At 35.5% G+C, this 72089-nt stretch overlaps 1 protein-coding gene across 1 annotated transcript; it reads right to left on the reverse strand.

The window, feature by feature from the left end:
- Window positions 1–11631: 11631 nt before the first annotated feature.
- ZPLD1 (zona pellucida like domain containing 1) lies at window positions 11632–58072 on the reverse strand. Its single transcript, XM_054577242.1, has 11 exons — window positions 58030–58072; window positions 54990–55103; window positions 35021–35241; window positions 32059–32240; window positions 30304–30376; window positions 25349–25446; window positions 23838–23918; window positions 19035–19206; window positions 17688–17796; window positions 12229–12258; window positions 11632–11807 (listed from the first exon to the last, which is right to left on the reverse strand). The coding sequence occupies exons 2-11, from the start codon at window positions 55093–55095 to the stop codon at window positions 11632–11634; spliced, it is 1248 nt and encodes a 415-aa protein (XP_054433217.1). The 5' UTR covers window positions 55096–55103; window positions 58030–58072.
- Window positions 58073–72089: the final 14017 nt, after the last annotated feature.

The raw sequence follows: 72089 nt of genomic DNA on the forward strand, positions 1-72089 counted from the left end.
AAAAGAACCCACATGCACTGGATCCCCTGGAGGCGGTCAACCATCTAAAATTCAAAATGAAATTTGAGACAGACTTAGACATGATTTGCACTGGTATGAAACTCCCTAGGGAAAAAGTGATAGAAGAGGCCTGGTGAAAGATTCTTCCAACAGCAGCTCATGATTTTAGTTCACAGTAGAACAGGACCAGGTAGCCACTGATAGGAATAGAGGCAAAGAAAGGGACTACGCAGACTGTCAGAAAAGGAGAGAATAAGTTGGGAATTAAAACTAAAGTCCAGTCATGAGATGTGACAAATAACAGGCAAGAGTGTAGTCTAATGGACACACAGGGCTTCATAGAATTCCCAGAGACCCAGTGGCAACAGGTCTTAGAAGTTACAAGACGAACAGCACCTCAGCATCACCCCTGCTGGAGGAGGGGCTCCTAACTCGGATGCGTTCATCTTCTGTGCCTCCAAACCGGATCCTCTGTAACCGGCAGCTCTGCGACCTGGAGCGGGCAGGGACCCGCACTTCCCCCAACACACAGACACTCAACTGTCATCCAGTGACTCCAACACGCAGATACACAAGTGTCATTCAGTGACCCCAAACACAGGTGCTCAAATGTCGCTCAGTGCTCGAAAGCCACGTTCTTGTTTCTAGAGTTTAGTCTTAGTGCCAGTTAAACTCTTTCCAACAAATAACCTTGACATTGCACAATATGTTTAAAGCAGTTTCTAGAGCTTTAGTTTAAGCTTTTGCAAGAGAGAAAAACCTTGTGAATTTGGTCTGCTTATTTATTCCTTATTTGTTACACGGTTTGTTTTTCTCCCTCATCTCATTCTCCTCAGAGCACTAAGGCTGCCAAAGAAAATACAAACGGGGGGCTGGGGATGGGTTTGGAAAAGAGGAGCAGTAGCTACACTGCTCTGTCTCGGGGCTCTGCTATCTGGGGAGGTGTTTATGGTTTGATTGTATGTATATGGCCTTGAAGCTTTTCATTTCAGTTTTTGGAATCTCATTTATTATTTTATTTTATTTTTAAAATTCTGACATAAATGCAGAGAGAATTATTATTCTTGTTTTAGAGATTAGGAAACTAACTTAGAGAAGTACTAAATGGTCAATCAGTGCTTCAGACCCTTCAGGCAAGATCTGTGCTCAATTCTTTCATACAGTAGTAGATCCTTGAAAGTATTTGCTAAATGAAGGAATTAAGAGATGATTTCTACCACCAAAGCACTATGTTTAAGGCACAAGAAAGAAAAGTCAAGTCACAACAGGGATGTTGAGGAATGAGGATAATAGTAACAGCTAACACAGATTGCATCAGTCATTGAGCAAGTACCTCTATTTAGTTATTCTTTAGAACAACCTGTGAAAGTAGGTTGTATTACTTTTGGCATTGTTCACAGAGGAAATCACAGGATGTGCTGAGATTCAAAACCAGATAGGCTGACAACATAGCCCATACTCTTAATCTTCTACCACCCTATCTGGTCAATAAAAACAAATTAAGAATCCAGAAGTCATAAAAATGGCAAAGAGCAGGTGCAATAATAAAAGAAAGTCAGGCAAGGTGAAGATCTAATATTTACTGAGTACCAGACCTTTACATAGATTATCTCTAGCCCTCCAATTAACCTGAGAAGTTGTTATGAGAATTTTCACTTTGTAGATAAGGAAGCTAAATGACTTCCCTCAGGTCATAGAGCTAACAAATGGCAGAACTGTGATTTAAATTAGGTTCGTTGGATTCTAAAGCACATATTGTTTTTCTGTTACACAATATTGCAGAGACCACTTCTATATAACCTAGACAACAGGAATTTTCAGTGTGCAGCCTGTCCCTAAGGACTGTAACACGGAAGAGCAGAGGAATCTGGCTATGTGTATGTCTTGACCAATGAACAGTTTCCATCTAAGAAGTTCATTCTATTTAACTAAGCATATGAAGTACTGATTCTAGAGAATAAATAAGGAGATTTGTCAGGGAAAGTACACACTTGTCCAGGCAGGTTGGCTGAATCAGCTCTGGTGATCAATAAGTGAAAGTGTAATCAATCAGGTTAAAACACTCTACAGATTGATTTCATAATGGAGGTGCATGGTTAGTTCTAGACAGTAGGTAGTCCAGCTCTTTCTATTTTGGGATATAGAGATAATGACATATATCTATGGTGATCTCTTTTCAGCTTTCTAGAATTGTCTTAAATCTTATCCCAGGGCCGTGGTTCTCAAACTATAGCAGAACCAACCATAGGGCTTGGCTAATAGTAAACATGAGGTTCCCTGCCCTGCATTTCTGATTGAATAGGCCTGGATTGGCTCCTGAGAAACTGCGTTTCTAACAAATTCCCAAGTAAGACTAGTGGTACTGGTCAGGGAACCTATCCTTTGAGAACTACGGTTCTAGAGTTATTGCAAGTTACTCATTTCTTTTCTCTTTACTCCAGACCAGCATTGGCCTTATCATGATTCCAGCTCTCAAGGATGAACCATCTGCTTTGCTAGCAAAGTGCTCAGTTCCTTGACTTCAAGTAAAGTCCCAGGGAGTTCTCTGATTTGCAGAGTTTATACATTTCATAATGAGTTTTCCGTGAGCATAGAAAGCACAGACATAGATGACAACTAAGGTGAAAGTTAAAAAAATCATGTCTATATCTTTGTGACTTATGCATAGGTCCTCAAAACTTAGTTTTAGCCTATGTAGTTTAGATTCCTCAGGGTAGCCCTGCATAATCAATATAATCTAGAATTCACCTAATAAATAATGTAGGACTTGTTCATTTTTCATGCAATAATCAGATAGAAATAAGGTTTTGCTCATGTTTTGCAAATGATTTTTTTAAAAATAATTCTCATAGCTTCACTGTAAGCCTTTGACTTCTATAATTGTCAGAGCTCAGCTGGTGAAAGTTATGACTGACTGTTCCATTTTGACAGTTCCTTTGGAACAATTATTTAATGTGAGCATTATTTAAATGTGAGAGTAGAATGAATATATCTTGGTGTGGTTTTTAAAATTTAGTCGCAACATCTTATCTTCCATCTACATTTAAAACAGCATATTATTCTTTGCTTCTTGACTTCCATTTAGAGTTAGCATAGAGTTTAGATATTGAGGGAAGTAATTTAAGCCAAAGAGCAAAAGATACACATTGATGTGCCATCCTTGGCTTTATTATTTCCTTAATCCTGTACGAAGAAAGAAAAATGTTGATTTTAAGCTGAGGCAAAATATGATTCCTTTTGAACTATACAGTTGACAGTTTAGGAAAAAACATACAACTTTCAAAGCATTATTTCAAACCCTTTGGATATGTATAAAGTTACTTTCACTGGTTGCCATTTTGAGGAAAGATCCATTTTTAAGAAAACTTTTAACTCAAGAAGTTAATGAGTTAATGGAGGAAAAGGTACTGGATCTTTATTCCTCAGACCTGCAGGAATTTGGACTTGAGTTTTACTTACATTGGAGTCCTGGCTACCCATTCTAAGGTAATGGCAGAAACATAAAGAGTCCACAAAGCAATTATCACTGTTCTGATGGGGAGATGTGAGAAGGTAAAAATTTTTAGAAAATAGTTACTTATTTACTTCTAAACATGGGTAGTGTTGGACTAAAAGGGGGTAATCTAGAGAATATCTACATGTCTTTTTTACATGCCATTTCTCTCAAGAATTGACAGGCAGTGGCGTTATACTCATTCTGGAAATTGTCTTTATGGATAAATAACATTGGTTATATGCAGCTTTGCTGAGCTCTGAAGGGCAAGAGAAAAATATATTATTTGTGAAATAAAAAAAAACAAAAGACACCGGCATGGATATTTTTTTTCCTCGGGGTGAGAAGGAAAATGCCTGGATATTGTTTTCCAAGTCATCAACTCCAGAGAGCATAGACGAACATAATTTTCATTGTCAACATAATGAAGATGATGATGCTTTTTAACCATTTCCCAGAACATAAACCCATTTTCAGTGTGAGCCTGCCTGTGTGACCATAACAAATGCTAGAATGTAAGAAAAACAAATGTGCAAATGGAAAACAATGAGTCAAATAGCTCATTCATTGTTGCCAATAGAGGCCAGAGATTCCAAAACCCTGTTTAGTATCTTCCCATTGTGTAATCTGAAGTACATTGCAGGCAATTTGAATGTTGAGTATAATGTTAGAATTGTTTAGGAATAAACAAAGCAGATGCATTTTCACTGTGTCTCAGAAAAGTTTGGATTTTTGTTTTCTCTGTGTATATGCTTATTAGATTAAATATAAAGAAACTTTTTCAGTAAATGAAATTACATATATTTGAGATATGACGCCATTATCTCAATAACAGATAAAATACTTTTCTCAATTTCTAAATTACCGGACAACTAAAATTGCTTTCTGGTTTAAATTATCTGGATATTTTCTTTAAGAAGAAAAATATACTAGACATTAATATAAAAAGACTAATAATAAAACCAATTATTTTTCCTTACTGACCAAAGTTTTCATTTCTATCAATTTCCCTCCTGGCTTATTTCTGTGTGAGCTCATATTATATACACAGTTCTTTACTCTGCTTTTTTTCTTTTCATATTATACCATAGGAATTTTCTCATTTAGTAAAAATTTTTATAACTGATTTTTCAGTGTCTACATATTATTGTATCACAGAAGATTACCATAATGCACATAAGAATTCTTATTTGTGAACATTTAAGTAGCATTGAATTTTTTTATAGAAAATAATACAATGATAAACGTCTGTACAAAAAACAATTATCTAATATTTTAAAGATATTTAAATATCAAGTAGTAAATGATTATACTACTTGAGTAACATAGGTGTAAGTGAAATCTTCTGATGATAGCTGGCCACATTGACACCCAGAGTAAAAACGATATTTCCCAGATACTCTTGCTGGTAGCCTGACCATGTGACTAAGTTTTTGCCAGTGGAATATGAGACAAAGTGTCCTGTAGCAGCTTCCAGCAAGGTTCCTTAGACTATTGGTATATGCCCTTTCTCCATTTTGGACTATAGATAGGACAAGGCTACAGTCCAGGACGGTAGAGTGTGAAATAAGATAAATTCTCATTATGTATCTATTGACAAACTGTAAAAAAAGCATTAAACTTTTAATACACCTTTTAATGATAGATAGTGAATCATCTCTCTTTCATTTGTATTTTGGAATGAGGGCTATGCAAAAAAAAAAAAAAAGAATGATTTATCTTTATAGGATTTAAGAAAGATTACTGGGTTCAATTTCTCTCTCAATGGGCACTTTGCATTGTTCTCTGCCCTCTCATTTTTAGCAACAACAAAGTATTTGTTACAATAGTTTTTAAAAACAAATCAGTTCAATTCCCAAGTAGTAAATAATTTTCAAAAAGTAGTGTATTTTCTCTAGGGTAATTTATCATTTTAGTCATTTGTTCACTACTGTAACAAAAAGTTACAAACTACATACAAGAGGAGAAATAGCTCCGGGACCTCTATAACTTTGAGGCAGAGTTGTGTGAATTGTCAAACCACGGCTCTCCCAGGATCTTCAAGTGTTAGAAGATTATTCAGTAATGGATTCTGCTTTGGGCAATGCTAATACAGCTATGCTCCAGATGAAAATGAACCTCAAAATTTAAGCCACATTGCCTTTGACTAAACTTCCATATAATGATGGCACTTCTCTTTTCAACAGAAAATGAAAGGAAAAATTGAGGTAATTATATTGGCAATTTTAGCAAAACCAAGAATATCCAGATACTGAGGCAAAAAAGAATTGCAGGTTTGACTATGCAGATAATAATCTGAGCTCTCAATTTCACTTAGCCAAGAATACAAAGCATTTTCAAAGAAGTTTACTGAGTGGAGATTTCCAAATATGTCTAGTACCCATAAGTAGAAAACCCCCAAACCAATTCACTCCTTCTATCTCAGTAGCATGTGGCATTAATCAAGGCTTTATTATTATTATTATTATTATTATTATTATTAATGGTTCTCCTGTGTTATTCAAATTTGCAGTGACTGAGGCTGTTTACCAATATGCTATCAGGCAAGATAGTCTCACAAATATGAAAATACAACTTATGATTATCGAGTTTACAGTTCTTTTGAGCCTCTGGAGGAGACAGGGCACCATCATGAGAAATACAGGCAGCAGCTACCAAAGGTTCTGCTTGTCTCCTCCAGTGAACTCATTCTTACCAAGAAGGTGTTTCTCCTCCCATTGTCCAGCATTTCTCTTTTTGTGTTTGTTTCCTACTCTCTGCTTTGCTGTTTTACATTCTTTACTGCTTCTGGCCTGTTGTCATCGCTGATGTCATCTCTCACTCTGCTCCAATGACTACCCTGCAGGATGTGGGGCCATCGGCACTTGGATGCCAGGCCTCCTTCTTCCCTGTTTCTCCTGAGGATGTGTGAATACTTGGTGTGACTTTCACCAAGCGCGTCACTGCACACCAGCTTATGACCTCATCTTTTCTCCATTTGATCTACCATCTTTTGCCGTGTATAATGTACACCCATGTTTTTGTCCCATACTTTCAGGAAAAAAAAATCATTTTAATTTTTTAATACAATTTTTATTTGTTTATAGTTAGATACTTGTTTTTTGTATTATAAAGGAATTTTAGCATTTATTTTTGAACATGTTATGGTACAAGAAATTTTATGTAACAAATAATTATAAAACACAAGGACAGATCATTTCAGGCCCTACCCATGTATAATGCACACCCTTATTTTGCCCTCAAAAATTTGCACGAAAAAAGTGTGCATTGTACATGGCAAACTATGGTACATCATTAGCTAATGTAAAAGAGGACCTCTGCTCCAAAGCCCCTATCTCCAGACATTAAATGTTTCAAAATCATTTTAATTGTAGACAGTCAAATTTTGTACCACTTTAATTTATCCATTCCCTTATTATTACTGGGTTAACTAAGACTTTGTTTTCAGCAGAGAGATACATATTAACGATACGGTTATGTGTTTGCCAGCTGTGAGATGGTTCATTTTGTGTCAATATGACTGGGCCGTGAATTGCCCAGGCATTTGGTCAAACATTATTCTGGGGTGTGTCTATAGGATTTTTCTGGATGATATTAAAATGTGAATAAATGTGTAAAGCAGATTGCTCTCCCTAATGTGAGTGGACCCCATGTAATCAGTTGAAAGCGTGAATAGAACAAAAGGCTGATCCTCCCATGACCAAGAAGAAATTCCTGCTGCCTGACTGTTTTTTTAGGCTAGGACATAGGTTTATTCCTGTGTTGGACTCAACTATAAACAATAGCTCTTTCTGAGTCTTGAGCCTTGCTGGCTTTCTCACTAGGAATTCTTCTACATCACCAGCTCTCCTGGGCCTTGTTAACTGCAGAACATGAGACTTGTCAGCCTCTATAATCATGTAAGCCAAGTCTTTAAAATAGATTTCTTTATATATATATATATCCTGTTAGTTCTTTTTCTCTGGAAAGTCCTGACTAATATACCAGCTAACGTTGGTACTTGTTTTGTTTACTACCCAAGTGTATTTTTTCTAAATTACAAATTTGGATTATTTTATAGTACATGTCTCCTCACTAGTAAATAATTGAGGAATCTTATTCTCAACAACAATTTATCTATAATTTGCTTAATTCTTCCTTATAAATATGGAATAAAAGCAAATGTGTGTTGGCCTAATAGCCCTGACTGTCATGGTAGAAGGCTCTCCGTCTTGTTCCGATTCTCTCCTGCCGAGTGCTCTGGGAATCCTCAATCTATGCCTCATATATTTCCACAAACAAGTGTCTCCCATGGACTTCTCCTGCTCATTTCTCACTTCTAAAAGTTTACTGCCTTACATTTTCCACAGTTGACAATGCCCCTTCATGAACCATCATGTCTACGATGTTTCCGAAGCTAACTGCCAATTCTTGAAGACCCAGAGGGGTACTCACTTGTGTAAGACTGTGTTCTCCCTGAGTGAGGAAAAGGATTTATCAGCTCTGTGTCACGTCCTAAACAAGGGATGACAGTCCAACCTTGATGAAACTGTCATGAGAGATGCAACTCCAGGAAGAAGCTGAGCTCCTTGTCTATTCAGTTTGACTTTCCCCTCAAAGTTTAAAAATCATAGTTTCAATTTTGGTCATAGAACAAACTCATGCTAAAGGGTATTATTTTCTCTACCCTAAGCTAACCTCATAGACATGTCTCCCAACCAGGAAGCTCAAAATGGAGGGGATGAGCTTCATCCAGCTTCATTCCGAGATCACTGACCTTCCCTGTTGCATTAGGCAGCTTCTTCTAAATTTAATCTTTCTTAAATATTTGTGAAAGAGTAGGAAGGGTAAATATCTTTTTTTAAAAAGTCACTGTTTGGGCAGGGAGGCAAGGGGTTGGAGGGGCTGAGCAAAAAGGAAAAAGGACTCAGGGTCATGGAGAACAGAGTGGTGATTGCTGGAGGGACAGAGATATGAGGGAACTAAATGGTAATGGAAAAACTATAATAAAGATTAAATTAAAAAGACACTATTTTAATGGTGTTCATTTACAGTTATTTTATTAAACAATCATCTTTTACATATCATCACACCTTACCCCTGAAGTGCAAAAAGCAGTCTGAGGTATTAAAACTGAAGAACCATTTGCACATATTTTGTAAGGTTTTCACACTATAGTAACCAAAATATTTAATATAGCTAAATACTACATATAAACTACAAGTTTATAAGAAAGAAACTATAGAAAAAAAATTTGGTTTGTCTTATTATAGATCTGATTCTCCCACTTATGCTGAAAGGGTGGCAAAAAATAAGTTTCTTGCACAATGATATGCCTTGTTATTCAGTTTTATAATATGGTAGATATAACTTAAAAGGTCAATAACTGAAACAGTAGCCATTCCAAAAGCACACAAATCAAAGTGACAAACTAGTTTCAATGATATAATTTTCTGGAATATTTTAATATAATCTACATACATTCAGGGTCATGTAAGTAGCATGGGCTATATTTTTCTTTTTTCTAGATTTTTCCCATTAAATTATAAAATACATTTGTTATCACAGATAAAGTTCAGAACAGTCACATCAAAGTTATTTTGGAGAGTCACAGAGGAGTTCTGCTTTTTCAGTGGTAGATCTTTTTATATTGAAGAAGTCATCCAAAAACTTTCCAGACTTCGTATTACTTTGACTGTGTCTATACCTTGAAAACTATAGTTGAGGCAATTATACGAGGACTATCTGGAAGAAGTCCAGCCACTGTTGATGCAACAAGAACAGTCTGCGTGGCATTGATGTAACCTGGCAGCCAAGGAGAGTGGACTGGAATGCACATATGTGAACAATGATGACTTCACTGTACAAATCAGTGGGGGCAGTAGGTACTGCTGAGTGTGCATGTGTACTGTGTGGCCATCACATTCAAAATGACTGAGCAAGTAGAACAAATCTGCATCAAATTTTGCCTTAAGCTTGGACATTCCTCCATAGAAACTATTCAGATGGCTCCGAAGGCTGATTGGCAGGTTCATCATGACAATGTGCCCATTTATGCCTCACATCTCGTGCAGAGTTTTTTGGTGAAATATCAAATCACCCAGGTGACTCAGCCCACCTACAGCCCAGATTTGGTGCCCTGCAACTTCTGACTTTTCCCAAAACTAAAATCACCTTGAAAGGGAGGTTTCAAGCCATCAGTGAGATTCAGGAAAATATGACAGGGAAGCTGATGCCTTTTGAGAGAGCTGTGTGAGGTCCCAAGTTGCCTACTTTGGAGGGGACTGGGGTGTCATTGTCCTATGTACAATATTTCTTGTATCTAGTACCTTTTTCAACAAATGATTCTATTTTTCATATAACATGGCTGGATACCTTCTGGATAGACCTTGTATAGCTAAACATTGTAACAGAAGCACTTTCTTCTGAACTATTCAAGCAAATTGGAGAAAAGGCACTTTTTGATTTGATGATTGGTTTAATTACATATTAACTTGAGAGTATAGATACTTCATTTAAAACAAATCTAAAATTACATAATGGTCTGAATAATGGGTCACAAATGTTGAATAGAAATTAGTTTCTAAAGCTATTTTTAAAATTAACACAGCAGTTTTAGGATTTGGTGTTTATCATTGAACTGTTTTATTTGTTCAATTGTGTTGATAGCTTGAAGAAAAGAAAGGTTGAGTTCTTCCTTCCTTCCTTCTTTTCTTTTTTTTGTAAGAAGAGTCTTCTTAAAATGGCTTTTTAAAAAATTTTGCGAATAGAGGATCTAAAATTTCTTGCAGCTTATTAAAAGAAAATACTGCATATTCTGCGGCAAGTATAACACCTTCAAGCAAACACCATTAAAAGAAAGCCTCATTCATGCTATTTGTTTTGCCAGCATCAAAATTTGTGGAAAGGAACATTTTTTCCTGGAGATTCCAACAAAGTTCTGCAAAACACACTTAACCTGATTCCTCTTTGTTCTAGGGAAATAAAAGGAAGCTACATTGTTAAAAGACCTACAAAAGAACACTATGCTTACATTTGGGGATGATGCCCTCTTCCCACGGCTACAGTTTGCTTTCCCATGTAATGGTTCTCGAATTAAGAATAGTCTCGGAAGTTGCCTCACTGCTGGAAGCACAGCTGCTGCAGGAGAGTCAACGTATATTGATTGGAACCAGAAGGGGAAACTGATCACAGCCAAGTGAATAATGATCTAGGGTCACTTAGTATCTGTCTGAGGTTAACCATTATTTTTACTGTTTGCTCAGAAATGGGTGCTCCAGAACATTTCTTCCCAGCTGGGTGAAAAATGTGAAGGGATTAATCAAAGAAAAACAACCAAAACTCATGGACACGGACAACAGCACAGCGATTCCAGAGGGAAAGGGATTGGGGGGTAAAGGAGGATAAAGAGGGATAAATAGTGCTGGAAGGAGACTTGACTTGGGGTGGTGAACACACAATAGAATGTACAGATGATGTATTGTGTAATTGTACCCTTGAACCCTATATAATTTTATTAACCAACGTCACCTCGATAAATTCAACATTTTGTTTTAAAAGATACATTTCCCAATAGGCTTTTTTTGTGTGTGTGTAATGAATGTCATCAGACATGGAAATCTGCCAAAAATACAGGAGGTTTTAGAGTGAGTAGTTAAATCTCAGGTGTCTAAATGGCCAATCCAACTAAAGCATATCCCTGGAATAAAACAGACATTATCTGGAATAAAACAAAAAGCAATGTTAATTTTAGCACTACAAATCTAAATGCCATTGCATTGGGTTTTAAAGCTTAGGGGGGAAATGTAAAAAATTTTGTTGTTTTTCTATGCCTATTTTTTATCCCTATAACCAGCAATCAAAATAAAATTGAAATAAAACAATATATGACATCCTGTAAGATCTAAGTCCTGAATAGCGTTTGCTTATTGTCAGTATAATCATCGGTGCCATACAAATATGGCTGACCACATCCATAAGTGACAACAGCAATACCATGAAAATTTTTTCACTAGCATTGTGCTGAAGAGCTACACCTGCAATCTAGCACACCTACAAATGTCAAGTGCTGGCTCGCGTTCAATTCAGATGGAACACTGACTGCAGTCACACATGGTATAGTCAGTGAGCCTTCTCTCCAGAGCAAGGGCCTATGACAGTCAGTCAAAGACTGGGTTCCTTATGCCATTCAACACCAAACTAGTGGGTGCCTTCCTGCGTAGAAGCGCCAGTGAGCACAGGAGAAGGGAAAAGCTCACAACTCCCAGAATGACCATTCCTGATATCAGTGCACTGGTGATGGCATTCAGCTGGAAAGGAGGGTCATTAGGAGAACCTGCAAGTAATAAAACAAACACAGAGGAAAGGTCCAACATCCGATGTATTTACCTTATCCCAAAACATACATGCAAAGCATCTGTCATCAGTATCGTATAGAATAACAGCATGACACTGGATCATGCACCAATCTATCTGACTATATTTCAATCCAATAACTGAAGGATTATATGGTTTAGAAGCCTGGTGTGCCCCAGGGCAGCCAGAAAAAAATAGTCATCTACAAAATTCTATAAAAATTGACCAACAGGTCACATATAAGTTCAGAAATCTTCAGTGACCTATTATTTAAAAAATAACAAACTTATGAAAGCAGAGTTCAATATATTTAGTTGATTACAGACTTGCAATTGGTCACAAAAATTTTAAAATTTTAAAAAAATCATACTTTTAGTTTCAATATATGTTAATTTTCTTACCAAGCTGTGAATTGTTGGTTGGAGTCTCATCTGGAAGGGGGGGAAAAAAGAAAAGCAATATTGTGTCTCCAAATATTTACCTATGCTTTATACAATTCTATAATTACTTTTTACCAATGGGTCTCCTCACTTTCACCCACAAGCTCCTGGGGGAAGGCAGTAATAAAAATTCTCCTAAAACATTCTGCTTTGCCATTTTCTATTCTACATATGCGAAATTTCATCATCTATCTATTCCTTAAGCCCACACTCTGCCACTGCCCTGGGCATACAAATATAATCGTGAAATATACTGTGCTATATTCTTTTCTGCCAGCTTTGCTTCATTATTATCTCTTTAGTCATGTTAGCGGGGGCAGTAATTGTTAACAGCTATTACATTTTTTATAGCCCTATACCCTGTCATTTGTTATTTTGTTACACAGAAATATTCATTATTTAGTGCTGCTCTATTTTAAGTGTTGCCAATTTGCCCAGTGTAATCTACAAAAACATCATTTTAAGTTCCAAGAAGATAAATTCACACTTAATAACTAAATCAAAGGAAAACATGAGGTCTGAGCTTGAGTTGTAGTTGTATTTGCATCTGGGAAGCAAAAAAATTGAAGCTGTTGATTTTTCACTTTTTTTTTTCTGGCAAATAGATGCAATGAACACATTCACTTGGTGTCACAATTTGTTACCCATTTTGTAATCATGAAACAATTAACCCTTGAGCTTGTACAATGAATGAACTTCATATTTGAATTTATATGTGTGGGTGTATATGCAGTCTGTGAGTGTTGGTTATTTGAACTATAAAATGTGTGCAGTTGACTGATTTTGGAGTATAAATATTATTACAATTATTATGTATATAGTGCCATACGGTTTAGAGAGTGCTATTTCATATGTTATCACATTTAATCTTCATGACAGCCATATGGTTTAGATATGAGAGCTACCCCCATTTTACAGATGAAGAAACTTCCATCTGTCACAGCTTGACAGATAAAGTAAACATATACTTAAATAAAAGCTAAGTTTTGGCATTTTTTTCCTAAAATAATATAAATTATCCAAGTATAAAAAATATTTTTAGTCATAGAGATGAATATCTCAAGCTACAAAACTCTAGGATTAGTATTGGAAATCATTGATGGGAGAACTTGGTGAAATATTTATAAAACATCTGATACTATTTCTTTTTAGAGATGTGAGTCTTGGCAGAAAGGATGGTTCTCTTGTTTGATTCCTGAAGTACAATGCCCCAAATCAATGGAGCGTGCGTTCACAGGAATCTTCAGAATGGTGCAGTGCATCGCTATAGCACTAAAAGAAAAACAGCTCTAATTTTCCGTATAAGGCATCCTTAGGAAAATCCTAACCTCTAATCACCACCATTTTGTAGACACTGTCTTCTCATGGAAAGAGATAGGATGAAGGAATTGTGATTAATTCCTCCAAAAGATCTGTGTGGCCCTCTTCTAAGGCAAGCTGCCTCACAGAAACACAGGGGAGAATAGATAATACTCTAAAATTCTTTTCTAACAGTGATTCTTCGCTCAGAAATCATACTCCTTTGCTCTAAAACATGTTTCGATTAAGGAATGGAAAGCTTCTTCCTTCTATATATCCCAAATTAGGCAAAACTGCCCCTACTATTTTCTGCATCCTGAGATGAATAAAAGAAGTCAGAATATCCCCTCCTCTCCCACATTATCACCAACACTTCTACAAGAACAATATCCCAGGCGTCACCCACAAGAACTTGGCTCTGAACAAAATCTCTGTGCGGGGACAAAATGCCAAAAGAGCCAAACCAGCTCCAGATTCCAGGACCCTGAAACTGAAAGCATCCTACCTTTGACAGCTGGCTAAAATCAAAGCATGTAATACTTGAACATTGTTTGGAACTGTATTTGATAGCAGGTAAAGGCAGAGGGAATAATGTTATCTAGTTGCTGTTTCTGGTGTCCTGTAATATTAGTATCATTGAAATTAAAAAAAAAAATTCAAAGCACTGTTGAACCCAGAAAGGGGAGGTACACATTTTCCAGATTTTTGGCACTGCACACTTCTGGTTTTTTGTTTGTTTGTCTGTTTTTTTTTGTGATGTCAACTTGTTCTTAATGTAGATATATAAGCTAAAAGAAACCTTCTGGAGTTAGATCAGATTAGAATGCTAAACTTGGTGGTTTCAGAAAACACAAAGTTAACTGACGACCAGAGGAGAAAAGTGGTAGTAGCAATAGCAGTTGTCCAAGAGCCAGAAGTGGCAAATAAATTGTCATCCTCTGCTTTTCTGTCATATAAGTAGTTAAAATAAATAGGGAAAAATGAACATTAATACAAAGGTATATGTAAAATAAATGTTTTCTTTCTTAGTACAAGCTATTTTAAAAAAATCTTCAATTACCTATGTAATAAATGGACCACGTATTTTAAGTTTAAACCTGCTAAACTTTTTACTTCCCACCCTGATATGTTCATTCACAGTCTATCTCTACCTTTGAACTCTGAGACTGTGGCCTGTTCCCTATACTCCAAGCTCCTGCCAGAGAGCCTGTCCCATGGAGGGGCCATGAATTAACTACCTATAAAACTCAATGATACTAGTTGAACAAAAGTTTGGCTTGGGCTTCTCTATTGGAATTTATGTAAACAACTGACTAGTTACCATTGTTTTTCAGTGATGGTACATTTAAATTTCCAGAATTGTACCCCATGGTAAGCATTTCCCTATCAAATAGCTTTAGTATTTGGGAGCTTAAAAGAAGAACACTTCAGGAGTTTTGTGGATTTTGAATTTTGGGGATAGAAATATTTTCCTAAATCAACTAATAAAATGATTTACTAATGTGGGGTAAAAATATCCAGAATGAATTTGACCTCATTAAAACACAAAACAAAACAGAATTTCTGAGGTTTAACATCTTACTAAACTTGACCTAAGCCAGGTGTCTAGGTGAAAGGAGTGGTTCAATGAGTTAACAAAGCAAAAATCCCAAGTATCAGAGAGGTTTGAAGAGAGCAAATCAAGCCTGAAATTAGGCATCTCTTTATAAAATCAGCCAGGGGACCTGGAGAGAAAAATTCCAGCTGACCTAAGGTAAAAACAGAGTGAGACTCAGGAAAGAAGGTAGCCCTGGTCATTAAGGAGGACATTAAGTTTTTATTGGATTTGCCTGTGGATGGATACAGCTGGATTTCTGAGTTCTGTTTTTATGTGGGATGTAAAATATTATTTTTTCATGGATGTCCTAGTATTCGTGTAAATACCACTCTATATAGTCCTCTACACAGCAAGGCTACTATGATCACCAAAATAGGAGAAACATCCATCCTACTGCTACTTATGTAATTATGAAAGATAAACCCCCACAGAGCGAGAGAGGAATGAAGGGGATCTGCAAGGCCTGAGCATGGCCCTTCGGGGGGTTGCCAGTGGAGAGGCTGAGACGGCGAAGAGACTGCCTTAGTGTGTCGGGGCATAAATGTCCCCTTTTAAGGTGGAAACAAGATGAAATTGGAAAGGAAGAAATCTAGGCATGACATCAGGGGCATTGTGATTAAAGGCATTAGCTCCATGAGTTTTTAACAGATATTTTGGGCAACTAGATATGATGTAGGTGAAACTTTCAAACTTGAACAGTTGGTTAGCTCTAATAGAATTAGAAACTTCTACTTGGTACTTTTCACTAGGATTTGGGGGTCAAAGTACGTTTGGCCTTTTTAAAAATACTCTTACACTAGCACATAATTTAAAATATGTAATATTTAAATTTGAAAAATAAACAATAAATATATTCAGTTTGGTCCAGGTAAGAAGGAGCCAATGATATTAATGAGGAGGAAAAGCCATCTACCTAACATGACTAGAGAGGTGTCACTTTCAAGGTTCTTTTCTTACCGCAAGCTGACACTACATGTGCTCCATAGGGGTTGAAATATCTTTACTGTGCCTACCCCAAAGCATACCTAATAACTGGCAATAGAGCTGAGTTTCCATGCAGTGTGATTCTATAAGCTATATCAGACCACTAGAGAGAGATGAGATTTGGGCCTTTTACAAACCAGTCATTTTCAAACCATTCAAAACATGTACCAAACCCTTAAGGAGTATAAACTAAATTTGAAATTAATAAATTTCTGCATTACTTAAAAGGCCTATTAGTTTGATTCTAAATAATGCTATGTCTGAACAAACACAGAGGAGTAAATAATTAAAGCAATTAATTGTCTGGATTTTTCAGGCCCAAACCACTTTTTGCTTAATTACCAATTTCAGGCAAAATTTTCTTTTCACTTGGGATGGGAAGCTCAAAAGAAAAGGTTAAGAGAATCTAATTGAAACACAACAGTAGACTTATGGCTAATATAAGATAGAGAAAAAATTATTAGAATGTAATCCAAATCAGGATTCCTCTTTTTTTCTTTTCTTTTCTTTTCTTTCTTTCCTTTTTTTTTTTTTTTTATTTTTTACAAGTTTAGAGCTACACAGTTAGAAATAATCTTTAAGGCTACTCTTTTAAAACCTTTATTTCAAAAATGAAGAAACATTTGCCCAGAGAAGTGAAGTAAAATCCCAAGTCACAAAGCTTGTTAAGACAAAAGCCAGAACTACCCAGTTTTCTAAAAATTTAATTTGTGTTGTTTACTCTGCATGTCTGCTTTATTTTGGATGTCTTTGGGTTCGTGCTGACATAAGGCAATATCACTTTAGAGAAAGAGAGAGAGAAAGAATACCTGTGTGCACAAATATGTGTATACATGAGAATACTTGTATACGTGTATGAACACTTGTGTCTATTAGATTAATGAGAATGATGAGAATACTAGATGGAGTTATGTAATAGTCAGGATCTTGGAAGGAAAAAAAAAATGGTACTCAAACTGGGCAATTTAAGAAGAGCTTAATAAGACTATTAATAAAGATGTAGGGGATTCACAAGAGGCAGTAAAATTACCTGAGCTATGGGTGAAGGTATGGGACAGACAGAACTGAGAGATCAGCTCTAAGGAGAGTTTGCCAAGAGCTGTATGGACTTCATGCCCATTCCCTGACAGTGCCATCTATTGGCGAAGCCCAATTAGAAACTAGATGGCAAGGCCACCTATGGACCAAGCTCACATAGACCAGTCTTCTGAGGCAGGGCAGGGAAAGGTATTCTAGAAGATTCAGAGAGGCAAATGAAACTGTCCAGGATCGTATCCTCTGTGTGTGTGTGTGTGTGTGTGTGTGTGTGTGTGTGTGTGTGTGTGTGTGTGTAAAAGGGAAATGTGGTAAAGACAATATTGCCCTTTGTGTAACTTGAGCAAACAGGAAAAAACTGTGAAATTAGCATTGTTTGGCAGTTTATCTTGTCTCACAGTTAATTAGAGCTCTTTAGGAACCACTTTGAGTTCTCCTTAGAAGCCAAGTAACAAGCCATTTTGGAACTGTCTATTACTGCACACAAAAGGAGGGGTACTCTTACCGCTCCGCGTAATGATGGGTCCCGCAGAGAGGATGGCATTTCCAGAAGTGCTCTGGGGGCTCCAAGTGGTCCTCCTCTCCGCATCTCTCCTTTCTCTGTGGCTACAAATCTGAGGAGTTAATGAAAACAAATGAAATTCCACACCGGCACAAAATTGTTTCTTTATGGCCATTTGGAAAGCAGGTTCTTTTGGAAGAGATACCACATGTTTAATTTTATTCATTTACTTCTGTGCATTTATTTAATTACTTTACATATAACTGCTACAGTGTTACTTATCCTGGCTTGGTCCACATTTCTTACTTTCTCCAGTTATAATAGTTCATTGCCTCATTAATTTACGTAGCTCAGTGGCTCTCCTGACAAAGAGCTGTGTTTATCAAACTTTCCCATTTTTATTTCTCTCAAGCCTTTAATAAATCATTCCCTGAAATGCTGGTCAGCACAAAGCCGAGGTAATGTAGGCTCTCCATTTAACCTCATCTGATATAGCTAGTTAGGACTAAACTAATCAATAACTATAAAGAAGTACGTGAATTTGAACATAAATATAAACATGCTACAGTCATTTCAAATTAAAAAACATGCCTGCATTTTTCTTAGGTTAATATTGATGTGACCCTAGATGGTCTGTCAGAAAGATAATTATTTATTCACTGGTAAATGGATCTGTATTTTATGTGATGGTTTTAAGCACTTCAGATCCACACTTTTCATAGCTTTTAATTTTTAATCCAAGGGATTCCCAGGCCATCTGGCCCCAATCTCCCTTTGTAGTGCCCATCCTGTCCTCTCCTCTGGTTCCTCATCATCTTCTCCTCTATTCCATACCCTTCCTGAAGGACAGGAAATTCCCTGCTTACTCTGTGTTATGCATATGTGACTTTGGCATGGAGTGTCTCTCACGTCCCTCACACTCTTGATTTTGTGCCTTTGGGGTTCATCCATCTTCAGGCACCGCTCAAGGTTCATCCCTTCCACCAATCCTGCCAGTATCTCCTGCTTCATCTCTCTCACAATGGTGAGCACTGCATCTTATTACAGCCCATATCTACGTCTGTCCTTGTGTCATAACTTTTTCGTCTTGTTTCATTTCATGATTATTTCCTGCTCCTACAGGATAAGTTAATTGAATTCAGAATTCTCGCATGCACCTCTGTATTCCCAGTATAAGGCTTGGCACAAAGTAGGCATTCAATAGATACTTGCTGGATGAATGAATAAATCCTACTTCAAACAGTTTGACCTGATGCATTTCTACTCTCAATAACATTAGTGTCTAGCACTTGATAACCTTTCGGCTTAGACCAATTTGACAATTCAGAATAAAGTTGCTCAAAAACATACTGGCATAAGGAAAGGGCAGTCATCAGCTCTGCAGAGCTTTGTGACACAGTGCAGGAAGACGGTCGACATTTTCTGATTCTTGTGTTTTACAAACCGGAACACTTCAAAGGAAAATCGGCCCTGCTGGCTTCTGCCATTTTCAATGACGGTGGTCTGAGGATCTTTGTCACAGCTACATTTTAGGAAATGTGAAAACAGTATATTACTAAAAATTACCAGTCCACTGGGACTTGTCAAAAAATTTCCGCAGTGTTAAGAGTACCCCACTACATTAAGAGCCAACAAAATCATGTCATGTTATAGACATTGATTAAGAGACTAAGCTAACTCAATAGTATGACAAGAATGAGCTAGATCATAAAACATAAATAGGTCAGTTTCTGATTATAATATTATTGTCAAAAGTCAGAGGTAATTTCACATGGTAAAAATCCAAAAAGTATAAGTATACATAGTGAGAAGTCTCCTCCCCTCTTTGATCTTGCCCATGCCATTCCCATCATATGCAAGTCTGCCGGAGGTGATCTCACGTGCATTGCACCCTCCCAGGGTCTGTGCAAACAGGAGCACAGACAATATACTTTTATTGTTTTTCTTCCTTTTTAAATAAAGTAGAGCACAGTCTATATATTTTTTTGCATCTTGCCTTTTTTTAAATTTAGCAATGCATCATAAGAAATCTTCCCATATCTTCCTGAATACTTAGTGAACCTCCTCATTGTTAATCTATAGCTGTATAGTATTCCATTGTGCACGTGTGCCAGTTTATTTAGTTCCCTATTTGTGTATCCTTGAAGATTTTGCTTTTTACAAAGTAAGTAATAAGTAGCTTAATAATATAGCATTTTGAACATGTGCAGGGTATCTGTATAGTATATCTGTGCTTGCCACATTGCCCTCTATAAATATTGTTACATTTCCTCAGTAATGTATGGAAAATTCTTATTTTCTCCTAGAGATACATACATCAACAAAGCCTATGGAAAAAGTTTGTATTGTTCCTTGTTAGATAGGAAAAATAAACTATCACTATACAATTTTAATTTTTCTTTGTGGGAATGAATATGTTCATCTTTTCATATACATTAAAGCCACTTGGTGTCTTTCCTTTTTTTTTCTTTTAGAGAGAGGGGAAGGGAGGGAGAAAGAGAAGAGGATCATCCATTGGTTGCCTCTCATATGCACTTTACCCGCAGCCCAGGCTGTGCCAACATTTCCCTTTGTGGGACAACACCCAGCCAACTGAGCCACACTAGCTGGGACCACTCAGTGTTTCTTAATCTTAAAATTATCTATGTCCTTTGCCCAAATTTCTATTGCTGGCCTTTTCTTTCTGATTCCTACATGTTCTTTATATGTTAGGGAGACAGGATCCTTGCTTGTTATATAAGTTGCATGTTGTTTTATTTTGTTGTTTGGCATGTTGTTTGTTGTTTCCCTATGCTATGTGTGTGCCTGCATGTGTCCACACACACAGTTTACTTTTATGTTGTTTTCAATATTTTATTTTATGGCATCTAGTATTTGGGCTGAAGACAGATTTTCCTTACTCCAAAGTTTTAAAAATATTTCTTATATTAGTATGAATATTTTCTTCTATCATGTTTAAAACTGTAGTTTGTACACTTAAATTAATAATCTATGTAATGTTTATTATGGTGTATTGGGTGAAGTATAGGTCCAGTGCTTTCTTTTTTTTTTTTTTTTATGGTACCCATTATCCAGCACTATTTTAAAAATCTCTGCTTATCCCATTGGTTTGTGCTATCACAATCTACCATATAGTAAATTCCCACACGTTTTGGATCTATTTCTCAGCTTACTACTCTAAATTTGTGTCTATGTGTCTAGTCTTGCAAAGTATCACATGTTTAAAAATAATTTTAGAGCTTTTATTAAGGATAGTATCTAGTAGGGCCATATCTTTCTCATTTCATGTTTTGTTATTTTTTTATGGATTTGCCCTTTGTTTCTTTTTTCTTGATTAGAACAGCTTGTGATTCTCTATTTTATATTTTTTCAAAGAACTTGCTCTTTATTTTTTACAAAATGTTGAGTCATATTTCCATTTCTGGTCCAAGGGTTATTTAAGAGTTTTAAACTTCCAAGTGGTGGTGACTTTCTGTTTTTTGATATTTTAAATTGCTAGCTATCGATACATAGCTTATTTATTATGTCATTTAGATCTTCTATATCCTTACTTAATTGTTGGCCACCAGAAGTAAGTTTCCTGAGAGAGGGTAATTATTCTCTCATTTTTATTATGTTTCTGACTATGTCTTTTTATAGTTCCCCTAGTTTCCACTTTATGAAAGCTTTAGTACTATCCAAGGTATCTTTTCAGTATGTTGATATAAATTTCTTTTAATTTAGGGAAGTATTTCTGGATTATATTTTTAAATATTTGTTCTATTCTGTTATCTTGGTTTCTCTTGGGGGATCCTGCTTATGCATATTATACAGGTATTGGATTCTTTTTGCCACATTTTATTTCTATTGCTTCTACTTTAATCCTTTTTAATCTTTTCCTTTATGTGTGTTTCTTGTTAATTGCATTTCTTATTTTTATCTTCTCTGTCCCACATTATGTTTTCTGCTGTGTCTATTCTCCCTTGCACACCATCTAATTATGTATTCCATTCTGTATTCCATTTGCTTTCTCTATTTCATCTGAAATTCTTCCATTTCCCTTTACACATTCTTGTCGCCTTACCTTTTACTGACCTACTATTTCTTACCTGAGTTCTTACAATTGTATCGTTATAACTATAATTACTCTTTAAATTGTAAAACCAAATTTTTGTTGAAATGTTCAATTACAAGTCTATCTGTTCCAGGACAACATTTTCCCAGTGAATTTAATTCATCTTTAAATTTTTTTCTGCTATTTTCCACATTTTTTCTTGTAGTATGCAGGAACACTGCCACAAATGGCTTCATTTGTTTCCCATTCATATTTGAAAGAGTTGGAGTTACCTAGACCTGTTTTTTTCAGAAACTCCTAGGGCAATGTGGAATGTTAATAACCTTCCTCAAGGGTTTCCTCAATTCAAGGGCTTCTTCCTGTTATCCAATGACAGGAAAGTTTTCTTTCAATGGGATGTAATTGAGTAACTGAGTTTTCTCTGTCTCTCTGACTTAAAGATATTTATAAGGGTATCAGGCCTGTGTTTCTCAGATTTACTCATGAGTTTATTTCACCATTTTCTCCTAATCTTAACTGCTTTTATCAACATTAACACATATCTTGGAATTTCTATGGTTTTTCTTTCCTTCTAGTTTTACTGAAAATGGCATTTGGGGGACTTCTTTTAGCTATGCATTTCTCTCTTCTTTAGTTTCCACAAGAAACCTGAAAAGACTAAGATCTAAGCTAAAGCTATAGTCATACCAGATATAAATCTGAAAATTTTATTCCATATTATCAATTTGCGATTAATGTAGACATTTTGGGAAAAGAAAATTGTCAAAACCAAATCATCCACAATTTCAACCCGCATAAATAACCACTGTGAACCTTTTAATGCATATCTCCTCACAGTCTTTTCTACCATATATGTAATAATATGATGTCAATTGTACATGCAATTATATGCTGATTTTTTTCATTTCATATTTAATAGATTTAAATTTTAAGAACTATATATTTCTAAAGATAGAAACCTTAAGAAGACAGAAAGGGAGAAAATAAAAGAGAACCCACATTTTTTCCTAAATTCTTTTTTTATATCTTTTCTAAATAATTATGTGATTGCTGTGCCTGTGTGAGCTCTCAATTTAGTGATTCTCCACAATTCACCTAGACACTTATTTATTGCTGAACATCCAGTGTGTTCCCATGTTTTACTATTTAAATAGCACTGATAGACCAGGAAATTATAAATATTTTAGAATATGTTTTCTAAATTGTAAACACAGAATCAAAGAACATGAAATCTTTTAAGGCTTTTGATAGATTCCTCCAAAATTTTTCCCAAACTAATACTTCCAGTTATACGACGTGAATATCAGTTTGACCATGCCCTCTGAACATCATCATAATAGTGATTAGCCAATAAAACATTCTTTTGGTTTCCCATCATATCACTCCCATCATGTGTCAATAAGCGGCAGTGATCTGAGCCAACTGCATTTTGTAAGCATGATTACAAGCCATTGCTTGACTCTCAAGTCTGTTCTTCTGTCAGATAAAAATGCTGAAAGAGAACTGAGATGATTGAATGTTTTTATGATCCATGCTCCCTTTCCCCAAATGTAGATTACATTCACTCTATCACTGTCTTTTGGGGAATGAAGTTGAAGTTATTGGCTCTGATAAAAAAGAAGTAGTAGGCTATTTCATACTTTCATATTAAATACTGATAAAAGAAAAAAAGCATTTTGGGGTCTAAATTATCTAGACCATTGCTTTAATTTTACTCTCCTTTTGACATGCGATTAGACAGTCTAGCTGTGGATAAATAATACCCTCCCAGTGCCTTTCTCTTATTGCCAATAACAGCCTAGCCATACTTTTCCTAGTATAGTGAAATATTCCCATATGACCTAACCATGAATAAAACATCTTTGATAAAACTAACTTACTTGCAACTCTCATTCAACAATAGCCTTATCAGCATTTTGTGTTGAGAACTGTTCTCTACTTTTGTACTTCCAGCTTTATAAGGACTAAAATTTCAAAATGTAAAACTTTAAATTTAAAAACTATAAAAGTACCCTATAATTTGTTTCTCTGACTTATATTTTCTAATTGAATTATCTACAGTTGGGTCTTTGCTATCAATGAATAACTTAGACACCTACCTAAGGAAGAGATCATACCGTGTATCATCATTTGGGTTCCCTGATGGGGTTGTGTAGCAATAATCCATGAGGACATTCCATCTGCAGGAAGAGGCAAGCATGATCTAGAGTCAGAACCCCTTCTGGGTGTTAGTTGCTAATCTAGGGCAAGTGAATATTGACAAAGGTCTTACCCCATGAAATACCATTAGTTATTTGCAGAGGATTCTTATTTATTAAAATATTCTCCTAAACTGAAATATGTTTTAAAATCTGCAGTAAAATGATATCCTGCATCAAACAAGGTTAAGGCTAATAAATACACACAAACACACACACAGGTTTTGTACAAGGCAGATGAATGGTAAAAGCCGGAGGAAACAAACCAAAAACTGAACTGCATAGCTGTTTCTAAGTTCACTGGGAACAATGGCTTTTTGTTTCCATAAGTTACTATAGTCTCTAACAGATGACAAAGGATATTATAATCCCACATACAGCAAAGGAGTCTGGTGCATAAATTATGCACTCTAACTTATGCCAGATTCAGTGGGGGCGGGAGTCCATATAGACACTGGGTTAAATATTTAGGAGAAAGCCACAAGGCAAAGACACAGCCTTCCTCCACAAGGCCAGGTTGTACCTACACTTACACATTACTCTATTCCAACTTTGGTGTTAGAAAAATTACTAGTCCATGGGAACAGAATGCCAATAAAGAGAAAAAAAAAACCCCTCTGCATTTAGGAAGGCTATTTTTAAAAAATCACATATATCCAAGAATAAAGATACCAAGAAGACACAGAGGGAGAAGCTAAAGTAAAACCAAATTTCTAGAGTATACTAATTTCTTCAGGATATGAAGTATAAGTAATAATATGTAAGAAACCCAAAATAAGTCATATCATGCTACAATTTTTTATAGGGCACGATTAGATCTTTAGCTTTTAAATTCCATTTTAAATTAAATGATTTTAATTTAAATCATTTAATTAAATCATTTTAAATTAAATGATTTTAACTGATCATTCTGAATTTTCTAAGGATCATATGAAGGCTGAATAATAATTATTATTTTTTTTTGGCAGAGATGTTGCTGGGGATTGTTCTATATAAATTTGGCCCAGATCCTTACAGAGAGAGTTCTTTGGTTTTTTAATAAATGTTTTATTGAATAGTAACGTAGAGATAGAAAAATGCACAAATCATAAGTGTCCATAAAATGACTGCATTTGATTAATCAATTTGCAGATGAAGAAAATAGAACATTCTGTCATTCCAGAAGATGTCTCATGCCCTCTTCCAGTCACTACCCCTCCATTTTTATGGGAAAAGTTGTTATTTTCCAATTAATGACATAAAATGTGCATCACCCTTAATCTTTGTAATTTGTTATTTCTGTTTATTAGCATGCCTAAATGGTATGGTAATGACAGTATATTTGAAATTAAAAATGAACAAGCTAACTTTCTGATTCATGAGATTTTAGGCAGCCAAATGTTTTAACCAACAAAAGATGAGTTTGAAAGTACCTGCCGTCCAGGTTGGTGGCTTGCACAGCTGCAAATACTTTGGTTTTTAAAGGTAATCCTATACTCGGGATAATTAACTGCTGGCTGTAGGTTGAATCCTAATGATGAAAAAGTAAACAATCCATCATTACCTTTTTAACAACAGCATATTTACCACTTAAAACCATAATGTCATAAAAAAAGATGGACAAATCAACATAAATCTACCAAACCAGCTCCATAAAGGACCTAGTTAATCTTCTAGTTCTTGTCAAAACTGTCTGAAACCATATCCAAGTAACAAATTCCATGTATAACCCAGCTTACTATACATGATGGTAAATTTTCAGTGTATTTAAATTATACACAATTGTTAATAGTCAATCATTAATGTGTTCTTTGTTTAATGTTCAACTGTCAATATTCAGTTTACTTAAATTAAAATTCCAATTATTTAAAAAGTTTTTTTTTAATTATATCTGTTTTAGTTTAAGCCTCTCACCACTGGAGTTGTGTATCTTTATAGACTTAATAATATTTACCCCAAATTACTTATCTGGCAATTTGAAGTTACAAAATTTAATAGAAAACCAAAAAATGAGACCAACATGTTCTCCAAGTTGCCAAAAAGCATGCCATAGAGTTTCAGAACAAAATTTATTGGTGGTTACTTATAGAAGGATAGATACCTGAGAACTTGATTTTACCTTTTTATCCTTATTTGACATTCATTCTAGAGAGCTATTTGTATCATTCCCCAATGTGCAGTAGATTAAAGTAGCAGATTACAGATTGAGAAGTGACTTCTTCAATGTGTTGATAAAGAAAAAGGAGACCAAAAAATGTGGAATGCAAAAAAATTCTAAAAATGTAAGCTGTCAAATCATTTAGTCTGGATGCAAATTGTTTCCCCCAATTCAGTAACTCTGAAGGTATTGTTTTGCAGCAAAGGGAAGTATTTAATGTTCATTATGAAACCTCAAAGTCATCAAGCAAAGCAAAATACAGAGCATACTCTGTTTCTGAAGGCAGGAAAGAAAGCAACAGACTTTGAATTTTTGAAATTAAATCACTAAAGTTTTGTATGCTTCACTTTTGAAAAAGCTGTATTCATGTGGAATATTTCATTCCCAAATAAAGCAGATAAATGGGGGATTATATGCTGTACTTATTTTCTGTATTTCTGTGATAAATAATAATAGTTTCTTTTCCCATTTTGGTAGGTATGTTTGTTTAATTATTTTTATGGCTCTCTTTTCCAACTTCTCCAAGTAATCCATTCTTCATTAACTATACAAAACTTTCTTCTTATATATGCATCAGTATTGTCCAGAAGAAACTTCTTTACAGGTATTATATTGCTAAGTCACTTGCAAATTATGTGGCTCAGTTGAGGTTTAACTATGAACTATTAGGTTTTTTTCTTCTTAAAATTGCTTCTAACAGGTAATTAGCTAACTTTATTTTGGATTGTTGCCTTTACTCTTCTTAGTAAAATACTGTCCCTAAAATAAATTACATTTATTTTAGAGTTTTTTCCTTCAACTTTCAAAAACATTCAGAATTAATATAACTTTATATCAAACTTACTATTTTTGTGTCTGTTCAGATGACTAATATTTAGATACAATTCAAATTCACAAGGCCATCCTCACTTTCCATTTCAGGAGAGAAGAAAACTGACATATTTATATTTCTCAGAAATAAGGCCACAGTTCCATTTGAAGCAAGCCTCATATATGGAAATAGCATAATCAATACAATCCTTACTTGTTTTCTGATAAATTTTCCTAAGTATATTTACTGAATTCCAGAATACATAGGAACAAACCGTTGCACTGAATCCAAATAAGGTAGTTACAACTTTCCTTTCTAAATGAATAACCAGAGAATAAGAATAGTAGGTATGTAATGCAACTTTTCATCATTCCTAAAGGTTAGATATGAGAAGCTGCATGTGAAATAGGAAAGCATGGCCCCTCATGGTCGTGAAAGAATATTTAATTTGAAATGCTACAATAAAATTACATTTAGGTAGCTAAATGTTAGTGTCTAAAACAAATAATAAACATGATTTGCGGTCAATTAGTGAAAGTATAGTAAAATTTTTTTCTATTATAAATTACTAGTTTTTTAATGTCCTATCACATGGCAAAATACAATGATGGTACCATGTTAAAAAAAAAAAGTAGTTTGGAGCAGTGAAACTTTTCTGTAATGATGGACACATGTCATAGACATTTGTTGAAATCCACACACAGAATATACAACATTAAGAGTGAACTTAAATGTAAATGATGGGCTTCAGTTAATAATATATCAATATTGGTTTAACAACTTTAATAAGTATGTCCCATAATAAAATAAGAACGTGGGTGCAGGCAGAGGAGGCCTGTATTTTCAGATCAATTTTTCTGTATTACTTAAAACTGCTCTAAAAAGTAAAGTCAGTTAATTTAAAAAATAGTTTGTGGGGAAATGGTTGAATTCTATTAAATAACTGGTTAATAAATGTCTTTTAATATTCAATTTAATTTTTATTCAATCATTAACTATACTTTTATTGCAGACTGATTAAAGATGAGAAGTGTGTGGGCACTATTTCATTGAGAGTCTGATATCCAACAATTTATCTCACTATAGAATTAAAATCTTAAGGTTATCATTAAATTACAGGCTTTTGTTTAGCATTAGGATTCTAGAAAGTCTTTGAAGGATTATGCTTGTTTTCATTTGCTGTGCAAAAACTTTTTAGTTTGATGTAGTCTCGTTTGTTTATTTTTCCTTTTGTTTCCCTTGCCTGGGAAGATATATCAGGTAAAGTATTGCTACAAGCTATGTCCAAGATTTTGCTGCCTATGTTTTCTTCTACTATTTTTATGGTTTTGGACAATAAGTCTTTAATCCATTTTGAATTTATTAATGTGTGTGGGGTAAGAAGGTGGTATAGTTTCTTTTTCTGCACATATGTGTCCAATTTTTCCAACAACATATTGAATAAAATATTTTTATTTCATTGTATATGTTTGTTTCCTCTATTGAATATTAATAGACTAAAAATGTGTGGGTTTATTTCTGGGCTTTCTACTCTTTTCCAATGATCTGTGTCTGTTTTTATGCTGTTCTGATTACTATGGCCTTATAGTATAGTTTCATATTAGGCAGCTTGATTCCTCCAACTTTGTTCTTCTTTCTCAGGATCACTGTTGCTATGCAATGCCTTTTGTGGTTCCATACAAGTTTTTGGAATATTTGTTCTTGTTCTATGAAATGCGTTACTAGAATCTTGGTAGGAACTGCATTAAATCTATAGATTGCTTTGGGGAGTAAGGACATTTTAATGATGTTAATTTATCCTATCCGTGAACACAGTATGTGCTTCCATTTATTTGTATCCTCTTCTATTTCCTTCTTCAGTGTCCTATAATTTTCCAAGTATAGGTTTTTACAGCCTTGGTTTGGTTTATTCCTAGGTATTTTATTCTTTTTGAAGCAATTGTGAATGAAATTGTTTTCTTATCTAGTTAACAATGGGACAATTATATTATTTCTAATGATAAAGAAAAATTTTAACAGCAAAGTTCTCCTCAAATTCACACTTCTAAATTTTTATTTTCAGCTTTTACAGTGACAGAATAGTTTAATTTCACAGAAAATAATGATGTCATTAAATAGCCTGTTGGTATATTTTTCACTTTTTTTTTAAGATCAAGAATTGTCCCTGTTTCACTCAATTATAACAAATCATATTAAACCCACATAACTCAGGGAGCTTACACATATAAATGAACAAATAGAAATTTTTCAATTTAAAAACATTGTTCACAAAAATAATAATTATCTGGTCATATTGGGAATGAATATTGGCACATAGGGGTAAGCAAAAGTAGGTTTATAGTAGTGAGTATGCAAAACAGTTTATTCTTATATTATCAGTTATTAATTATTGTATCATTCTCCATACAAACAACTGTTTAAACCTATTTTTGCCAACCTCTGCATTTGCTGAGACTGTAAAACCAACAAACTTGGCAGCTTCTTACATAAGAAAGTTTAGAAGTGACAGAAAATCATACCAACAAAAGCAATCCATTCCGACACATTTTAATTTGTTGCTTAGAACTCTGTGGTATCAGACTACAAACTTATAAACATGATTTTAAAAAAATACCTTTGGAAAATGTTCTACTACAGTATTTATAGCTCATTATATTCAAAGTACAACACACTGACTTTTAAATCAGTTGCGTGAATTATAACTCAGTGCCATGATGCCATGAATAATACTGTAAAAATCAGATTCATAATTTACACAAATGGTTGATAGATTGAAAAATTGATATTTAAATCAGACATTTAAAATGTATGAATAAAAATTTTAATCAACATGAAAATATCATTTAAAGGATTAATGTTAGAGTTATAAATAGAAATTCATGTATTTTTCACAATTTGCTGCCACTATTGATATTTACATGACGAAAGTTTAGACAGTACTATGTAGTCAACCCAAATTATTTCAAATGTGACAGAATTGACATTAATCAAAAGCCATATTAAAAATATTTAACACATTCATCACCAAGCTTGCCTCCAAAAGTATTATTTGGACTTCTCCTAAGTTTTTATCATAAAAATATTATTTCCCAAATCTTGACTCTGACCATGGCTGCACACACATACACACATAAATAAATATATACATTTAACAGGAGATAGGCACTTGAAATAACTGCAGAATCCGAATCACAATTATGAAATAAATTTAAATTATTTATCAACTTTTAGGAAATAATGATGTTTCTATTATATCTTTATCACTAAGGATATGAATATGGTAAGAAAGATAGATAAATGTTAGCAAAGTGTAATGAGGTTAATGTGGTTTTCAGTAGGTTTTAATGTAAAATGCATTCACATAAATAGTTCCTGAGAATGGTAAGAGAGAAAATAACATCTCTCACCCATCAACTTACATTATAAAGAAGCAAGTTCAAAGTGCTTACAAATGTACCATTGTTCTCTCTCACAGATATAGCAGCTGAGGACCTAAAACAAAGTTACAAAAAAGAAAAGCATTGAAGAAATTTTAAATTAAAAGTTTCAGCTATCCCTTAATGTTGTACTTCAAGCACTGAAATTCTTGAGTAAGCCTGACATACTTAAGTAGGCTTGGAGTAGGCATGTGGTTTAAATCACTACAGGTAGACAATCAAAGAGAAAGTGTAGTCCAGTAAAATCAAATTGCTCTTTATGATATTTTTATTTATAAATATATCTTATTTCTATTTTGTGTTATTTATATGAGACTTTTTGTAGAAAAACTTCATTCTAAAAGAATTTGAATCTGATATGAATACAATTTCATCAGTTCCATTAAAATAGAAGTTTCATGAGATCAGGAATTTTGTTTCACTTTGTTCACTGCTAGAATATTGCATAGTACATATAGATGTATGATAAATATTTATTAAATAATTGAATGAGCTCTGACTGGTGTGGCTCAGTGGACTGAGTGCCGGCCTGCAAACCAAAGGGTCACTGGTTCAATTCCCAGTCAGGCCTCAGTTGTGGGCCAGGTCCCTACTAGGGGACGCGCAAGAGGCAACCACAGATTGATGCTTCTCTCACTCTCTTTCTCCCTTCCTTTTCCTCTCTCTAAAAATAAATGAAATATTTTAAATAATAATTGAATGAATGTCCATGCATAGTGAAACTCAGGTATATGTTTAGTGGAGAAGTGGGGAGTGGGTAGAGTAAGAAACTATAACACCCTAATGACCTACTTTCCTCTACACTTATACCCTTTAGACCCAAGGCCTTTCTTTTCTTCTTTTCCACATTAAAAACTTACTTTTGACCAAGATGGTTATAATTGTTGTGTCATTAAAACTAACTATGAATATTTTTTTATCTGAAGCAAAATGTGTTCTTCACTTTCCCTTGTAACTAAGATTAAATAATAATTACACCTTTGTAATAACAAACCCTAGAATTGAAGAGGGAAAGTGTTAACTCAATCACCCCATTTTTTAAAAAATATTTGACAAGTCTAAATGACTATTTTGTAATGTGAATATAACTCTGTCTTGGAATATGTGCTTTGGCAATAATGAATAAATATATAACTGCAAACAAACACTATGACCTCGGTGTATATCTAGAAATCTTTTGCTCTGGGTGATGCCACCTTTCTTGGGGAATCATCAGTCCCTGTGCAGGTGACTCCTCAGTAGAAGGAACTGAGACCCCAGACAGTGAGACAGCAAAATACAGCAATGAGGGCATATGGCAGAGACTGAAGCCAAGTAGGCCACAATAATGTAGTGACTGGATGTACTACACACTGGAAATATGACAGGCCCTTCTGTGCTGCGTAAGTGCCCAGAGTTCTTAGGTTCTTGGGCAATTCTGAAGGGTGCGAGGAGACCCCAAGGCAGTACCTGATTAGTTTGAGCCTGGTTTACTTTGGGGGAAAATATATATAATAAATATGTAAAGTATAGAGTATATATTGTATCTCTTGAGCTATTGATGTGGCTCACAGCAATTTAGATGATAGATGATAGATAGAAACTAAAGACTTAATAGGGTTTTCATTACATTAGTTTGGCTACTTTCAATAAATCCTTCTAAATAAATCTCTATAAATCTTTATAAGTCCCTTCAGGGTAAGAAATGACTCAAACATAAAGACAGAATGAGACACCAAGAATATAATGAAAACTTACGAAGCAAGCTGTGTATTATTAACCAGGTATTCCAATGGATAACTACAACTAAATTTGTAAAGAAGCCCAGGTAGATAGCTGATGATTGTTGGTGGATCTGGAGTGTCAATATATCCTGAAATATTTCCTATTTGTACTGAAGTTGTGTTTCCATAAGCACTGACTCCAGGAACTGTGGATACCTGTTAGAATGGTAGATCAAGGTCAGTGTTTAAATATATATATATATAAATCTAGCCATTTCATATTGAGAATAAAACATTAGACTAGATCATTTCTAGACTGTCTTTCGAATATAAAATACCATGATTTGGAGATTAAACAAACATAATGCTATCTTTACGTGATTATATATGTCTTAACTAAATAAAATTTTATATTTACCAAAGACAGTTTACAAAAAAAAGGAGAGAGATTATATGTTCAGAGTGCTATAACAAGTGATTTGAAAATGTTCATGATAATTCTCAATTCTGTGGCATGGTATCAAATGCCACTATTAATCTGATCTTGCTGCCTACTTTAGCTTCATAGCTCCAGGCTCCACTTTTGTTAATAATTCTCCAGCCGCAAAGCCCTCCTAGCTCTGGCCTTTGAACAGACTCCCTCTGTTCCCTCTTTCCCCCACTTCACCATAACATACTCTACTCCTCCGCTGGATCTCATCTTCCCTGGGAAGCTTCTGCCTCCCCCACGCAGTGCCTGGCTCCATCATAGCGGTGGTCGCGGTGCACAAGCAGCCTGCTGACCTGGCCGTCCCCCCAGCCATCATCAGGCCCCCTTGTTCACCTTTGCATCTTCAACGTAGCGCAGTGAGGCCAGCATCTGGGGGCTCCCAAAGTCAATTATGAAGACAAGATTTAAGGTTATAAATTTTCTGAGAGTCAACCTTCTCTGTCGGTTTTCCTGTGTGGCACATGGAGAGTTCCATCTCCTTCCAGGGCGATAGTTCATGCACGGGTTTCACGGGGATTGTGAGCCCCCAGAAGTTATAAAATAGTGTTGTCTAGGTATGTGTGCATTTTCCTGGGACTTAGGAGCTTTCATTCTATTCCCCAATCCCACTAAAATGTAAGAACTACCATTTTAGGAAAAATCGATAATATTCTAGACCTTCATAAACCATAAAGGAATACAGCTTCTTTCACTATGTCAAATACCCATATGACACTCAATAACTTTTAGCACCTATTATGGAGACCTATAATACTTAATTTTTAACAGTAGAATAAACGTTATGCATGAACCTAGGAGCAGATGGGCAAAGCTGAGGCAATTATCTAGCTAATTCACGAATAGAGCTAGAATCATTATGAAGGAAAACATTTTTATTCTAATTTAGTGATTTAGTAGTCTACTTAATTTTCCCCATGTAATATTGTCCTTGGAACAGACAAGAAAGCTGGTGACATCTAAGACAAAAATAGAAAATACTCAGATCCTGCTCCTCTCTCACCATGTGCCTGACTGGCTGGCTAAATATAACAATTCTGTCTGTGAAATACACACACGCACAGAACAATTTTAATACCAGAGTTATTGCTCTCTGTAAAAAGTAAAAGGCACACACACACACACACACACACACACACACTTTGCCTGGCATTCCATGTGAATTGTTTCGTAGGTAGCAGGGCAAGACAAATCCAGAAAAGAAAGCTTGGAAAGGACTCGGGCTGTGGTGGGAGGAGAGGAAACGCTGCTGCTCACCACATGGGCTCCCTCTCCCGACAAGGAAACACAGACAAGTAATAATCAACCCGCATGACTGCTCCTTAGGCCCACTTCATAACGTCTGCACACAACTCAGAGAGATGAGTAAATGTTTTTAATAAAGAGTCAATGATCCTCACGCTGCAGGCTTGGAATGGTCATGGGTAAAATATTCTAGTTGACCTCTGGGAAAAAAATAAAGAAATCTCTTTTTCCTGTCACCCCTCTCTCACTAAGCCTTAAAAACTCTGCCCTTAGATTAGTAAACCTCCCCTCTTAATCCCAAACAATAATTTATAAAGAGGAAAGACCAATTTATCTTCCTTCACTAGACTAAGTGGTTATGCTGTTGTAGCTCCTTTTCGTCTTTGCTAGGATTTATCGATAAGATTATATTTAAACAGGCAAAATGAAAATAATACTAAATGAATTTTAGTGTGACACTCCCCAAATATAACATTTTTACTTCAATTAAATTTAATTCCTAGGAAAGTTAATGACTTATTCAATTCTATTTTTGGTGTTCAGTGCATGAATAAGCAAATGAATAGTGTAGACGAGCAGTTCTCATTCAGGGTGAACATATTTGAAGTGATGTTTTTATATTCTCAATGACTAGAGAGAGTGCTTCTGGGATTTCATGGGTAAGATTGGGAATGATAAACAATTTGAAATTCGAAGGACAGTCGCACACAATGAAGAATTTCACACCAAATATGCTGGCAGCACCCCCCTCTGCCTTTTTTTTTCAAAACACTGGTGTGAATTATTCAATGTTAACCATAAAACCTAGACAATTCTAAGTTTCCCATTCTGTATTTCATTTTTTTTTCTGAATGAGGTCACTAAGAAACGATAGTCCAAGTGATTCATTGTCAAACTCACTGGAACAAACAATTTTTGTATGATAAGATACTTTCATAAAAAGCATGAAGAACATAGCTAACGACATACTGTAGAGAAATATTCAACAATGTCACTCACACAAAATAATGTTGCTTAGGGCGGCACAACCCATCTCAGGCTCCTCAACTGCCCAGCTACAATAAAAAAAAGCATTTTTGGAAAATAAAATTGTATGTTCAGGGGCAGAAGCCTCGAGCAGGCAAAGGAAAATGATTTGTTCAGTTTTATTGGAATGTTTTCTTGAAAGATAGATTGAACTTCTGATTATTTCATGAAATGGGGAGTTTGCTTCTTTTTTTGAGTTATGACCCCAACCTAGCACACTATCTCACAGGAATCTTACCACTAAGTTATTGCCACAGCCCTCCAAGGTGCTGAGATTGATGATGAAAATAACCACTGCGGGAAAGGTGTTGTTATTGATGAAACCCCTGCAGTGGGAATCCCCATGCCTTCCGTTGAGGGCCAGATCTGTTTCAGAATAACCGGAGAAAAGGACGGTGCAAAAATTAATCTTCATTGTAATGGCCTGCACCCCACAGTAGACACTGATGTCTCGTTCAGCTGAAATAAAAATACATAAGAAACCAAACATAAGTCACAAATGCATAGTAGAGGATACAAGTGTAACTTTAACATCCCCTGATGTATTTATTTGCCCACCCCTCAATCTTTTTAACTCAGTCCTATATTTGAATATACCATAATCCAATGTGAAAGGTATTAAGAAATGTAGCTAGGAAAAGGAGTCTTTGATTTAGTTTAGGAAGTGATCATTAAGTATAGAGATTATAGTTCATCTCTGTTTGATATATAGTAGATATGCACTAAATGTTGGTTGAGTATCATCAAATGATTAGAGAATTTAGTGGAAAAATGTTACTGAGGAAGTTCAGAACTAAAGTAAGAAAATTATTCAGATCTCCTGTCTAGAGCAGTGAGACTCACCACAGCGATGCATTTTCCTAGTATAAGGAAAAAACAATTAAAATCCATCCTAAACCAAAATTGTTGAGCACTTTGCTATTTTGTAACCTATCTTATTTAGGATGTAGAAACAAAAGCCACCCATCAGAATTCCATTTTATGTTACTTATAGTAAATTACACTAGAGAAAGAAAATGAAAAAATAGTTTGCTGATACTGTAAACAAAAATGCATAGCCTACTCTAAATAAAACTTTGCCAGTCACCATGCCTCAATACAAGGAGCTCGCTATGAAAATGTAAGCACAATTGGCATAGTTTTCCATGACCTGGGTTATCAGTGATGAGATATGTTTTAGGTCTGTAGAGGTGAGCACGTGCACACACACACACACTCACATGTTTTTCATATCTCTGTTTATTTTTCTACATGTAATGAAGAAAATATATGTAGAAAATGGAGAGGTTGCCTGCTAAGTAAGTCGTCAGAAGCAGACGCTTTTACTTTTATTGGTTATGAGAACTGTTAAAAGTTGAATTGTGCCCCTCCCTCAAGAAAAAAAAGAAAGATACAGTAAAATCCTAACTTCTAGTACCTCAGATTGTGACCTTATTTGGAAATAGAGTTATTCAGATGTAATCAGTTTAGCTAAGGTCTTACTGGAGTAGGGTGGGCCTCTAATCCAATATGACTTGTATCCTAAGGAATTCCATGTGAAGAGACAGAAACACAGAGAGCAAGCCACGTGAATACAGAGAATTGGAGTGATGCATCTCTCAGCTAGGCAGCACTGAAAGTGGCCAGCAGACGGTTATCAGAAGCAAAGGAGAGCCAAGGAAGGCTCAGAGGAATCATAGCATAGTTCTGTTGACACTTTAATTTTGGACCTCTGACTTCCAGAATTGTAAAACAATACATTTCCAATGTTCTAAATTATCCTGTTTGTGGCACTTTGTTATGGAAGCTCTAGGAAATTAAAGCAGTAACCTTGCCACTTTTTTTAAAGTAGAGTTTTTAAAAAATTATTTTTAATTTATTAATTTTAGGCACAGGGAGGAAGAGAGAAAGGAGTGGGGAGAGAGAGGGAGATGGATTTGTCCCATTTATTCATGCATTCATTGGTTGATTCCTGCACATGCCCAGACCAGGGATCAAACCCACAACCTTGGCATATCAGGATGATGCTCCAACCGGCTGAGCTACCTGACTCAGGCAACCTTGCCACTTTCACCACTCTGATAAAAAATCTAAAACGTGCATTAGGTGTTCAGACTGTGGTCACAAATAAAATCCCAATAAAATTTGGCAAAACAGACTTGGTTGCTCAAAAGCAAAAAGAAAAACAAGAAAATTAAAAGTTATTTTTGATAAATGATAGGATTTTCACTTAAGTAAATTGAAGGCATTTGGCATAGAATTAGTTTTCTTAAACACTTCAGTTCCAACATAAGGGTAGAATTAGAAGTGTTCAAGGGTACCTTTCTTTGGAGTATTTGTTCTCTACACAGTTTTTTTTGTTTTTTGTTTTGTTTTTCTGGTAAAGTGAATCATATTTTGAGGATCTGAGTAAGTCAATATGGAGACTTCTATGTTTGGGTATGATTTTAAACTTATTACAAAACAAAGAAAATCTTTTCTTTATGGCTAAAAAGCTATGTTAGGCTAGCTATTATAGAAAACTACAAGCAATGTTCCCCCTTTAGGTAGAATGATAAAATGAATTCATTATATAGTACACTCGATTAAAATAGAAAATAATAAACATGATCTCAGTTGGGAGAGTATCTCCATTAGCCTTTAGCAAAGTTAATGTTTAAATGCAACCATGACTATTTTTATTATATTTCATTGATTATGCTATTACAGTTGTCTTAATTTTCCCCCTTAACTCTCCCTCGACCCAGCGTCCCCCACTCCCTCAAGCAATTCCCTACACTATTGTTCATGTACTTTGGTCATGCAAACATTCTTTGGCTACCCATTTTCTATACTGTACTGTACAGCCCCATAGCTATTCTATAATTATCTATTTGTACTTCTTAATCCCCTCGCCTCTTCACCCATTCTCCTGAACACACCTCCCATCTGGCAACCATCAAAATGCTCTCTGTATCCATGATTCTGTTTCTGTTCTTCTTGTCTACTTAGTTTGTTTTTTAGATTCAATTTTTGATAGGTATGTGTTTATCCATCTTATTGTTCATCTTCTTTTTCTTAAATAATTCTCTTTAACATTTCATATAGCAATGGTTTGGTGATGATGAACTCCTTTAGTTTTTTCTTGTGTGGGAAGTTCTTTATCTACCCTTTAATTCTAAATGATGTCTTTGCTGGGTAGAGCAATCTTGGTTATAGGTCCCTGCTTTTCATGACTTTGAATATTTCTTGCCAATCTCTTATAACATGCAAAGATTTTTTTTTTTTTTGAGAAATTATCTGATAGTTTTATGGGAATTCCCCTGTAGGCAACTAAATGTTTTTCTCTTGCTGCTTTTAAGATTCTCTCTTTATCTTTAACCTTTGGCATTTCGATTATGACGTGTCTTGGAGTGAGCCTCTTTCTGTCCATCATGTTTGGGACTCTCTGTGCTTCCTGGACTTGCATATCTATTTCTTTCACCAAATCAGGGTAGTTTTCTTTCATTATTTTTTCAAATAAGTTTCCAGTTGCTCTTTCTCTTTTCCTTCTGGTACCCCTATGATGCAAATGTTGGAATGCTTGAATTTGGCCCAGAGGCTGTTTACAGTATCCTCATTTTTTTTTTATTCTTGTTGTTCTGATTGGTTGTTTTTTTTTTTTTTTTTTTGCTTCCTTATGTTTCAAATCATTAATTTGATTCTCAGCTTCATCTACTCTACTGTTATTTCCCTGTATACTGTTCTCTATTTCAACTTGCATATCCTTCATTTCTGACTGGATCTTTTTTATGCTGCTGAGGTCCTCATTAAGTTTCTTGAGCATCCTTATAGCCAGTGTTTTGAGCTCTGCATCTGATAGATTTCTTATCTCCATTTTATTTAGTTCTTCTTCTGGAGGTTTGATCTGCTCATTCATTTGGCCCATGTTTCTTTGTCTCCTCACTTTAGCAGCCTCCCTGTGTTTGTTTCTATGTATTAGATAGAGGTGCTATGACTCTGTCTTGATAGCATGGCCTAATGTGGTAGATGTCCTATAAGGTCCAGTGGCACAGCCTCCCCTATCATCCAAACTGGGTACTTGATGTACACCCTTTTTGTGGGCTGAGTATAACCTCCTCTAGTAGTTGAGCCTTGGTTACTGTTGGCAGGTCAGTGGGAGGGATTTACACAGGCTAGTCAGCTGCAAGGACTAGCTGTGACCATTAACCACCAACCTTCGCCCTCCAAGGAGGATCAGCTGTACAGGAGCAGGGTGGTGGTGCTCTGATGTGTTCTGTAGCTGTCCACTGGGGATACATGCTCTGGGGTTTCCCAGGTGGTACAAGCGAAAGTCAGCCCCACATGTTTTTTGCCTGGGGCTACCCGACCTGAGTATACAGCAATTCGAGATGGCTACTACTAGTGCTGGACTTGGAGATTCCCAGGCAAAGTCAAGCTATAAATCTAGGCTAGTTGTCGCTAGTGCTGGGCCTGAGGCCCCTTAAACAGAGATATGGGGGCTGTGTACTTACTGAGGCTGGCTGATATTTGTTGGAGAGAATTTAGGGAGCTGTGAAGCATGAGCTAAGACCAGACATTCATATGGAAAAGCAGTTCAAGTGGGCCCATAAATTGGATGGAGGAGAACTTCTGGGAATCTCCAAGGCTGGCCAAACAGTGTTAGCCAGGTTGATGCAGTCTCAGATATGGTACTAGCCTGCCAGCTCTGTGGGGGGAGGGTTCAGAAAAGGGACAATGGCTTCTGTCCACCTTTCTATCTGGGAAAAAGCTGTCCCCCAGCTCTTGCCTTGACACCAGACACATCAGTTTTTCTCTGTATGCCTCCAGACCCTTTCAAGCTGCTACTCTGGTGCTGGAGCTCAAAGGAGGTGAGTCTGAGTTAGCCTGTGTGTGGGTTCTTTAAGAGGAACTGCTCGGGACTATAGAAGTTTCTTCCACTGACTCAATCTCTGCTGGCCTTGCAGCCAGAAGTTATGGGGGTTTATCTTCCTGGCACTGGAATCCTGGGCTGGGGGTTCCCAAGATACCTCTCCTGAATTTTTATCCACCACACATGGATGTGGGACCAGCCTGTTCCACATCTCCACTCCTCCTACCAGTCTGGATGAATGTGGTTTCTTTAATTCTGTAATTGTCAAACTTCCATTCAACTTGATTTCTGATGGTTCTAAGTGATGGTTGTTCTATATTTTATAATTTTGATGTGGTAGTTTGAAGAGGCAAGTTTTGCTTATCTATGTTGCCATCTTGACTGAATGTGGACCAATCCATGACTTTTTTTTGTCATTGAATTTATTGGGGTGACATTGGTTATAAAATTTTATAGGTTTCAGGTATACAATTCTACAATATATAATCTGTATATTGTATTATGTGTTTACTACGCCAAGTCAAGTCTCCTTCCAATACCATTCGTCTTCCCTTTTCTGCTGGGGACCACTTCGTGTGGTATCAGGAATTGTAGCCCCACACAAGTCAGGCTTGAAAGGGTCCTATAAGTCTCAGCCAGAAAACTGGGAACGCAGGAGGCAGACATGATCTGATGCTAGCACTGACTGTTCCTGTGGGGAATCTGGCCTAAAGAATGCATTGTTATCTACTAAGCTTACTCTGCTTTGCACTGCCCTGATAAGAAAAAACTAGATGTTTAAGCTCCAAGCAGAAGGAGTGAATTTCTGAATTCAGGAGACATACCTTAATAACCATCTGATGTCAGCATGTCTTACAGATCTTGACCTGAGGCAAATCTCTGTTCCTTCCATTGTTATCTATGGTCTCTCTCTGTTTTCTGTAAATGCAGCCTTTAAGCATTGATTGATAAGCTTTGCATGCATGCTGCATATCCCTGCACATATAGCTCTTAATAAAAGCCACTTCAGAGAAGGGCTAGGGTTATTCTCCTCCAGAGGGAAGCAACTTCCCCTTTTCTTGACAGCGCTTGGTGTCTGGAACAACTCACTATTTCATCCACAGTGAATCAGAGGACTCCGCAGGATGGGGTCACCACACTTTACCCTCTCCTACCTCCCTCTAGAGGAGGTTCCCTTTGGCAATCACCATACTGCTGTCTGGTCCGTGAATCTTTTCTTTTCCCCTTTGCATGATCCCTTTATCATTCTCACCCAGCCCACAGCTATCAGTCTATTCTCTGTTCCATGAATCTGTCTTTACTTTCTTACCCAGCCTCTAACTCCTCCCTTCTGACAGCTGTCAGTCTGTTCTCTGCATCCATGAGTCTGTCTCCACTTTGATATTTTATTTTGTTCATTAGATTCCACATATAGGTGAAATCATATGCTATTTGTCTTTTCCTTACTGGCTTATTTCACTTAGCATAATACTCTCCAGGTCCATCCATGCTGTCACAAAAGGTAAGGTTTCCTTCTTTTTTATCACTGAGTAGTATTCCATTGCATCAGTATACCATGGCTTCTTTATCCATTCATCTACTGATGGACCCTTGGCCTGCTTCCAAATCTTGGCTATTGTAAATAATGCTGCAATGAACATAGGACAAGGGTGTATTTTCAAATTAGTGTTTCAGTTTTCTTTGAATATATTCCCAGAACTGGAATTGCTGAGTCAGAGGCAGTTCCATTTTTAATTTTTTAAGGCAACATGACTTCTAGTTGATTCTCTTTACTAAAAGAATAGAGCTCATTTTAACAAAGGTTTATTGAGTGCCTACCAACTTCAAAATGCACCTTTTTCTAATGCATCTTAAATCCATGGATTTTTTCTCCATCCTCATGCTATCCTTTGACCCATGGTACCATTATCTTTCCCCTGAAATATTATATTAACTCCCTAATTGGTTATTCTATTTCCACTCTTAACTCCTGTCTTAGTACAGCTGTTAATACATGAATCCAATCATATCACCTCTTTGCACAGATCTTCAATAGCTTTTCACTTGGGCCAAATGTCCAAATCTTGACCCAGGTCCTCAGCCCTCTCTGTGATATGCCACCTGCCTGTCTCTGCATTCTCATTTCTCTTTACTATCCCCTTTGCTTCCTACATTTGTTTCATTGAAATCCTTCAAGTTCTTTTAAAATATTACACTGAGTGGTAGAGGCCAGAATAGCAGTCACTTCCTGGGGCCAAACTCTCTAGAATGAAAGAAACACAGAAATTTTAAGGGGTGATAAAATTGTTCTCCATCTTGATTTGCATAGGGCTTACAAGAGTGTACATTAAAATTTCAGGATGTACCATGAAAACTGTTGCATCTTACTGTGCATAAAATAGTCTGATAAACTACAGTGAGAATTTTTAGAAACCTAATATAGGTTTTACACACAAGGTCTTCAGTCAGTGCTCTTTCCTCTGCTTGGGATTCTCCTCTTATTCCCAGTCTTTGTCTGAATAACTCCTACTGTTCCTCCAGGTCTCAGATTTAATAGTCCTTTTCACAAAGACTTCCATGATTTCCAATCTAAATTATACCATTCTGTCGTAAGCTGTTATTTTTCCCAAGAATCATATATGCATTTTTATATTTGCCTTTTCATTAAACTTTTCATTAAAGCAGGAAACTATGATATTTGTCAATGCACTCCAGTGAGTATTTAATTAATTAATCACACACTGTACTGGAGCAACAGACTGCACTGAGGATTTACAAAGTAGCTGTCCTTGTTGTCATGTAGCTGACAGTCCATATGGAGAGACAGATGCGGCCCACATTATCAGAAGGATTGGGCAGAAAGCTATGGAATGGTGTAGAAAGTGAACCTCCTCCAGACCAGCTGGTTAGCTCCCAGAGAAGATGGCATTGAGCTGACTATGGAAGTATCAAAAGGAGTTAGCTACACAGTGTGAAAAATTTGTAATATGGAGGGGGTAGTGTAAATAATGACACAAGTGTGAAATATTCTCAGGCTGGTTGAGAGCAGGACGGTTCAGTCTTCATTACAGTCTAAAATGCAAATTAAGAAATGACAGGGAGTGAAAGCAACTGGCAAGGACACAGGCAAGGTCACAGGAAGCCTTTATGTATAAAATGGTCTCTGTAAAGGAACAGAATGGCCACCCAAGTGTTGCTTCAAATTCTCAGCCACTACACAGTCCACTAAGAACTCTCTTTATGCCCAGTGAAATAGAGAACTTGTATCATTGTGTTATTTGGCATATCATAAATGTATCGAAGTAAATACGTAACACTAAATGTTACAAAAGAGAATTATCATTAACTTAAATCAACTGACTTTAGCTTCTTCACCTCTCTTTGAGAGGAATTAATTGATGCTTACCATAGCTTTACGAATGGCAGTGATTACTTTGTCCAGATGTGGAGTTCTCTTTTCTTTTTAGCTTTATAAGTGAAGACTTGTAACCCCTGCAATGGAACTGAATTTGATACAAGTTGATCCCACTTGGAGATATGACAACAAACTAAAGGCTTTTTGCAGTGTAAGAAAAGAGCTCTGTTCAAATCCATGCTAACCCAGTTTTCTAAAGACTTTTCACTGCCCCTTCTGTGGAACATATTTTTTCCTGGTTGTAGTCACTAAAGGCATCCATTCAGCACAATTTTTCCATTTGTGAGGCTCCGAGGGGTAAAAATGTTGCTTCAAGTTGCCAATGGGCAATTTATGCCAAAAGTAGAGAATTGTTTTTAGAGACACTGAATATCAGAATTGAATTCAAATTAAAATAAAGAAATGTTCTTCCCTGGCTTAGAACTAATAACACCTAAATGAGGCTAAGTATTCCTAGCTTGCGATAGACTGAATAATTTTCATCTCATGTCAATACTGTTAAGTTTGAGAACATTTGCTTTTACTGGTGTCAGAATAGTTATTTCAATATTTTCATTATTACCTGGAATAATAAGGGCACAGATCAATGCAATTATTCAAATATTTGCACACATATTCTGCAATAAAACTAATATGGCAACACCCCCCAAATTTGGCTGTCGGCTTGTACCTGGTTCTGCAGCACAGTTGCTCAAAATGTTCCCTCAGCAATGATATAGAAAGTAAAATTCTGTATAATAAGCAATTCGGGGGGGGGGGGTCAGTGTATAATATAAAAAAAGAATGAGGTTCACAGGAACAGGGATTGAAAACACAAAATCAGTGCCATCAGTTTTATACAAGCTAAGGCTATTGGTTCTATTTATTTTTAAGAGCTAAACTACATGCTAAGCTAAAGACTGTTGGTTCTATTTATTTCAAGATCTAAACTACATGCTACTGCATGTCAACAAAAAATTCAAAGTATTTATTGTATACATGTTATATATTAGTGTCTGTGCTAGACTGTGAAGATAAACACATTATCAAGACTCCTTTATTTCAAGGAGCATGTGGTTGAGTAGAGGAGACAGAAGAAAACCAGATGATTATAATGCAGCCTGATAATGATACAATAGAGGTTTGTATACTGTGTTATACACAGCCATGACTTGGTAGGGCAGAGGTGTTTGGAAAGAATTATTGGGAGGAAATGAAATAGTTTCAACTGGCTAAATTTTATAAGAAATTGAATAAATGTTGTAATGAAGAGAAAGAGATGTTAAACTGATACTCAGGTTTCTAGCTTTAGTGACTGAGTGGATTATTAGGAAGGAAAAAGATAAGCTCAGTATTTGAGAGTCTCAGGTACATATGAGACAGTCAGAAAGAAATGTACAGCAGGTAGTTGGAAATATGAACCTAATATTTAGAGGATAGAAAAGAGTAAAAAAAATAAATTTGAGGATCATCAAATACTCAACATATCAATAACAATAATAAATGAACTACCCATGACAGCATTCAGATAAGAAGAGAAATAGGCTGAGAACCAAAATAATAATAATATTTATGTTTCCTTTAATGACACTCCTTCACTTCTCTGATGGACTATAATCATTCTCCTGTGCTCTTTCTTACATCAACATTAGTTGTGAGTCTACTATATTGTTTACATCATATCTGAGAATGGATATTTACTTTCTCACTAAACTATGAACTCATTGAAAGCTCTGTGTTTTCCCAGAGTGCCTAAGAAATGCTTAGGAAATGTTTACGAAAATATACTTGATTAAATTCTTTCACAAACAGCGTACATGGTTTCTAACTTTTTAATATTAAGTTCCAAGACACACAGGCCCCCAAAAAATATGTACACAATTAATAGGGATCTCTCTGGACTGTTTATGCAGAATTCATATTTCCTATCTGTACTCTGCAAACGGCCTGAGATGATTCTTGTTTTCAGAGTTTTAGACAAAAAATCCAAATCCTTAATGTCAGATATTTTCTGACTTCTAATTAAGAAAATTCAACCCATTAACTAATATAATAAATATTCATTAGTTGTTTGAGTACCTAACATTTTTAAATGCATTAGTTTTAGAGACAATTATCTTCCTTCATTATTAATAAATTTTTAAAAATTATTTCCCCTTAATAGTGATAGATTTGCTGATGCCTATTGTCATTAACAGCAAGCAAGTACACGACAGCCTCAGAGGCTGGCATAAGCACTGTGACTATGTAGTAACACAGAGCTAGCAAAACACCCTGAGCACCATGTCTAACCAGCACTTATACTTGACTGAGCATATGTATTACATAGTCTCATTAAAATGCAGATTCTGATTCAGTAGGTCTGTGTGGGGCCTCGTTTGCACATTTTTCACAGGGTCCCAGGTGATGCCAATGTTGCAAGTCTCTTAGGTAACCAGCTAAGTTCCTTAATCACAAATATATATATATATTTTTTGGACTGAGCAGAAGCTAACACTTAGGTAGATCCTATCTGGTAGGATTAAACACTCCCACCAAATGCTTACAAGAGGGAGAAATCAGGGACAGAAGAAAGAGAAAGAGAGAAAGAATCATGAAAGTTATAGATGCGTGTCGCCTTTCTCTTTTGTCTGAGGAACTAACTGGTGTTGGATCTCAATGAAAAATATTTTATGAAAAGCTTGGTGAGACTGAGCCCAAATAAGACTATTCTAGTGCTTAGGTGAATGTGTGAAACAAAATTGGAAATAGGGTTCTTCTTCTCCTACCCTCACCTCTGCTCCATTCCACAAACCATAGCAGTTTAATACCTGAAGGAACAAGACAGCCTCACGTGGCAGCCTTGCCCTGGGCACTCTCTGAAATTATGGGAGGAGACATGAGGAGAGGATGGGCGAGTCTATTGTGAGCAGAAGAAAGTTCTATGAGGTTCAGATGCAGGTATTCTCATGAATATGATTGCACCTGTATCCATGGTTTATATCTTAAAAGTAACATTGGTTCAAAATTGACAATATGAATCAAAATCTCTTCAATAGGAAGAGCCCTTTCTATATGCTGAAGAGTGCATTGCCTTGTAGTGCCATAGAAACCTCAGCTGGAAATAATTTACTTCCTGGTAGATATTCCAAAATTAGTATATACCATCTAATCAGAGTATGAGAGTAATTTAAATATCATTTTTGTTTCTATCTCTGTAGAATGAGAGTGGTAAACTTTGGTACTACATAAACAGAAGTGCTTAGAGAACAGATGCTATATATTCTTCTTCAAATCATTGTTTAAAGTTACTTTTCTTTTAAGTTTTTATAAAATATTGAGGTTTCATTGCTACATGAAATGGCAGCAGCTGATAAAGAATTCAAAGTGGATTAGAAATTTGTTTCCTCTCTATATTGAACAGGTTTCTTGCCACCTTCGTGTTTCCCAGCTGTTTCTCGTTAGCAAATGCAAGCTGTTGTTTTGAGTGCTGCGGGAACTTCATAGGCAGTGTGAGGCAAACTTCACAGACTTATATTCACACTTCTCCAAGCCGAGAGTTTGGTCATCTTTTTCAGGAAGGAAAAAGCATGTGGAGTTTACTTATACAAGCAGAGGAAGTGAAAAATTCATGCAATAAAGAACTTTGTTATTAAAATAAAGAAGGGTCAGGACTCTGCATTATTCAGTCATTGAGCTTGCTAACTAATTGCTCTTCTCTCCACTGCACTTTATCACTGTGGGTTAATCAAGATGTGATCGGCAGTTGCTGCCCAGGTCAGTTCTTCTGCCTCATCTGGTGCTGTAATTGCCATCCTAGGTACAAAACAAGAAGCAGGCATCTTCTTCGCAGCTTGAAAGACCAAAACATGACTACAGAGGAGAAGGCGGGAGAATTGGGCTTTCTTATCTACACAGAGGGCCAGAACATTTTCCCTAGGATAACCGTTCTGTTATCTGTTCCGACTTTATCTTGGGGCAAAGAACAAAGTGATGGTTAAGCAAAGCCTAACACAAAATTAGACATTTCATTTTGCTTGACCCACCCAAGAATGATATTGATTAAATGTGTAATTCTCTATTTTATTTCCTGTGGAACACTAGTGTTCACTTAAATGTTTTTTCCCCCTTGTGATGAGAACTTTCAGGATTTACTCTCTTCACACATTTCAAATACACCAAAGAGCAATCTTAGCTATCATCACCACAATGTACATTACATTCCTAGTACTTATTTATTGTGTAACTGGAACTTTGTACTTTTTAATCACTTTCATTCAATTCTCTCACTCTTCACTCTCACCTCTACTAACCACAAATCTGGTCTCTTTTTTTTGAGTTTTGTTTTTTTTCTTTTTGCTTGCTTGTTTGGTTTTAAGATTCCACACAAAAGTGAGATCATACAGTATTTGTCTATTTATCTTTCTCTGTCTGACTTATTTCACTTAGTATAATGCCCTCAAGTTTCATCCATGTTGTCATAAATGGCAGGATTTTCTTTTTTTTTTAATAGCTGAATAGCATTATATTGTGTATATTTATATATCACAACTCTTTATCCATTCTTCTGTTGATGCACACTTGGGTTGTTTCCATGTCTTGATTATTTTAAATAATGATGCAGTAATCATTGAGGTGCAGATGTTTTTGACATAATGATTTTGTTTCTTTCAAATATATACACAAAAATAGAATTGCACATAATATAGTGGTTTTATTTGCAATTTTTTAAGGAACCTCCATATTGTTTTCCATATTGTTTCCCATTAACAGTGCAAAAGCATTCTTTTTTTCTACAACCTTGTCAGCATTTGCTGACTCTTGTCTTTTCAATGATAGTCATACTAACAGATATAAAGTGATATATCATTATGATTTTGCTTTTCATTTCCTTTATGATTAATGATGTTAAACATATTTTCATTTACCTGTTCAACATCTGTATGTCTTTTTTGGACAAAAATATTTATTCAGGTATTTGGCCCATTTTTAATTGGACTATTTGGCTGTTTGCATACATCACTGTTTAAACTTAGTATTGAAAGTGCACTTTTAGGCATCAGGGTTTGATAGAAAGAGTCCTAGGTTTTGTTTGTTTGTTCATTTGTTTTAATTTATCTTTGTCAATCGCTAACTTTGCAGCATTAGACAAATTCTATTCTTCAATTTTCTCATCATAAAATAAGGATAAATAAATTATTTTTGTTTTCTTGACATTCTCTCCATAATTTCCAAGTGCACTTAAAAGAAAAAAAACCCTGCAAAACTATTATTCCCTGAAGCATTTCAGATCTTGCTCCCTGGCATCTGCCATTAGTTTGGCTCAAATATAAACTCTGATAAAAATTCTCAAAAAGATGGTGTCATATGTTTGTTATAAGAAATAAAAGACAGAATTATGTAATGTGACTAGCATGCAATATGTGGAACCTATTATTTTCTTTCTTATTCATGATATTTGAAATAGAATACAAAATGATCATTTATATAACACTGACTTACATTCAATTTCCCACGGCCGATTAGTTCACAATAAAACAGTGTCTGGCCACATAGTTTTTGGTACCATAAACGTAATTTCTCCTTGAGTGTGTCTTTATCATGAAAGACTTCTTTTCAGGTCTGAAAGTTTAGGCTAACCCTTATAAACTATCATCTTCCCCCCGAAAAGAGGCTAGTTCCAAAATATACCCATCAGTTGCAGAGATCATATGCATTTATCTGTATGTTTCACTCTGGCCAAATAATTCCTGGGTACCCTAAAAGTCAACTGTGGTTTGAGTTTTATGCTGGGAAGAGCACAACTTATAATGATAGTGGGGCATATGTTTATTCCCTGCGGTTAGCTTGGAAAGCCAAGAGTTAACTACCTTAAAATTAAATATTATCCCTTTAAATTTGAAATGAATTAGACCATGGTGTTTCCTTTGACTCAAGGATAAATGCCATAGAAATTAAATAAAATAGTTCTAACGTCATGAAACACAAAGGTCAGATGGGGTGAGATGATCACTCTCATCATTATTAGCATTACTTTGCATTTAGATAGCCCCTCTCCTATGCTAGACTTATTCTCATTCTATCCCACTGCTTAGCATCTGCACAGCTTGTGAAGCTCCTGATGACACAGGGGTGATCCTGATATGGAAGAGGAGAGTAAGTCAAGACGGGTGTGTGCAATTAACCTTCAGGCTTTATTTGTTCACTCCGGTCTTTTGCAAACAACCTGCGAAAATGGACTTAATTCACAATAATGCACATATAAAATTAAAGCCTCTCCTGGAAATTCTGATTTATCTGGATTTCAAATTTTTTAATATAAATTGTAATTGTGTGTGTGTGTGTGTGTGTGTGTGTGTGAGTTTAAAAAGTTTGGATATTTGTTGTCCAAGCCAGACAGTACAAAAACTGCTAGCATATATGAAGTCAAATACAAATTAAAAATAAGAGGCTTAATTCTCCCTGTTAAAAATAAAGGAAAAGACTTCTCCCTTTCTTAGATCATGTACAGCAGGAAACTGGATGATGGTGTAAAGAAGGGGCAGGGACTAGTCAAAGAACATGTATGAATGATGCACGGACATGGACAGCAGAGTGGGGATGGACTGTGGGGGTGGGAAGGGGGGGACCGTGGGATGGGTGGGGGGGGAACGGGGAAAAATTGGGACAGCTGTAATAGAATAACAGTAAAAAATTGATAAAAAAAGACTTGTAAGTACTTTCTCCTTTCCTTGAAATATATATAAATCCTATGGCATATTAGACAGGTCTTTTGTCAGCTTTATGACATAAAAATGTCTTTTTTGCGGGCTTGGGAAGCATTTTTTGGAAATCCAAGCATTAAGGAAGAGAGCACCCTGGTGGGAGCATGGGAGCCTAATTTCAGTGGGATCCTTGCTCCAAATAGCAAAAGTACCTCTTTTCATAAAGACATGAGAATTTTATTTTTCCTCTGGATAAAGCCAATATGCTAACAAAATTACCGAGTAATTTTATGATAAACTATATGTGACAAATGGTGCTGTCAAGTCCTCTTACTCCAGGACTAGTTATTGTTTATCTTGAAAACATATCCGTAATGGGTTGCATCTGCTTAGCTATATAAAAGAATGAGATTTCTTTCTGTCTTTGCAGCCTCTTAGTGGGTTGCCTCTAATAAACACCACATTCTGGTTTAATGCTAATTCAATGATAAAAGTATTTTCATCCACTATTGTTGTGGAGAGGATTTCTGGATTGAAAGATTTTGTTTTTATGTTTCCCCAATACATTACTGAGTTATTAATTGAAACAATGGACTCAAGAAAATAATACTTTGTCAGTTGTTCTTAACCATAAATGTATATTTGACTCATCTGTGTGGTTTAAATATTTAAAAAAAAATTTAAATTGATTTTGAGAGGAGAGAGAGAGAGAGAGAGACTCATGCATTGATGTGCCCTGACTAGGGATTAAACATGCACTCTTGGAACATCTGGGGTGATCCTCCAACCAACTGAACCATCTGGCCATGGCATCTGCAGGGTTTAAAATGCAGATTCTCAGCACCATATTCAGAGATTCTGCCTCTACATATTTTAGGTGAAGTATTGGTGTCCATGCTTTTAACAATTATCCCAGGTGATTTTGATGCAGGTGTTAGTGGGCACCACTGTAAGTGGATGTTTTAACATAATTTTAAAATTTACCATATGAAAAATTCTTCCTTTTACTGTCTGAGTCACTCCCTAACTCATTTACATGTTTTATTTATTTTTACAAGTACATAATGATAGCATCAGCTAATCGTCTCTGGTAAGCAATCCATTTACATTTTGGCTTTCTTTTTCATCCATAACAGAATGAGGCTTGATCACCATTCCCAGGCCCTGGCCAGGGCTCTGGCCTATCATTCTCAAGAGAGCCTCTGCCTCCCACTTGACTGTGGAGATCAAAGCAATTTATAGACTCAACACAATCCCCATTAGAATGACCAATGATATATTTCACAGATATAAAACAAACATTTCAAAAATTTATATGGAACCATAAATGACCCCTATAGCCAAAGCAATTGTGAGAAAGAAGAACAAAGTAGGAAGTATCACAATACCTGACATCAAACTATATTACAAGGCCTCTGTAATCAAAGCAGTCTGGTATTGGTATAAGCACAGACACATAGATCAATGAAACAGAACAGAGAGCCCAGACATAAACCTATGTCCTATGGTCAATAAATATTCAACAAAGGGGACATGAGCTTAAAATGGACTAAAAATAGCCTCTTCAATAAATGGTTCTCAGCGAGCTGGACAGGTACATTAAAAAAATGAAACTAGACCACCAACTTACACCATACACCAAAATAAACTCAAGGTAGATAAAAGTCTTAAATATATAAGTCATGATACCGTAAAAGTCCTAGAGGAAAACGTAGGTGATAGAAGATTAGATATTCCACACAACAATATCTTTGCCAATATATCTCCTAGGTTAAAGGATATAGGAAAGAATAAACAAATGGGAATAATCTAATAAAAAGCTTTTGCACGGCTAAAGAGAACATCAGCAAAAGAAAAGGGAACCAATTGTATGGGAAAACATTTGTCAATAATACCTCAGACAAGGGTTTGATCTCCAAAATATATAAAGAACTATCACAACTACATGCCAGGAAGACCAACAATCCAATTTAAAAAAATGGGCAAAGAACCTGAATAGACACTTCTCCAAGGAGGACATACAGAGGGCCCATAGGCATATGAAGGGATGTTCAAAGTTCCTTAATTAAGTTTAAAACCACTATAAGATATCACCTTATGCCCGTCAGAATGGCCATCATTAACTAATCAACAAAAAACAAGTGCTGGTGAGGTTGTAGAGAAAAGGGTACCCTAGTACACTGTTGGTGGGAACGCAGATGGGTACAGCCACTGTGGAAAACAGTATGGAATTTCCTCAAAAAAATTAAGGATGGAACTGCCTTTTGATCCAGTGATTCCATTGCTGGGATTATGTGCTAAGAATCCTGAAACACCAGTTCAAAAGAACTCATGCATCCTTATGTTCATTGCAGCATTATTTACAATAACCAAGTGCTGGAAACAGCCTAAGTGCCCATCGGTAAATGAGTGGATCATAGAACTGTGGTACATTTATACAATGGAATACCACACAGCAGAAAGAAAGAAGAAACTCTTACCCTTCGCAACAGCATGGATAGAACTAGAGAGCATTATACCAAGTGAAATAAGCCAGGGGGTGAAAGACAAATACCATATGATATCACCTAAAAGTGGAACCTAATCAACAAAACAAACAAGCAAGCAAAATATAAACAGAGACATGGAAATAAAGAACAAACGGACAGTGACAACAATGGAGAGGAGCGGGGGATAAAGGGGAAAGAAGGGGAAGGCTCTAGTTAAGGAACGTGTATAAAGGACCCATGGACATGGACAACAGGTTGGGGATTGACTGAGGGAGGGGCGTGGGGAGTGGGCAGAGTAAGGGAGATCCAGGGGCAAAAAAATGGGACAACAGTAATGAACAACAGAAAAAGAAAAGAAAAAGACAATTAGCATCTCTCAAGTGCCTGTGCCTTGTATTTCTCCTTCTCTCCTAAATCAAAGAAACAACTACTATTTTTTCAAGATTAACTCCTCCAATTATACCTTAAATCTCTTCCACATTTTATTTCCTCATTACCTCAATTATTTCATTATTATTCCAAATCTCTGAATATTTTCTCTTTGCCAATGTATATGCTCAGGTGTCTCTAGTCCTCTAATCCTTTCTTCTCATCTAAATAGCTGAGTCAGTTTACTCCTTTTCCTTCACCACCAAAGTTATTTAGCTAGTAGTCTATTTTCATACCTTTCATTTTCCTATTCCCCCACTTCTTGCTCACTTACTGCACAAGGATTCAGCTCTCACATAACTATTTTCATTTTCAAACTCTCTCCTCGGACCCAAGTCGATTATTTCCTACTGCTGGATGGAGGCTGCCACTTTAAGTTTTAAAAGCACCCCAGATTTATTTTTTCCAAACCCAAACTTTCTTTCCAAAATATGGAAGAGGCCTATACTTTTGTTTTCAGTTAAGAGTAGCAACCTCCAGTTACTCAAGTTCAAAAGTTCCTCTAGTCTTCTCTTTCTCTCACCTCCCAAATCGAATACAAGTCCTCAAGTGCTAATGAGTCCACCACAGGGTGTCTCTTAATAGCTCTCCCCTTCTTCTGCTCCCACTGCCACTGGCTTTGTGGTACTTCTCTCTCCCTCTGATCTCTCTGAACATGGTTCTATACTTTTCCCAAGGTCAGCTTTCTCAAACAAAATATAACCTCGTCAAACCCTTAAACAGGTGTGTTTAAAAAGACTCAATGGCTCTTCATTGCCTATAAAATAAAGACAAAACACTCTTATTACACAAATAACAAACCAAGTAATCTTGTTAAAACAATTGAATTTGATGACTCAAACCTCTAGCTCTAATTAGTTTATAGGATATATAGGAAAGGAGGAACATGTTAAATGACATGTCAGAATTGCAGTCAACCACATCCAGAGTGTCAGAGTTACACAAAACAAATGACCAAATTACGTAAAGAGATAGATGGCATTTTAGAAAAGCAAAGGACAGAGAGTGTCTGTCATACACTAAAATAGGTGCAAGACATTTATTAACAAATGTGATGTTTTAGAAGCAAAGTATTAGATAAGTATTATATGATATTAAAGAATTGTTAAGTTTACTGATTGTACACATGAAGTGTAATGATTTTTAAATTCTTTTTAATTATACATATATTATATAATGCATGCATATACATTCATTTTAAAATATTCCAAAGATGGGGGTGGTAAGAAGGACAGAAAGATAATACAAAATTTATAAATTTTGATAATTGGTAAAGCTGATAATCAATATGGTACACTTTTTATTAATTTCTACTTCTGTATATGTTTGAAACTTTCCAAAATAAAAAAAAGGAAAACACAAGCAAACAAAAAACATTCATCATTTCCAGTGTTCAAAACCATTAATAAACCTGCTTTAGCATACCTTTCTGAACTTACCTTTACACATTCCTATCCTGACCTTGGTATTTTACTTAATTTGCCAAGCACTTGCATTCTAGGTCTGGGTTCATGGAGGGACATCGCTACACACTTTGGACTTTATTCTGGAATGAGCCCGATTACCTCTCTGCAGATAAGCTAGAAATCTCACATCAACTTTGTAACAACCTACTGATTGCTCTATGCAGGTGTGTTGTTGGCCCTGTCACTCTGGGCATAGGAGAGCTGGCAGGTTTGGAGAATATCAGTTGTTGCAGAAGGCATTTCAGTTTGCATGGCAGACTTGAAAAAGTAGTTTCAGATTGTATAACTTTGATTTTGAAATGTTGTTCTGTGGTTTTATAATTTTATCTGATATGAAATAATGGATACTTAAATGAATCATTCAATTACCCCTCACTGAGTGCAGATTTTAGGAACCTGAGAACATGCGTATCATATGGACAAAATCTCGTATCTGTCACCTTATTGATGGGTTGCAGTGAAATGCACTCTAAAGCTGGCCTTTTACTTTAGTGGCGACTAGCATTTTATTGAAATGGTATTTTTTGAACCTTGCACAATCCTTCATAATCACTTTCTTAAGTGTTATTCCTAAATAAGTCTATTAACAAATAAGCAGTTTTGAGAGTCTGAATTAACTTATGAGAAAAAAAAGGTATAAGTTATGCAAATTTTGAATGGATTTAGCCTCTCCCAACTTCATCACCCACTAGTCAATATTTTTCACATTTGTGAGAAGCCAGTATAACGATATTAACAATGATGAACACTTTGTATGTTAATGTGGATATAATTAACAACTCCAGAAAAATGTCTTTTGTCATTTACCATTTGTTAATATCCACTTAATATAGAGGGATACCCACCCCATTTTTCAGATGCATTTAAATGATTTACTTTTCAGATGTAATAACTCTTTCCAGATACAATTACAGAAAAGATTAGGCCCAGACTTACCAGGAAATCTACTGTGGAGGTTGGCATCACAGTTATAGCCATTGAACTGAGCAGACCCCGGAAGCACTCTAATTGTTAGAAGCAACAGCAACCATATCTGTTCCATTGCAAAACCTAGAAAAGAGTTACTTATGTGGACATCACCAGCTTTCACTCCTACATGCTGGAAAGATTGAGGCTATTCTCAACTCACTGGTAGATAGGCAAGCAAACAATATTCATGTAGTCAAAGCTCATTAAAAGCCTAAACCTTCTAAGAAATAATTATTAGCAATGAGGCAGAGATTTTTGGTTATGATATTTCAAAATTATTTTCATTCTTTCGCTTCAGTTTGCTAACGGTGAAAAAGCCAGGTTTTTATAAAGAAGATCTAGGTATAAAATTTGTAAAATAAAAAAATTGTTTATTATAAATAGGAAGAACTCAAACCAGGTATTCGGCAGGTTGGAACAGCATAGTTAGTGAGACTGAACAATTCAGAGGCAACTCTGCCCTTCATAACACCAATATGCATAAAGGCAGAGGAATTTAACACTCAATACTCGACTCTCAGAGAATCCTGATATTCTCAATGACCAAACAATGTCAGAAAAAAATGTCCCCTCAGCAAAGGAATTCCAGACTGCTGCTACTTCTCCAAATTGATGGTTTGTGTATCATATTGTTGGGAACCACAGGAATAAAGCAAAAGGAAGAACAGAGAAGCACTATGTGTGGAACGGCACCATGGCTCCTCTGATGCCTGTTCATTGGTGGGTAATAGGGATTGATGTAAACATAGGAAAACCTTGAATTCTTAGAAAAAAGTAAAAGGTGATTTTTAGTTGTCAATGTGGGTTGAATAAACAAATATAAATTGACTTTCATACTCAGATACCTTCCAGTCTAGTGTTTAATTTCTTTTTCCCCTCAGTGCCTTTTTATCAGCCTGTTAAAGTTAAAACACCTTCCAGGAGCACCCACTGTATTCTTATGGTCTGTTCACTAAAAGAAAAAAAAAGTCTTTTGGGTTGGTGGTTTATGCATAAAAAGCAAAAATAAAATAAAATTGTAAGTGGTTTGTGCAAATAATTTAGTGTACTTTAAAAGCTTGAGGTTTGGGGGAGAAAATTATGTTTTAGATGTTCTTAAAGATCTTCCCTTGGATGATTAATCAAGTCTTTGGCAAAAGGAAGGAAATATATCTTGCTTTTGAATCATCATTTTAATATAACAAGTTTATGGTGAACGAAGTCACTTTGGTGAGGATGTGGGAAAGGAAGGCATGATTTGATGCTCAAAAATAGACTGCAAAAATATTAACTCAACAGGGGCTTCCTTCCTTCAGTGTTATAACATACCACTCAGGCACAGACCTAATGACTTTTGGGAGAAGAGCCACATGTCTGGTTAGTTCTCCCTCTCCAGGACAGTCCCTAAACAAAAGGCTTACACAAGTGGCTCACCCAGGCCCTGGCTGGATTGGCCACACCTGTGCCTTCATTGTCTAGCTCCTCGAGACATGTCAGATAGATTGTCAGTTCTGCCCTATTGGAGACTTTGGAAGACTAGTGGAAAAACAGCGACTTGTTTCTAAGTGGGACATTAAACCCCCTCCACATCTCTCTTAGCGCTGCCACGCCCTTCTTGTGATGGGCGCCCTTAATTCCCAGAGGCATTGGAGAGTCTAGCCCCACATTGTTGTCTTCACTCTAGAGCTGTCTCCCACCCCTAGGGATTCACAGAGTAAGAAATTTTCCATGGTGAGTTATTTTATTGTTCTAAAATGTTTTCTAGTTTTTATATGCTCTGATAAAAGTAACATTTACTGAGTGTACACTGTATACATGGAAGGCACTGTATGCCAGTACATTTATCTATAGTCTCTCATTCGTATTCCTTATCATAACTAGATGATATTGGAATTGTCACTCCAGGTACAGAGAAAGAAAAATAAGTCTTAGGAAGTTTAAATGACATGGAAAATATATTGAGGAACTAGAATTCAACCTCAAGTCTTTCAGATGACACAAACTACCTAAATATTTGTTACTAAATAAATTCAGTGGGTATTTTTTTGGATGTCAGTTATCATTATTTTCTTTAGATTTTTAAGTTATGCACTCTTTAATAGGTATTCTCAGCTAAAAATGAATAAAATTCTTATGTAATATGCTTAATAGATGTATTATATAATATGGGCATAAGAGGGAGAAAGTTATTTTTTAAAAGGGAAAGGAAGACTTCTTTGTGAAAAGAGTGAGAATTATTATTATAGACTAAACTGGATACATCTGCGTTTACCAAAAATGGATGAGAAACTCAAGCTATTTGAAATAGCCTACTGACAGCAATAGCAAGTGTTAGCTTTACCACCTTAGATCTGATCTGAGCTTGTCCAAAAGAGGTATGTCTGTCCCCTTCACACTATGAACAGGACCTCCAGCACTGTCATGGACACTTAACCCTTAATAAATATTTGTAATGAAAAGAAAGTAGAAGTAGAAGGCAGCTTGCTTTAACAGAAATACATTGACTGTTATATCAGCAGATATGGATTCAAATCTGCCCTCAGCCATTTGCTAGATTTGTCATTTGAAAATCAAGATGGTGAGTAGAACATAGCATAGTCTGTACATACAGAAAGTATTAAAACATTAGTTTCAGGGCGACCACACAGTGATGTGCAAGTTGTACCCTGCACAAGGGCATAAGGGAGAGAGATGGTGACAAGGCCTTTGTTCCTTTGGCTAAGCCACGTGATCTGGAGCTTGCCTGCTTGACACAGAGGTGTCCCAAGGACAAGTGGCAGTCCTGATTAGTTAAATCACATGATTGCATTGACAATGTTATTTGTTTTGGTCTGTGTTTGAGCATTAAGATACACTAAGCAGGGTGTTTTTAAAAGACACCCACGTGTCTCGTATAGGCAGTATCCACATGTTGGTCCCTAGAACATTGGCAGTACTTATGGTATTTTCAAGACTTTGAGAGTCTCTTTATATTCCACCCACAACTTAGGACAAAATGTTGAACTATTACCTTGCAAACTTCTGTTACCAATCCTATCTCTGTCATTTCCCCTGCACCTAGAAAATCTGAGCATCAACTCACACTAGCAAGCTTGGGGGTGCTACCTTGCAACAGTGGCTGAAGTTCTTTTCTGAAATAAGATTGCTTGGGATTTGGGGACTATGTTGAGACTCTCATCAAAACATAATGTCCTGTTTGCTTGGACTGCCTACTTCCTGGGCAGATGCAGTTCTAGGCATAGTACTACAGTTTTGATCTGGCTTAAAAATCTTAGGTGAGCTTCATGTCACGAGGTCAAATCTGATTTCTGTGATCCACCATGGGGTGACCTGAGGTGCCCATTGTCCCACTGTGGCTCCAGCAAACTCTGGTTAGAGAACTGGAGCAGAAGCATTTCCCATCTTCTCCACCGTAACCAAGTGCAGGAACCAAGACACCCACTCCGGTGCTAACAGTGGTGTACAGGACAGCCTAGCACAGACTAGTTACAAAATACTAATGATAGGTTATTAGATAATAGTGACCTTGAAGATATGTGTGCCCAAAGTTTTTGTAAATGTTTCTAATCTTAGTACTTTCATAAAATTAAATGGATGAGGACAGAGGAAGAGGTGGATTGTATACACAATGATGAATTTAGAGGAATTCAGAAGTGCTGATTTTAAGAGAGGCATGCATATCTCTTAAACTGGTATGTATAGGCTCTGTGTTTATACTTAGTAATAAAAAGGAAACACTAAGTAATTTGCTGTCAAATATGTCAATATTTCTCATATTAAATTTTCTTTTTAAAATAAGTTTTTCAGAAATATGGATTTTTAATTTATTTGGTTAAGCTAGAACTTGGAGTCAGGAAAATATAATGTCACACTCAAGTCTTATTGAATTTTACTTAAAATGATATAGTGCTGTCACCAACAATGTTCTGTAAATTTTATATATCTGATATTTTTTAACCTCCTTTTTATTGCATTTTGTCATGTGCCAGGCACCAGGCTATGTTTAATATTCAAGGATTAACACAATTTTAATTTTTCCCATGTCACAAATATGAAAACAAAGCCCGCAGTCTTTCATTGATTCACCAAGGACCACATCCCTAGAAAATAGCAGAACAGACTTCAAAGCCAAGCCTGACCTATGGAATTGTTATACTTCCATTTCACTTAATTGGAACTTGTCAAATAAATAAAATGAATGTCTTGCTAATTTTCAGAAAGTAAATTATATTAATAATGTATGCTTTAAATGTGCTTTGAACTAAATGATTTAGATGATTGAGGCAAAATATTTTTAATTTCTACATAATTGTCATAGCTCTATAACTTAGACAATGAATGCACAAAGAAGAATATTCTTTGCACAAATTGATTTAATGACAGTACCAGTGAATTTTAAGTGCTTACAGTTTGCCAGAATGTACTTTCATTGTTTTGTTAAGCGCTTTATATATGAGATAGCTAAATTATTATCCTTATCTTGGAGATGAGAAAACTAACACACAGTGATGTTAAGTAACCTGTCCAAGGCTAAGCAGACAACCAGTGTTAGAATCAAAATTCCGTGCACAAAGAATACAGAAACCACCCTCGACTATAAAACAGCACTGCTTTCCAGAAAATGATTCTTATAACAGGAGGCCAGATACAATTTGGCAATTACTTAGTAAGTTTGACTAATAACAGTTTATTCATACATTTATTTATCAATTGTTATTGAATGCTTACATGTGCCTGGTACTGCCCAGGGGTGCTGTGGAACTGCCATTAGAAAATTTTCATCTGCCTAGAACTTACATTCTAGTGAAGGAGGTCAGAAAACAAACTTCATAAATAAGATACAAAGTATATTTTTGATAACTGCTATGGAGAAGAATAAAGTAAAGGGAATGGTATGAAGTTTTGGGGTAAACGGAAGGGAGTATTGAAATTTTGAATTGAATGGCCAGGGATATACATAATCCATAGATATCAAGCTCAAGGGGACAAAAAACAAACAAAAAACAAAAAAAAACTTTAGTTATGAACTACCATATCTACTTGTCTTTAATTTGTACTTAACTTTTTTCTATTTAGACATTTCCCAAATAAAATAGACTTTTAATGCATAATTTGTCTTCTGGGAATAACTTGGACACTTTGAAAAGCTGCATTAACCTTTTCTAATGAATAAGGTGCCCAAGAAAAGTAATTCATTAAAGAACACCCCTGTGACCCGAGGGAAAAAAGTGGACATGTTCAAAAGTGCCTTTATCTAATCTGGAGAAATAACTTTTGCAAAAACAAATGAGGTCCACAATTTATCAATGTTTAATACCTCTTTAATTTTATGGCCTTCATAAAGGCTAGTCTGTATCATAATGTTCTGGTAGGGGAGAAAAATAGAAAACTTAAAGTAAGCATCACTTCTTCAAATGTCTAATTATCAATTTAAGATTCATGCATTTTTCCACGAAACTAAATCTTCTGGTTTTGTCATGCAGATTCGCAGGGCTCTGGAACGGGCTGCTTGGCCTTGCGATGGCCCCAGTTCTCTCATCCTCAGTCCTCCTCTGCATTTATTGATGAGCTAGCTACTCAGCATAGCCTTGCTTGCCCCTACAAGGGGAGTAACCTCATTTCTGGTACTTCTGTATCACCCACCCAAGCCTGTTCCTCAGAAAAGATCATAAACAGTTCATTAGCCTTTAAATGACTAAAAATAGTTGTAAAAGTTTTCAGGAAAGGGGAAAAGAAATGTGTGTATTTTAAGAGAGGTCAAAGTTTAAGTTAAAAGAATAAAGGCCTATGCCAGCCTTCAAAGCAACCAACAGGACCCAGGTAAGATTTTGGGCAAAAGGGCATTGAAATTATACAGATAAGCAACTGTCTTGCTTAGTAATGTCTCATGATATTATATAGTCTTGCTCCAGAAAAGATACGTATTAGCTCGCCTTCCAAAATCATCAGTTTTAAAGTGCTGCAAACCATGACAATTTAATGAGGAGACATGTTTTCTGATGGAGTATCTATACTGTAGTTCTATGTTCTTTATTTCTATGGTGCACTTGAACATTAGAGGCAACATATATATTCAAAAGAAAATGAAAACATAAAATTTTCATCAGAAACATCCATTATGTACATATACATTCCTTAACATAGCATGTCCTTGTCTTGCTATAATAAAACACACTTGTACTTTTCAGAACAATGCCTCAAAGAAGGAAATACGCTTAGCCATCAAGAAGACATTCAGAAATTTTATAGCTCTAAAGATGCTGATGTATACCAAAAGGAAATATAAATGCTAAAGGCTGTTTGTAAGAGGAAAACCTACTCTAATTTTCTCTGACACAAAGTGAGTGTTCATTTATTTTCCTTTGTTTGCCTTTCTCATTTGTCTTTTTGTTCAGGGTTTTCTTGAGTAATCTACAGCATTTAAATGATCTACAGTGTTTAGTTTATAACATTTATTCTAGCACCTTAGGTTTTGGGGTACTCACAAATTGAACTATGTCACCATAAGAGCCTTTTTATAATAATTCATCAGGTTCATTTTCAAGATACATATATATTTTATTCTTCTGAAGCAGCTTTAAAGATGTCAGTATGTTGACTTCTTCCTTTTATGAAGTATGATAAAAAATTAATAATTTAAGTATTTATATTAAATGTTCATTTCTTTTTAATTAATTTAACAATGAGCTATTATTATTATTTAAATGTTTCTTTCTCAATAGAAATGATATACAAAATATTTATGAACATCCACAGCACAGGAATTGGCAATCAGAAGGGATACCATGCTGATATATTCTGGCTGAATTTCAACCATTTTCAAAACATCCAAGGTATTTGTTTAGGTACCAATAATGAGAATGGAAATATAAGTTCATATCCTGGTAACTCATTTAAGAATAAAAGAGTGCCTACCTATTAATACTCTACTATTTTATATTGGTCTGTTAATTCATTCAATGATTTATTCATTCTACAATTACTACTGAACAGTTTCTAAGTGTCAGACTCAAGGCACTGGGAATCCAGTGACGCACAAAACAAACATGATCTTTACAGAGTTTACAAATGAGAGAGGGAAAGAGTTATTAAACTAGTAATTGCATACATCAAAATATACTTACAAAATATATTTGGTAAGTGCTATCAAAGGAAAGTAAGCAGTCCTTCAAGAGTGTGTAACCTTCAAACCTAAGTTAGATGGGAGATATCAAGAAAGGCTTTCTAAGAAGTGCCCCAGTTGACAAGAATTAAAGGATTAATTTGAGTTAGTCACATGAAGTCTGGAAATTAGCACTCCAGGTAAAAGCTCACTGCATAACCATGGGTTCCAAAATATAAAAGAAAATTTGATATTTTTTGAACCCAGTTAATTTTGTGTGTGTGTGAAATTTGAAAGAAAGTCCATGAGGCAAAGAAATGGGAAAGGGCCATGGGAAAAGTCTGAGGTACAAACAAGGAGAGCGTGGTGCACCTTTCTTCCTAAGTGCAATAAGAAACATTTGAAGGCCTTTAAGTTTAGGACTAGGATTGTAATAGCATAAGTAAACAAATTTAGAATGTTATCTTTAACAGAAAATAACAGGTGTTGGTGTTGAATTCTAAGCGCAGAGTGAGGAATAGAAATGAGTGAAGGATTCTTCTCAAGTTTGTCAGACTGGGTATACAACAGTACATATACTGAGATGGAAAAAAATTTAGAGGAGGTACTTACTGAAATGGGAGCAGGGTGGAGAAGGGACCAAGATATCAGTAGATTAGGCCCAAATGCTTGGGGACCTAATTTTTCTGTACAAAAACTGGAATATTATAAAATATGAAACACATAGTCAGAGGCAATATAGCAATTTTGCTTTAAATTACAAAGGTAAGCCTCTGTTGCTTATCCCAGAGGGTCTTATATAAGTGAAAGAAGTACTGACAGGAAAATGTTTCTAACACAGTTAGAGGAACAGCATCTTACTAAGCAGTTAGAATCAACAGCTACCTCATACACTCAAAATTACCCCTGAAATTTCTTAAATTTCCTGTTTTTGTGTGAAATTCATGAGTAATCGAATAATGTTTTCAGTAAGTTTTCTCCTGATCATTTCTGTTGCTCTACTCTTAGAGGAAGATGAGAATAGAATCTACACAAAAGAAAAATATTGCCTAATTCTGACTTCTAAGTGTCCTTATTTTAAACTCAAAGTAGAGAAACTAGCCATAAAAATTAATGGATTTTGCCTGCTAGAGACAAAGGAGATTTTGGCTCTCCAGATTCTGGGCTTTTTAAGAGTAAGTTTTGGAGATCTGAGCACTGAGTTTTCACTAAAACCCACAGAAAAGATGTGAGATAGGATGTGTCATGCTCTGCTCCACATGCAGGAGCTTGGAGAGGAATGGGAAAAGCAAGAGTGTTGAGATTTTGATATGGGGTTTTCTTTCTGCTCCTCAATTTAGAGAAAAATAGCCAGTCAGATGGAATCTATAAGAAAAAGGAACACATGCTTGGCTTTTTGTCTTCAGTCTAGTAGGAAGGGCCTGTCCAAGTGCTGGTACCAACATTAGGAAGTTAGAATTGAGTGGCTATGGTGATGGGACAGATCTAGACAAAAAGAAGGCTTGAAATAGCTTCCCATACAGTCTCTCAACTGACTTGGAGATACTTCAAAAAGCTTTCAGAGCCCTTCAAGATAGAGGAGATAGTTACAAATCAAGATGTGCTGTACCTTGCTGGGAAGCCAGTAGGTGGAAGAGAGCTGCAAGATGGATGGCCCAAGGCCAGGGACAGCTGGGATATGTGTCAGAAGCTCTGAGTTCCACCATAGCAGTAAGGGATTGCAGGTATAAAGGAGGAGATCTAGTCACTGATAAAAGATAGGATAAACCCCTGTGTCTTCATCACTTGGAGAAAAGAAATCATAAGTTATGCCAGCCGTGGTGGACACAGCAAGGGCAGAAGTGATGCCTAAAGACAAAACACGTAAGAGATATCCATGATGGCCAGTTAGAACTACGAGATGGAAAATGAACCACATACCCTCACCACTGCCAGGACAATTAATTTCTTAAAGTAGCTAATGTACACAATAATTAGTACTATTTATTTTATTTACATATTTTATAGTTTATTATTTATATGATTATTAATAATGATTATTAGGTGATATTTATTATTACCTTTTAATTATCACTGAAATTTTATGAGATAGGTACTATGATTGCCCCTATTTTATAGGTGAGAAGATTGAAGCACAGAGAGGTTGAGTGGCTTACTCTATGTCACTCACCTACGAAGTGGTCAAGATAATATTTGAACCAGGTAATCTTGCTCCAGGATCTGTGATCTTAAATTTGCAATATATTATCTCCTTACCCGCCTTTCCACACATGAAATGTGAGAAGACTGGACAAAGGGGGACAAGGTGAATTTTCACTATGACTGAAGAGTTAATCCCAAAGAATTTAAATTTCAAACCAGCAGTGTCTACCTTCTAAACCAGAATTACCTTGAAATTAGATGTCTCTTGCCTTGGGCAAAAGCAGGGTCTCTTGCATAATTTGAGTTCACTTAATGATAAATAACAGAAACTTCATTTGGATGTATCCATGATATAAATGAATGTATAAAATCCTGTACAGAAAAAATACATAATCCATGAGCTCTTTTCAGCTAGGTTTTTGTCTCACAGTTGAATAGCTTGCTATCTTTCGAAATGAGATCCATGTTATCGTGGTTATATTCTCAGAAGCTGAGGCCACCACAACATCTAACACAGCCTTGAGATAAGGAGATTCCAATCAGATATTGTTTTTCTCATATTTTCATCTTACTTTCTCTATATATCCATCCATCTGTTGTGCTGATGGTGATTTTTGAATCATTTGGCATCAAGTTTGATATTTTGATCCTTAATATTTTAACATACATCTCATAAAAAAGGACTTTTCCACATAACCACAATACTATTACCAAATTCAAGAAAATTACAATTAACTAATAACAGCATCTAATATCTTTTGCATGTTCAGATTTCTTCAATTCACAAAATAGTATATATTATATTTGTTTTCCCCCCAATCCAGGGTCCAAAAGCAAAGGTTTATTCATTGTATTTAGGTTGTTATATCCCTTTAGTCTTTTACAATATAGAAAGTTCCACTGCTCTGGTATCATTCTATGGTCCTACCAGATCAAAATAAAATGTGAGAAAATAAAATATTCTGTCAAAATAAAAAATAATTTAAAGCTGAATAAAATTTATTCAAATATCTTAAAAGTCAATAAAATGTAGTCAAATATTAAAAGCTGCATGGTTGTGGTCACAGAGAGAAGAATTGGGTCACATGTAACATGAATCTAAACAATGTTAGAACTGTGGGTTGCATGGGCTGGACGAGTTACAACTCACTACTCTTCTCTAATTCACCAGGTTCTTGTATAGGCAATAAATAAAGTGATGTTGCATGATGGTTAAAAATAAGATTCTGTCCATTGTCCCAGTCAAAAATCTCTGGCTAATAAGTAATTGCAGTTAGCTTAGAAGACAACTGATTTCTAAGTGTGTTAGCAACTCTTTATCCCAGGAAGATATAGACAGAGAAGTCTTCAAGATAGTCAAAAATTAAAGAATCATTTTTTTTGTGTGCTAAAGAATCTATGTACATTGGTATTTTTAGTAATTCAAGTTGTCAGAGAATTTGACTAACAGGTTAGTCTTTTTATTCTTATTTAAGATGTATCAATAATAAAACAATTTAGTCTTTTTATGCAAATTTAAAATCTATATTTTATTGGTCATCATTAAATACTTGAGATGCTTGTTATAACAGATAATTAAACTCATTCGAACATATTAAAGTTTTTTTAATAAAATTTAGATTATTTTATTCTCTTCTCAGTACATGAACTACTTTTGTATATAAAATCAAATATTATTACAAGATCTATTAAAAATAATTGCTAGTTATTAGACTCACAGACAAAGAGTTAGATTTTTTTAATTTAAAATCTTTAAGAATAGCTAGGTTTGGTTATTTATAGATTTAATTAAATATTAATCCTTAAAAACTTCAGAATATGTTTTTCAATTATTCAATATAGAAAACCTCACCTTTATCACAGAATAAGTGATTGTTATGCCTTAGGGGCCATGTTAGACAAAGAATTCACATCTGTAAATGCTAAAATCATCCACCATATATTGAAATGCTTGCACTCAGAGAGTTAGAGAGGAACTAAGGTCAACTGAAGGATATCAGTTTGATATTGTCTATGTCACATTTACATAGAGTCATAAATAAATTCATTGTCTGGAATCACAGGAACACTACACATTTCATTGAATTGGTTGCATTTCTCTTTTTTCCTCAAGATTACATAGCTAAATTTGTTGATGATAAATGCTAGTTTGGTGTGACTTCACTAAATACACAGAGAATGCATTTCTGAAGATGAGTTTCTGCCCTTAAAAAAGTTTTTAATCAAAATGGAAACACTTTAGCTTCATAGTAACTCCATTAACAACATTTAAATTTCTAGAAGTTAATTTAGAAGAGTGTCTTTATGACCTTGGGGTAATAAAAGATTTCTTAGGAAAAACTATTGCTTTATCATCATAAACTTTAGGCTGGGTCTCCTAACAGCTTTTTAGAGGCTCACTGAGATATTTTTGTTCTCATGCTGTCTATTAATTCATATAACATGACATTTATGCAATGTAAACTAAGATATCCTTGAATAAATAAAACCATAGGCTTGGGCTCTGGTTCTCATTCCATCATGAATTATCTGTGTGGTCTTGGGGAAGTCACATAATGCGCCTTACTCTCAGTTACCTCATGTGTGAAATGAACTGTTGGACTAGAAGATGACTAAGATGAGTTCCAGCTATAAAGAGCCAATGAAACCATGACATTTTAATAACTGCAGGAGAAAATAGTGATAAATTCCCTGAGGCCTTCTTTCTAAAATCATCTCCCTTATCAGAATTTAGGCTTTTTACTACATCAGGAGGTTTTAGAGATCTACCATTCTCTTGCCCTATCCTTGACAATCGATGAGGTGGCAAATGGTGCCACTAGAACATCCTCATATCCATCTTTTTTCATTTTATAAGAAATAAAATCAGTAAGCAGTCTCATAGCCTAATCTCAATGGTGTTAAAGGAAGGCTGTAACCCTTCCACTTTCAGATGGCTTTGTGCTTCCACAGGAAAAAAATGGCAAAATTAAAACTACATGAAATAAACATAAATAAGTAGCTATTAGTTTTATACTTTTACTTTTTCCCCCTTGCATCTACATTTTTGTTTCTCAAAGGTCTCAAAGGCCTTTAGAAAGCAATAATCACAAAATAAAATAGGCTGCTGGTAATTTAAAACAGCACTTTGTTCTGCCTCAAACACATTTTCAACCCTGTTCTCATTAATGTTCATGATTTTTTTTTTTTTTTTTTTTTTTTTACTATTTGTTGAGCTGTTTGGGGGATGTAATATTAACCTTCATGACATCACTCTGAGAAATACATTGAAGCAAACAAAGCTGCCTTTGTTTTTCAGATGTGGGAATTGATTCCAAGTGGCTAAATATTTTCTCAAGTAGTACAAACTTATTATAGATTATATTAAAAAAGATAACTAAAAGCAGGCCCTGAAATAATAACTTCTAATATCTCTAACTTAGCTGTTGCTTAACAATGAAATTGCATCCAAAAAATACAATAATTTGGGGCACAATGAAATTAGTTCCACAAAAGTTTTAGCCAGTCCGGACAAGCAGCATATATCCAAATGCATTACTTAAGAAATGATGTTCAAATCAGGGAGAATCTAAAATTTAAATATTTCTATTTAAACATTTCAATTAGCACCGTAATAATTATTTCTATTTTATGAATTAAAACAACCATTTATAGCTCACTGGAAGTGATTGTTACATCAAATCCTTACTCTGAAAATAAGTAATTAAAAGGAAACACTAATCTTGACTTTTAAATAGTAGCAATATTTCTGTTTTAAAATAATCCATCAAAAAAGTCTGTGCATGCATAGGAAATATGGCAAAATATTAAAGATTATATTATTATTTTAATCTCATATATTTGAGATTTATCATCATAAAAACTCAAAATCGAGTGACCTATAGGTAACTTATTCTAACTGCGGCACCCAAAATAAGTCACTTTCCCTCTCTAAGATTCTCTTCTTATCTACAAAATAAGTACCTGCATGATCTAAATGACTAAATGACTATAATGAGGTAGAACATAGGTGTGGATGCTTTTAAAGGACATTTCATCCTTTATCTAGTCGGGTTATGGAGAAAGAGTCAGAAATCAGCCTTATTTATATATATGGTTCAAAACATTGGAGAATAAAAGTTATGAAGGAGAGGAAAGTTACCACTTCTAGAAGATAGCTTATGAGCATTTATGTCTTGAATAAGATGAACATAATTCTATCAAAACCGTAACTGTGCAATAGCAAGAGTTTATGAATATAAAATATAACTCTAGACACAAGTTTTCAGCTCCTGCCTCATAAACAAATGATGTCTGGGACCCAATGCATGAGGCAAGCACAGGCGATAGCTGTGGGCCATAGTGGGCAAGGTAAGCTGTCCTTGCAGCAGATCTCAGTCAAAGGTGAGTGAGGGGGAAAGCAGGTGAGCAGGGAAGGAGGTGAGCAGAAGGACGTACTGTGGATATTTCAACAACACTGTATTATAACTAGTAAGTCAGGACGTTTAGAAAATTTGAGCATTAATCTTTACATGCATGAGGATTCCACTTCCGGATAATTTATTTCACTTCATTTTGGTAACTAGTCTATCAAGAACATTATAAAAACCAAGGCTTATCATGACAAAAAAAGTGTCTCTGACCCAAAGATTCACACTAAAAGTGTCACCCAGCGATACCCAATTAACTGCTAAGCAATTTCAGTGGGTGTTCAGTTTGGTTCATTCACTGGATGGCTCCGTGGAAAAAAATATGTATATAAATAGTACTTGAAAAAGAGTAAGAACTAGGTCTTTGAAAACATAAAATAATCTCATTTCCTCCTATATATGATATTTGATAATCTAAATAAGTTAACTCTCTTTATTAAACACAAATCAAAGCAATGGAATAAAGAGCAGCTTTGTTTTCAAAATATCTGCACACCCTTGAGAGTTTTACTAAGCCCTTTAGGAAGAAGCTACACCCCATAGATCCTGCTGAAAGTCATGGATTTAGATTAGAATAAATTTTTAAAATAATTATTGTGCTAAGATATTAGTTTAGTAGGTCAAAAACAGCACTTCTCATGAAATAGAACAGGATGGTATATTATAGGTTGGAATGGAATGGAATGTTTTTGTAAAATGTAAACATGCTGTGTTTGTGTATATGGGTATATGTATACTAGGTCACAATGTAAAATATCAGACTGTGAGTTATAATAAAAAATTTGAAACCACTTGGTTTCCAACATGGTAGCAACACACTACCCATGGGCTGAATGTCCCTAATCCACAAACATGTTTTGATGGACCTCACAGAGGAAGTGAGCAAAAGGAAAATAGCACTCTCAGGCTGAACTACCCACAAAAACAATGTAAAGAGAAAATATATTTCAAATGTTCTGATGCAGGACTCAAAGTTGGATTATAGAGTATGACTGATTATTTGTTTGTTTATATCTTAGGAGAATGTTTGTTATAAATTTACATTAAGGAAGGAAGAGCTATATATAGTTGTTTAAGGAAGTTTGTGAATTGAAGGAGAAAATTAAGAAGGAATTTTTTTTTTTTCCCCACAAAGGGAACACTAATGGCAGAGAAAAGAAATGCAAAGGAAGATATCTGAGAGGCTGCGGAGAAGACAATTTATAACAATAGTGTTTTCTCTTTTTGCTCACTCATACAATATTATAAACGACCTATAGAGAATGAAGACTGAAACTCCTTTTCCTTTCTGTTTACTGATAGATGGAAAAAAAGTCATCCCTCTTGCATAAAACATATAATAATTATTTGTTGATTAAACAAAGAATGTTGGTAATTTTACTTTTTACAAGAATGAATTAGTATTGATACAATCACAGTAGCATAGTACAATCTCCTGTGACACATTAACAAGAAAACGCCACATTCTTAAAGCTGCTGCTGGGATGGGGGTATTATGCACAGATAATGAACTGAGAATGGGGCAATAGGAAGAGAAGACTCCTAGGTTTTACTTCATTTCACCATTCTTACTCGCTACATTAACCAACCAATCACAGGGCTAGGTAATACAAAATAAAACCTTTTAAAACTATAAATATCACTGTTCAATATACCATGTTCCAATTTCTAATTATTTTTCTGCTACCTATGTAAGACTCAACTTGCAAATTCGTAAAAAATTTACAAGTAACAAATCAGACACTAGTTCTGTCTTGTTCTGTAACAATCAGAAAGCCACCATTTGAAAGTTGTTGTATACTCAGAAAACTGAAAATGCAATGAATTTTTAATGGAAATAAAACAGTACATTTACTGGTGAAAAATTTAAAATAGAAATCATTACAAAGCCAAGTAAAAAATGTGTAGTTAATATTTTGTATTCATAGCAGAGTTCCCTAAATTAACCTAGGAGGTTTTAAAAAAAAATAAATATCCAAATGTCCTCCCACAATGATTCTAATGAACATTCAGGATTGAGAACCACTGAGATAGAGAAACAAGATTTTGCTATAATTGAAAGTCTATTTGTAGCTGTCTTCTTTATTGGTAAGCAGATTCTTTTTTTTTTTTTTCTTTTTCCTTCACCATGGGTCCACATCAAGAATCTGAAAACAGTTTCAAGAACAAGAAAACAAGGAAGGGCAATGCTACCTGATGCTATAACATAGCAGCTTAAAAAGTCCACAGGAGTTAGCCAGTCAGAAATCCAATGCATTTATGAAACTATAGAAAATGAATTGTTTGTTTTTATTGCTTCAATATAGTTCTGACAAAGTGAAAGTACTGAATCAGAAGCAAAACATTTACAGAAAAAGAAGTAGGGATTCTACTTTCCCACTGGAGACTTTTTCCTCCTGTGATTCTTCTCTGATTAAACAATGTAGGTTTTGTGTTCCCTTAAATAACCATGATACTTCACATTTCTACTAATGAATCCTGTAAGTAGACTGCCTGATCCTATATCCCTGCTCAAAAGCCTTTATCATTTCTTGCCCTGGCTCGTGTAGCTCAGTGGATTGAGCACTGGCCTATGAACCAAATGGTCACTGGTTCAATTCCCAGTCAGGGCGTATGCCAGGGTTGCATGCCAGGTCCCCATTAAGGGGCTCGTGAAAGGCGAGGCAACCATACATTGATGTTTCTCTCCCTCTCTTTATCCCCCCCTTCCTCTCTCTCTAAAAATAAATAAATACAATTTTAAGAAAATTTTTTCATTATCTCCAACACCTTCAAGACAAAACTCGTCTCTATGACACAGCAAGAAAAAACTACCAAGACAAGATTCTTACTTTCCCAAACTCAGGTCTTTATATTCCCATACCCAGACCCCCCACCATAGACTTCTCATAGTTCCCAAAGATAAGTCATTTTACACATCCATGTCTTTGCTCACTTTGCTGCCTCAGTCTGGAAAGGTCCTCTTCTCATTCTACTCCTGTATAGGAACTTCTCTCCATCCAGCCTTCCACAAATCAACTCAGACAGCTTTTCTTTCAAACTATCCGTCTATTCAGACACCCCTTCTGTTTTGTTAAATTGTCAAAATGACCACTTACGTTCCCATTAGAGTTTGTGCCTCATTCTACAAATGTGTTACACTTTGATCAAGCACTACAGACATTTTAGACTGGATAATTCTTTGTTGTAGAACGTTATAACATCATTGTGGGATGTTTAATAGCATCCTTGGTTTCTACACACTACAGGCTAGGAGCATTCTCTTTCAAGTCATGACACCCAAAACTATCATCTCTGCACACTGTCAAATGTCTCCTAAACTGAAAATCACCCCAGTTGACTAGATGTACATCTTTGTTCTCTCCTGATAAACCTGTGAGCTTCATGAGGGCAAGAACATTACCTTCACATTTGTATTTAGGATCTAGCAGAGTG

Source organism: Pteronotus mesoamericanus, unplaced genomic scaffold, assembly GCF_021234165.1.
Source record: "Pteronotus mesoamericanus isolate MK-2021 breed Mesoamerican mustached bat unplaced genomic scaffold, CSHL_Meso_final contig_42, whole genome shotgun sequence".
Taxonomy (NCBI): domain Eukaryota; kingdom Metazoa; phylum Chordata; class Mammalia; order Chiroptera; family Mormoopidae; genus Pteronotus; species Pteronotus mesoamericanus.

Bases quoted from the DNA above. Each gene is read 5' to 3' on its own strand.
- ZPLD1 (XM_054577242.1), bottom strand. From the start codon at position 55,095: ATGGAACAGATATGGTTGCTGTTGCTTCTAACAATTAGAGTGCTTCCG. The intron at 32,241-35,020 runs GTAAGATTCCTG...CCATTCTAACAG, and splicing joins GCTGTGGCAATAACTTAGTG to GTATCCACAGTTCCTGGAGT. The intron at 25,447-30,303 runs GTAAGTTGATGG...TTTCATCATTAG, and splicing joins TGAACTTGCTTCTTTATAAT to GATTCAACCTACAGCCAGCA.